At 48.0% G+C, this 64,546-nt stretch overlaps 20 protein-coding genes across 20 annotated transcripts; 7 read left to right on the top strand and 13 right to left on the bottom strand.

Annotated features, from left to right (window-relative positions):
• Positions 1 to 3,466: 3,466 nt before the first annotated feature.
• Positions 3,467 to 3,743, bottom strand: F5891DRAFT_1192599 (uncharacterized protein; the record flags this gene model as incomplete). The annotated part of the gene is made up of 2 exons (XM_041367621.1): positions 3,467 to 3,596; positions 3,643 to 3,743. The coding sequence occupies 2 exons, from the start codon at positions 3,741 to 3,743 to the stop codon at positions 3,467 to 3,469; spliced, it is 231 nt and encodes a 76-aa protein (XP_041222517.1).
• A 7,426-nt stretch (positions 3,744 to 11,169) lies between these two features.
• F5891DRAFT_570877 (uncharacterized protein) lies at positions 11,170 to 12,371 on the bottom strand. The gene is made up of 2 exons (XM_041372323.1): positions 11,727 to 12,371; positions 11,170 to 11,507 (listed from the first exon to the last, which is right to left on the bottom strand). Exons 1-2 carry the CDS (start codon positions 12,138 to 12,140, stop codon positions 11,178 to 11,180), a joined length of 744 nt encoding a protein of 247 aa, XP_041222516.1. The 5' UTR covers positions 12,141 to 12,371; the 3' UTR covers positions 11,170 to 11,177.
• Positions 12,372 to 13,097: 726 nt separating this feature from the next.
• F5891DRAFT_570857 (uncharacterized protein) lies at positions 13,098 to 15,127 on the top strand. The gene is made up of 4 exons (XM_041372322.1): positions 13,098 to 13,208; positions 13,274 to 13,479; positions 13,538 to 14,052; positions 14,111 to 15,127. The coding sequence occupies exons 1-4, from the start codon at positions 13,183 to 13,185 to the stop codon at positions 14,990 to 14,992; spliced, it is 1,629 nt and encodes a 542-aa protein (XP_041222515.1). The 5' UTR covers positions 13,098 to 13,182; the 3' UTR covers positions 14,993 to 15,127.
• A 1,001-nt stretch (positions 15,128 to 16,128) lies between these two features.
• Positions 16,129 to 18,302, top strand: F5891DRAFT_570754 (general substrate transporter). Its single transcript, XM_041372321.1, has 3 exons — positions 16,129 to 16,629; positions 16,682 to 16,977; positions 17,029 to 18,302. Exons 1-3 carry the CDS (start codon positions 16,391 to 16,393, stop codon positions 18,162 to 18,164), a joined length of 1,671 nt encoding a protein of 556 aa, XP_041222514.1. The 5' UTR covers positions 16,129 to 16,390; the 3' UTR covers positions 18,165 to 18,302.
• Positions 18,303 to 19,171: 869 nt separating this feature from the next.
• On the top strand, positions 19,172 to 20,061 carry F5891DRAFT_1051822 (uncharacterized protein). The gene is made up of 7 exons (XM_041362511.1): positions 19,172 to 19,189; positions 19,263 to 19,320; positions 19,344 to 19,357; positions 19,386 to 19,406; positions 19,444 to 19,594; positions 19,617 to 19,714; positions 19,756 to 20,061. The coding sequence occupies exons 2-6, from the start codon at positions 19,263 to 19,265 to the stop codon at positions 19,712 to 19,714; spliced, it is 342 nt and encodes a 113-aa protein (XP_041222513.1). The 5' UTR covers positions 19,172 to 19,189; the 3' UTR covers positions 19,756 to 20,061.
• A 3,072-nt stretch (positions 20,062 to 23,133) lies between these two features.
• Positions 23,134 to 23,476, bottom strand: F5891DRAFT_958084 (uncharacterized protein; the record flags this gene model as incomplete). Its single annotated transcript, XM_041375534.1, has 3 exons — positions 23,134 to 23,254; positions 23,308 to 23,369; positions 23,423 to 23,476. The coding sequence occupies 3 exons, from the start codon at positions 23,474 to 23,476 to the stop codon at positions 23,134 to 23,136; spliced, it is 237 nt and encodes a 78-aa protein (XP_041222512.1).
• Positions 23,477 to 23,860: 384 nt separating this feature from the next.
• Positions 23,861 to 26,149, top strand: F5891DRAFT_1051805 (MM3350-like domain-containing protein). The gene is made up of 15 exons (XM_041362510.1): positions 23,861 to 24,056; positions 24,110 to 24,174; positions 24,223 to 24,247; positions 24,376 to 24,461; positions 24,518 to 24,588; positions 24,639 to 24,749; positions 24,807 to 24,870; positions 24,921 to 24,956; positions 25,007 to 25,035; positions 25,083 to 25,170; positions 25,220 to 25,295; positions 25,349 to 25,418; positions 25,466 to 25,840; positions 25,896 to 25,920; positions 25,972 to 26,149. The coding sequence occupies exons 1-15, from the start codon at positions 23,909 to 23,911 to the stop codon at positions 26,026 to 26,028; spliced, it is 1,326 nt and encodes a 441-aa protein (XP_041222511.1). The 5' UTR covers positions 23,861 to 23,908; the 3' UTR covers positions 26,029 to 26,149.
• Positions 26,150 to 30,798: 4,649 nt separating this feature from the next.
• F5891DRAFT_957910 (ATP-dependent DNA helicase PIF1) lies at positions 30,799 to 30,996 on the bottom strand (the record flags this gene model as incomplete). Its single annotated transcript, XM_041375521.1, has 1 exon — positions 30,799 to 30,996. A coding segment is annotated over one exon (198 nt), but the record flags the coding sequence as incomplete, so codon positions are not given.
• A 516-nt stretch (positions 30,997 to 31,512) lies between these two features.
• F5891DRAFT_1192592 (uncharacterized protein) lies at positions 31,513 to 32,161 on the bottom strand (the record flags this gene model as incomplete). The annotated part of the gene is made up of 2 exons (XM_041367620.1): positions 31,513 to 31,522; positions 31,581 to 32,161. 2 exons carry the CDS (start codon positions 32,159 to 32,161, stop codon positions 31,513 to 31,515), a joined length of 591 nt encoding a protein of 196 aa, XP_041222509.1.
• Positions 32,162 to 33,180: 1,019 nt separating this feature from the next.
• On the bottom strand, positions 33,181 to 35,398 carry F5891DRAFT_1245404 (uncharacterized protein). Its single transcript, XM_041369798.1, has 2 exons — positions 35,083 to 35,398; positions 33,181 to 34,881 (listed from the first exon to the last, which is right to left on the bottom strand). Exons 1-2 carry the CDS (start codon positions 35,236 to 35,238, stop codon positions 33,337 to 33,339), a joined length of 1,701 nt encoding a protein of 566 aa, XP_041222508.1. The 5' UTR covers positions 35,239 to 35,398; the 3' UTR covers positions 33,181 to 33,336.
• A 319-nt stretch (positions 35,399 to 35,717) lies between these two features.
• F5891DRAFT_570518 (RAI1 like PD-XK nuclease-domain-containing protein) lies at positions 35,718 to 37,429 on the bottom strand. The gene is made up of 6 exons (XM_041372320.1): positions 36,983 to 37,429; positions 36,808 to 36,918; positions 36,384 to 36,758; positions 36,288 to 36,333; positions 35,856 to 36,237; positions 35,718 to 35,798 (listed from the first exon to the last, which is right to left on the bottom strand). The coding sequence occupies exons 1-5, from the start codon at positions 37,363 to 37,365 to the stop codon at positions 35,872 to 35,874; spliced, it is 1,281 nt and encodes a 426-aa protein (XP_041222507.1). The 5' UTR covers positions 37,366 to 37,429; the 3' UTR covers positions 35,718 to 35,798; positions 35,856 to 35,871.
• An 816-nt stretch (positions 37,430 to 38,245) lies between these two features.
• F5891DRAFT_570487 (uncharacterized protein) lies at positions 38,246 to 39,388 on the top strand. The gene is made up of 4 exons (XM_041372319.1): positions 38,246 to 38,435; positions 38,499 to 38,551; positions 38,605 to 39,136; positions 39,184 to 39,388. Exons 2-4 carry the CDS (start codon positions 38,542 to 38,544, stop codon positions 39,188 to 39,190), a joined length of 549 nt encoding a protein of 182 aa, XP_041222506.1. The 5' UTR covers positions 38,246 to 38,435; positions 38,499 to 38,541; the 3' UTR covers positions 39,191 to 39,388.
• A 2,187-nt stretch (positions 39,389 to 41,575) lies between these two features.
• Positions 41,576 to 44,359, bottom strand: F5891DRAFT_1130134 (uncharacterized protein; the record flags this gene model as incomplete). The annotated part of the gene is made up of 9 exons (XM_041364488.1): positions 41,576 to 41,806; positions 41,855 to 42,001; positions 42,057 to 42,515; positions 42,541 to 42,948; positions 42,970 to 42,987; positions 43,058 to 43,197; positions 43,306 to 43,439; positions 43,464 to 43,993; positions 44,267 to 44,359. 9 exons carry the CDS (start codon positions 44,357 to 44,359, stop codon positions 41,576 to 41,578), a joined length of 2,160 nt encoding a protein of 719 aa, XP_041222505.1.
• A 3,138-nt stretch (positions 44,360 to 47,497) lies between these two features.
• On the bottom strand, positions 47,498 to 48,081 carry F5891DRAFT_958005 (uncharacterized protein; the record flags this gene model as incomplete). The annotated part of the gene is made up of 2 exons (XM_041375527.1): positions 47,498 to 47,853; positions 47,907 to 48,081. 2 exons carry the CDS (start codon positions 48,079 to 48,081, stop codon positions 47,498 to 47,500), a joined length of 531 nt encoding a protein of 176 aa, XP_041222504.1.
• Positions 48,082 to 48,451: 370 nt separating this feature from the next.
• F5891DRAFT_570414 (uncharacterized protein) lies at positions 48,452 to 50,063 on the bottom strand. The gene is made up of 2 exons (XM_041372318.1): positions 49,002 to 50,063; positions 48,452 to 48,937 (listed from the first exon to the last, which is right to left on the bottom strand). Exons 1-2 carry the CDS (start codon positions 49,831 to 49,833, stop codon positions 48,633 to 48,635), a joined length of 1,137 nt encoding a protein of 378 aa, XP_041222503.1. The 5' UTR covers positions 49,834 to 50,063; the 3' UTR covers positions 48,452 to 48,632.
• A 1,800-nt stretch (positions 50,064 to 51,863) lies between these two features.
• Positions 51,864 to 53,279, bottom strand: F5891DRAFT_570359 (uncharacterized protein). The gene is made up of 3 exons (XM_041372317.1): positions 52,532 to 53,279; positions 52,282 to 52,485; positions 51,864 to 52,234 (listed from the first exon to the last, which is right to left on the bottom strand). The coding sequence occupies exons 1-3, from the start codon at positions 52,822 to 52,824 to the stop codon at positions 52,042 to 52,044; spliced, it is 690 nt and encodes a 229-aa protein (XP_041222502.1). The 5' UTR covers positions 52,825 to 53,279; the 3' UTR covers positions 51,864 to 52,041.
• Positions 53,280 to 53,304: 25 nt separating this feature from the next.
• On the bottom strand, positions 53,305 to 54,649 carry F5891DRAFT_570283 (uncharacterized protein). The gene is made up of 3 exons (XM_041372316.1): positions 53,948 to 54,649; positions 53,854 to 53,893; positions 53,305 to 53,788 (listed from the first exon to the last, which is right to left on the bottom strand). Exons 1-3 carry the CDS (start codon positions 54,226 to 54,228, stop codon positions 53,786 to 53,788), a joined length of 324 nt encoding a protein of 107 aa, XP_041222501.1. The 5' UTR covers positions 54,229 to 54,649; the 3' UTR covers positions 53,305 to 53,785.
• Positions 54,650 to 55,603: 954 nt separating this feature from the next.
• Positions 55,604 to 57,073, top strand: F5891DRAFT_569942 (uncharacterized protein). Its single transcript, XM_041372314.1, has 2 exons — positions 55,604 to 55,875; positions 55,922 to 57,073. The coding sequence occupies exons 1-2, from the start codon at positions 55,744 to 55,746 to the stop codon at positions 56,912 to 56,914; spliced, it is 1,125 nt and encodes a 374-aa protein (XP_041222500.1). The 5' UTR covers positions 55,604 to 55,743; the 3' UTR covers positions 56,915 to 57,073.
• On the bottom strand, positions 57,073 to 59,155 carry F5891DRAFT_570081 (general substrate transporter). Its single transcript, XM_041372315.1, has 3 exons — positions 58,775 to 59,155; positions 58,433 to 58,728; positions 57,073 to 58,382 (listed from the first exon to the last, which is right to left on the bottom strand). Exons 1-3 carry the CDS (start codon positions 59,011 to 59,013, stop codon positions 57,232 to 57,234), a joined length of 1,686 nt encoding a protein of 561 aa, XP_041222499.1. The 5' UTR covers positions 59,014 to 59,155; the 3' UTR covers positions 57,073 to 57,231.
• Positions 59,156 to 61,636: 2,481 nt separating this feature from the next.
• Positions 61,637 to 63,999, top strand: F5891DRAFT_1051738 (thiamine diphosphate-binding protein). The gene is made up of 8 exons (XM_041362509.1): positions 61,637 to 61,731; positions 61,794 to 61,930; positions 61,983 to 62,075; positions 62,128 to 62,604; positions 62,655 to 62,945; positions 62,992 to 63,236; positions 63,287 to 63,742; positions 63,791 to 63,999. The coding sequence occupies exons 1-8, from the start codon at positions 61,682 to 61,684 to the stop codon at positions 63,935 to 63,937; spliced, it is 1,896 nt and encodes a 631-aa protein (XP_041222498.1). The 5' UTR covers positions 61,637 to 61,681; the 3' UTR covers positions 63,938 to 63,999.
• Positions 64,000 to 64,546: the final 547 nt, after the last annotated feature.

Genomic DNA, 64,546 nt, shown 5'->3' with positions numbered 1-64,546 from the left:
ACGGCTGTTGTTGTATCTCCCGGCCGGGCCAGCCCCACACACCTGTGTCCATGTTCCCGCCCTTCACACTGCTGTTGTGTCCCTCGCTGTCACGCGTCCAGCGTTCGAATGCCGGATCAAACAGAATCCCCCAACATGTTCGTTATCTCCTAGCACATGCTCCCGCCCTCTTACACTGCTTGTGTCTCCCTCGCTATCACACATTCAGCGTTCGAACGCCGGATCAAACGGAATCCCCTAACTCTACCTCCCAGCTCATGCGCCCGCACTCTCACTCTCTCATACTTCCGTTCTGAATCTCGTGTTTCCCTCACTATCACACATTTCTTTTTTGTTATATCTCGTTCATTAGATACCTAGCTACATCTATATATTTTTGTGTAGTATACATGCCTTAAAATTTGACTAAGTGTTTCCAAGTCCGCTCTGATGCCGCGTGTGCCGTGTGTCTTGATGGCTTTCTGGCCGAGTTTGTTGAAGACTTTAGCGAGTTTTTTGAAGTGTTCAAAACTTATCGTGAGTAATACTAATATTCGCGGGCCAAACATGATAGGAAAGAGGCGGGGGAAACGCGTCGCTGCGTCACTGGCGATTTTTTCGCACGCACGCGACCAAAAAGGACATTACTGAAAAATCGCGAACGCGACGCTTCACAGATGCGACTTCCCGCAATTCTACATAATATCTAAGTCTTTTTACCTACGATTATTCCACATCCTCGTAAGAGTATATCGATGGCGAAGAGGAAACGAACCGTTTCCAAGAAGCTTACCATCAAGCTTCCTGCAGGAAAGAAACTAGACCTTCTGGACAAGACACTCGAATGCCCGTGAGGAAATGGTGAGGTCTTCACTGAAGATAAGTATCTTCTACAGCTATCAGGAGTGCTAGTTTGCAACTTCACAAGGTTAGGCGGGACATACCTGATGGAATGAAGACTACCGGAATGACTTTCTTTGTTCACTCTAGCCATGTCCTTGAGGCCAGTACTCCGTTGAATAATGTGCATTGTGCAGGAGAGTTCCCAACAACATGGGATTCGAAGAAACGATGACGAGTCACAGCCAAAACGGCATCACGCGACTGGCTATAAATTTCAAATTTATCTTTGTTCGACTAGTCTGGGACTCTGGGTTCAGTACTTCAAAGCTTCAAGCTTCAGTGGTGACAAACATTTGCACCCAACAATACTCATTAATGTTCATATCCACCAGCAGAATGTTCGAATTCTCTGACCGGTAAATTGGTATTGGTTGGAAACCAAAATCTACTTTCATTCAATTGATACCTAGGACTTCCATTTTTGATTGATGTCGCATCACAATCGTGACTCAAGGGCCCGCCACCCATTGAATCAGACTCGGAGACGGGTATGCCAATTCTGGCGATACAAGCGGTGAACGTTTGAACAGCAGTGTATACTAGCACAAACACTACGTCGTTATAACCCCCAGCATCTCTTACTCGCTCAAACCCTTCCCTCGAATATGACTCTGGTCTCAAATGATCCCAGTTCGTGGCCGATAATCAATTCAAATATTCATTCAAGCTATTTCTCAGGTTTGTCGTATCAGTTGATAATGTCTCGATCTAACGTCGACTTGCGGTTTCACAGTCGCAATAGGCGTCGTGGTGGTATACGATTGGGGTGAGCAGCACAGCTTTCTACAACCTTGATATTCTCATAATATTTCCAGTCTTAACACTCGGACAAGAGGTACGTCGATGTTATCGCAGCAGCAGCCAACTCACTAAGAATGGTGTCATAGATTGAACTAATCTGGGTGAGTGACAAAGTCCCATATCAGAAGAAACACAAGGGAAATACAATAAACTTGCGACAGAGGCAACGCTGGTCTCTAATAGCTGTGCTATACCTGGTTGTTCGTACCTCGTGTTATACTATAGCGTAGTTGGCAAGTTATGCTGACTCCAAAATATTCTAGATACGTTATGTCGGAATACCATATTATGTGTATGTTTCTAAAGCCAACAAGTTGGTACTATGCTAATGGCTCATCTCGTAATCAGTGTCAACATTCTGGGTATGTCTCATATGCATCATATTCGATTCTTCTGACCGGTGGCACACAGCATATATGCCATTGGTCCCGAAGACAGAAGCAGTGAGTATTTCCCAACCGATCTCATTCTCATCCAATGAATAACGAATACACTCATTTGCAGGGGTGAGTGAGATTCTGACCATTCAACTTGGCTCAACATAATGACTCGATAGGTGTGAGTTCGAGTGTTTGATGCTAGTACGTCGCTAATTCTTGAGTGTTTTAGGTAATTTTACGTACTACACAATAAATGTAGCAAGTGTGATCGTACCTGCTATGTTGGGCGGTGAGTTATCCAGCTGCAATAATTCTGTGATACTGATTCGACCGAGACAAGTCATCATGATTGCTCGCTTACATGCCATGTACCAGGGATCTAGAATAATGCTTATCTTCCTTGTTATTATCCTCCTAGCTATAAACATCGGCTGCGGAGTACTTATGGCAATAGCATCCAAATATATTGTAATGGGTAAGCTTTATTTGTTGACTTGAAGAATACAGCTCATCGGACAAGCACCAGAGGTACTGATACTCTCTGGCACATATATGTGCGATTACAAATATGAGGAGAATGCCCAGCTTCTGATTTCAATGCTTTGGATGCTCTACACCATTTGGGAGATCCTCGCATTGTGTCTTTCAGTCCGGGTTGCTGTGAAACATTTCCATGACCTGCGACGACTCGGTCTATCGAGATCGATTATCGGGGACTGTTTCAGGGTGCTGATAGAATCTCACGTGCTTTATTTTGCAAGGTGAGATTGTAATGCGAATACGGTTATCTTCTCTGTTGAAGTTCCATGCATACCAGCTTTGTCTGTGTCTCGTGCATCCAATTTGTTATTGTCTCTCCAGAGTTGCAGGTATGCCGACCTGTCGTTGACATCTACTTGTAACCACTGCTCACCATCTCTGTAGAATCCATCTTTTATTGGAACTCAAATCCTCGGTGGTATTCATGAATTCGTCTTCGGCGTGCAGTTGTTTGTGCTGGGACCACGCCTCGTCCTTAGTGTTCGAGAATATCACGCCAACCTCGTGGCCGAATCCGACGCAGAAACTAGCATAAATTCGATTGTCTTCCAGGAGCGTGTACATGTACCAACTAGCAGTACTGTGTAAGGAAATGCTTGCCAAGTGTTTCGCAGGGAGGAGACATTCGGCGGAGGATCCGTCGTAGTATTTACATTATAGTGCTTTGAAGCATATTTAAGACGAGTTTGATATAGACAAACCCATTTCTTGTCGCACTACCGGAAGTCAGTGACTCGCCCTTTCGTGGCTTGACTGTATGCCTCTATCACAAATGAGTATGGCAAGGAGATGGGGTGCGGAGCATGGGTTGGAAAATTAGAGAACCAGAGCTTCAAGCCTCGAGCGCACCTGTAAATTATTGATTAGGCATCGACCACGATATTCTGAATTGCATGCATAAATACGTTGATCGGAGTCACGCCATCGGAGCGTTCGGCCCATGCGACTGCAGATTGTGCGTCGGGTTTGTATCTTTGCAGTGATCTGTTGGAGCTACCAAGACCGTCAGAGTAAAGTACCGATCAAGATACATACATACATATATCCATCATCTGGATCGAACGAATGGAAAGTAGAAGTAGCGTGTTTGAGCTCACACAGCGGTGGCGTCATACGACAGAGTTGTGCCTGAGAAGCCATTAGAGTGGCCAATGTAGTCCCTGAATGGACTCGTCGCTGATTGTTCCTCTCCACGCTGTCCACCTTCGAAGGTGCTTGTGAGTCAAGCCCTTACTGTTGAATGTCGACGGTCATAGATATAAGCGTAACCGGCCAGACGCGTGCCTCTATATCATCCATATCGACAAGAGAGAAGTAAAGGATCGTAGGTCAAGAGTGGAAGGAAGCACTGTTCAGGCATAATTCAACAATATCGAGCCTGAAAATTTAAAAAGGGCACTTATGGGGTGAGTATATGCATCTGTCATGAATGAATGCGCGTGGCAAAAAGATGAGAGCTTCAAGTCCGAGGGCATCAAGCTGACCTGAAAATGTATCAGGAAAGCGCCAACCACGATATTTTCATATGCGTACTTGGATCTGATAGCACTATCATGTGCCAGAGTAAAGCAAAGGAAGAAGCGACTTAAGCAAGTCATGAAATCGCAAATAGTTGATAATGCGTCAGGTCCGCTAGAATGCTCGGACGTCTTCATTATAATTCGTCTGTGCAGTAGCGAAGTAGGGCGAAATTGTGCGTGAAGGGAAAAGGCTGTCGATGTCCAGGAGACCACCAGTTAACTGATTGGGCGCCGATAATCTGACCGAACCAATGCATCGCTGACCACTGTTAGATAGACATGTCTTCATCAACAATAGTCTGGTTTCGAGCACGATTCAACGATACGGAGTATTATGGTTATTAAAAAACTTACGGCTCGAGTATTTGCTTCTATCTTGGATGCGCATGGCAAGGAAATGCGGTGTGTTGAGCGGGGAGTAAAGTGCACTTGACAAAGTATCACTGAGGCGCCAGTCGTCTGAGCACAACATAAGTGTGCAATCATCCATCTGGGCTGGACATGTGGGGCGCAATGCAAAGGTTCTGTGGAACAGGGAAGTGAAAGCAGCGTGTCTGAGACGATAGCCCCAAGGATAAACCCATTCGAGATCCATCATATATTTGAATATAACGAAGGAAGTGAGTAGAAGCCCAGATTGTTGACAATACAGTGGCACTGATTCGCAGGACACGACTAAAGTGAGCATCTGACATCTGGACTGGACTCATGCGAATGGTGAAATCATATTTGTGAAAATGAAAGTGTGAGAAGTATAACGGATAGGGTGCGATGAGTACCATCAAACATAATGACAATGATTTGTGATGCATAAGCAAGGAGGAGAACAATTCTCTTCTCACTCACGGCGTGGCAATAAGCAGAACGGCTGGTGCCTGCACACAATGTCTGTGCTAGTACGACAACATCCGGCACGAATGGTACCTGCATATTTTCAAACTCCGTGCTTCGACTCCGACTCAGAGATCGACCAGTTCAAGCACAGCATCAGATTCATTTAAATCTCCCCACTCTCAAAACAAATATATAACATATAATCAAATCACAAATCTATCAATAAAAAACATTCGCACAGGAAATACTCTCGTATTTGGCACAGTTCCATACATCCACAACCAGTGGGTGCGAATGACGCATAGTATGGTATTCCCTGATGAAGCCATATCATGATGGCACTAGGTGAGACTTCGTGAGGGGTGGTAGTAAAATGCCAGCACCTGTCAGAGAACGTTCTGGATATTGGAAAACTTGAACGTAAACGTTAACGATATACGCGCGGCATCACCAGTACATGCATCATGCAGATCTCGGCGGTACAAACAGGCGGCCCGAACGTTGGTATATCTAGCACGAACATTAGATCATTATAACCGCCAATATCCCCCGCTCACTCACGCCCATCCCTTGAATATGACCCTGGTCTCAAATGATCCTATTTGGTGGCCCATGATCAATTCGAATATTTTTAATAGCTATTGGATTGGTTCGTCGCATCAGTTTGTGATGTCTCAAACCTCTTGATCTAACATCGACTTGTGGTTTCGCAGTTGCCGCAGGCATCGTGGTATTATATGATTGGGGTGAGTGGGACAGTGTTCGAAAATCATTGATATTCTCATGATATTTTCAGTATTAACACTCGGACAAGAGGTAGGTCGGTGCTATTGCCCGAGCAGCCAACTCACTAAGAACGATTGCATAGATCGAACTAATCTGGGTGAGTGGCAGAGTCTCGCATCAGAAGAAGAATGATCCAATGGATTCGCGACAGAGGCAACGCTGGTCTTCCTTGACTGTGCTGTACCTGATTGTTCGTACCCCATGCTATACTATGGGGTGATAAGCAGTTGTGCTGATCGAAAAATGTTCTAGATACGTTATATTGGACTACCGTATTCTGTGTATGTTTTTGAGGCCAACAATCTTTTTAGCGCTGTTCTAATAGCCATCTCATCATCAGTGTCAGCATTCTGCGTAAGTCTCTCATGCACTGTGCGATTCTTCTGACCAGCGACACATACTGGCAGCATATATGCCAATGGTCTCGCTCACAGATGCAGTGAGTATTCTGCAACCCACTCATTCCCATCCAACGAATACATTAATTTTTAGGGGTGAGTGATATTCTAACCATTGAAGTTGGTTCATCATAACGACTCGATAGGTGTAAGTCCGAGTATTTTATCTTAGTACGAGGGCGATCGTTAATTGGGTGTTTTAGGCACTATCACGGGCTACGCACTAAACGGGACAAATGTGATCATACCTGCTATGTTGGGCGGTGAGTTACCCAGCTGCAATAATTCCGTGATATTGACTCGACTGAGACAAGTCATCATGATTGCTCGCTTACATGCCATGTACCAGGGATCTAAAACGATCCTTATCTTCCTTGTTATTATCTTCCTAGCTATAAATATCGGCTGCGGAGTACTCATGGCAATAGCACTCAAATATATTCTAACGGGTAAGCTTTACTTGTTGAATTGGAGAACGTAGCTCATTGGACGAACACCAGAGGAGCTGATACTCTCTGGCACATATATGTGCAATTATGGGTTTGAGGGAGACTCCCAGCTTCTGATTTCAATGCTTTGGATGCTCAATACTGTTTGGGAGGTCCTCGCACTGTGTCTTTCAGTCTGGATTGTTGTGAAACATTTCCTTGAGCTGCGACGATTCGGCCTATCAGCCGGATCGATTATCGGGGACTGTTTCAGAGTGCTGATAGAATCTCACGTGCTTTATTTTGCAAGGTGAGCTGATAATGTGAATGTAGTTATCTTGTTCTGCTAAAATTCCTCACGTATTAGCTTTGCTTGTGTGTCTTGCCTCCAGCTTGTTTACGTCTCTCCGGAGATCGTAGCGGTGCGCCCACCTTTCGCTGACATCTATTTGTGACCACTACTCATCGTTTTTGTAGAATTTATATTCTATAGATGCTATAGTTCTCTATTGCACTTGCCAGATATTATTTGGCATGCAGATGTTTGTTCTGGGACCACGCCTAATCCTTAGTGTTCGAGAATATCACGCCAAACTCGTGGCCGAATCCGACGCCGAAATTAGCATGAATTCAGTTGTCTTCCAGAAGCATGTGCATATAACAACTAGCAGTACTGTGTAGGAAAATGCTTGTCGAGTGTTCTATAGGAAGGAGAAATATGATCAAGGATCCGTCTTGGATCCGTCTTGGATCCGTCCTGGTTTTCATTGTCATGGTGTCTCGAAATATATTTGAAAGGTCTAGTCAGACCCATTTCTTGTTGTCACTACTGGAAGTCGGTGAAGCACTTACACTTGCACTAAGTGGCGAGCTGAAATTATCTGGAATGACTAGCCACCAAACCAGCCCTTGATGCCCAAACAGCTGATTCTACGTGTTGTCGGACCTTCAAGCTTGGACAATGAGAAGTTCGACTGAAGATCATTTTCTTAATTGTTTGAATCACGTGACGCGCGCGTCGCTATTCTTCACTTAGATCTTAGTCTATGTTCCTGCCTCGCAGTGTGTAACCAGGATCAAACAAGATGTTATTGCGAATGTCCGATAACTACGTGACATACAAGAGCAAGCAAATGAAAACTACGCTAAAGAGTGTTTGGGCAAAGCCCGCCGGGCTTTCAACCGAAACACGTAAGTGGAGGTGGCAAGGATGAGCTGAGATACCCTGAAAAGAATAGGAACACAATGACGCATCTAGCGAGAGCTTGAGACCCAACCACACAAGGAAGAGTGTGACGACTTACGAAACATTGTTCAAGAAAGGCTAAGGTAGCGTCAAACGCATGAATGGTTCGAGAACGGGATTGTCTTGTAAGTAGGGCGCCAGAACTACTGCATGTTGCCTGAGGTATAAGATGAAAGCGTCGCTGTTCCAGCGGCCCATGGCCTTGACGCTTTTGAAAGGTACTCCTCGCAGAAGGTATTCGAGCATCCCACCTATCCGTATGCCATGGCCCTTCAGGCCCTCCAGCCCCAAGCGCTCACCAGCCGATTGCAAACATTTGAGAAACTCTCCTCTCGTCAATGGCCTTAAGCCTCCTGGGTGATGCCAACTGAAGAGATGAGCTGATGAAGGGGGATTGTTGACGGTCAGATGCTTCAATAAGGCTGCTTTGGGATCCGCTGGGCCTGACTGTGCTGCCCAGTAAACGTCTTCCCCATCTAGCGAGGTCTTGGTGCGTGGCAAACGGAAGACGGTCACTTTGAAACCGTTCCTATCCTCTTCTTGCCTCATGCAGTCTACTCTCACATGAATCTGGGGATTGTCGCGGAAGTTCTGGAGTGACGTGACCGTGAATTCGCCAGTTCACGCGATGGTGAAGAAGGACGTGGTGAGGCAGGCAAAGACTGCAGCATGCAGAGGGCGATCTAAGTCTATGGTGGTGCGAATCGCGCTGATGATGTCTGGGGTAAAGGCAGCCCGTTTGGGGCGTTTTGAGGCTGGTGGCGCGAGGTGTTTGGCCCCTTCTAAGGCCAGAGTGATCTCTCCTTGTTGGACCAACCAAGGTTGCCCGTGAAGAAGGTGCCAAGCTCGGATTCCGTAAAAGTAGTTTGCTAGCGTCTTCCCTGAGTACATTCCTGCGCAGGATGCAATAAAAGCTAGTAAGAGAATAGATGAGGCTGGGCATCGTTGTTCTTCTGGAATCTTACGCGAGTTGCAGAAAACATGGAAAACAAGCAGTCTTGAGCCGTAGGTCTCGCGCGTGCTTGCCGCATGTGAGTGACTGATGACTGTTATGATCCTATCCAGGTCGTCTTCTGAGACACTGATGGGGCATCCCGCGTTGTCAAGTCTGGATCGTGAAGCGGCTGGGACCCACAGGCGGAGCCTTTCACGTGTTAGGCAGTGAGGGCGAAGAGCTGACGCGAGAGGGGTGAGTGAGGAAGGGTAGGGACGAGGTTGGGCATGCATGAGGGTCAAGGGGAGTGGGGTGGTGCCTGCAAAACGAGAGAGGTTAGTCCCGCCATGCGTCTCGATAGCGGATGAGCTCTTCTCCCCAGTTCCACCTCTCTGTCCCATCCACCTGCTCCCCATCAATTGGGCTATGGCTGCTGACGGTGATGTTGGGTGGTGGGGTGGATAAGTCTGCGTCGACGAGGAGACTGGGTAAATCTCCAGGGAGGATAACCAGCGGCAGGAGAAGACGTCTGGGGGGGAACACGCCTCTGGAGGGACCATCTGCGGGATTCTCAGCACTGGGTACATACTCAAGATGGATTCCGACGAGATTGTCAAGTTGTTCGAGCTGTTGGTGTATGCGTCTGAAGACGAGATTGGTTTCACAGTTGCGACTCCAACCTGTCTTCCAGCCGAGAATGACTCCTTGGTTGTCGCAGAACAGTCGAAAGTGCGAGGGGGCGTTGGCATCAACATAGTTGTCCAGGATTGTGAGGAGGAGGAGTTCGACACCAACGGCTTCTGCCCAGCCGATGTCTTGTTGACCGTTGAGAGTTCTCCACCTGGGGTGTAACGTCCAGGCCCGCCAATACCCATTGATAACAATTGCGATTCCAACGGATGAGCTCGCATCTGAAAAGGCATGTAAGTCGATGAGAGTTGGGGGTTGTGGGATGGAACATCCGACAAAGGGCTGAGAGAGTCTCTGTTCCCACCAATTGAGATCTTCCTCAAGATGTTTGACTGCGTGATGTGACATGAACGGACTATTACCGCAGATTCTGAGCATGGTTTCCATAGCTGTGAGATAGGCTCTCCCTGTGGGTACCACCAGGCAGGAGTGTAAGAGTTTCCCATACAGCCGTTGGACGTCGAGGAGAACATGAGTGACGTGGGAGCGCCATTCCGCGATCGCTGCAAGGTACTTCGTCTTCTTGTCCATTGATAGTTGGACCGTGAGTTTCGCCAAGTTCCACATGAGCCCCAGGTATAATACCACAAGGGCGAACACTGTGTCTTTGGTGGGTTCCCAAAGAAAACCCAGGGGGACGGACACACGGTTGATATCTGTGAAACCGAAGTTGTACTGGGAGTCATGAAGTGAATGTGGGGAAGTAAGCGAGAGATCTCGTAGTGGGAAGGCGCAGTCCTCTGCATAGACGTCGAAGGTACCGTCTTCGTGCACAGAACCTTTGAACCATAGTCTCCCTCCTGTCTGCCGTTGACCGTTGGCTGCCAGAATTGTATGAGCGCGTGCTCACGAGGCATTGTAGCTATCCAAATACTCATGTCGCACGCGGAAGAACAGGTGATCATCCACCCATTTAACCAAAGGACCGAGTCCTTCTGCGCGTAGAATATCAATACCTGCGTCAGCCACATGTCCATAGACTCCTGCAGAAGGTCCCATACCGAAGGAAATGCAAGTATCCGCGCAGAAGCCTCCTCCTGGTAAACGCACAACCGCAGCTGCCCATTGCGAATGATGCAGAGGAACTGTTCTGTAAGCTTCCACAATATCGCGGGTAGCTGCTTGGGATCCCGGTGGTAGACTTCGTATGATGGTGCACACCGTGTCGAAGGTGCCCCACGTACAAGGGAAGTCGTCTGAGTTGATGCTCGAGTTGATGGATGGGTTGGAATACTCTGTTGATATGGCGTGGGGGAAAGAAAAATTTTGTATGACGCGGAACTTGCCAGGTTTCCCTGGTTTCAGAATGATGGATATGGGAGAGGTCTGGAACGGACCGAGTAGGGATAGTAATTCTTGCTGGGAGAAAGGGCTGATGTAACGCCCGGTGTTAAGTTCTCGGTTGAGAATGGTTTCGAACGCGCTAAGGAATATACTGGAAGAAGGGTTATTAGGTGGAGTTTGTATGGTGTGGATGCGGGGAATGTTGAGAACGAAACCGTGTTGGAGTCCTTGGGGTAGATTTGGATATTTGACAAGAAGATTAAAAGCACGTAGTTTCGTTTCCCAAATGTCGAACTTATACGGTGTGATTGGATGTAATCGCCTGAGCTCGAGGGCAGTTCTGAGCTCCGTGGGTGGTAGCCAGGCAGCCCGAGCAGACGTGTCGCTCGTTGTGGGAGGAACTGGAGCAACTGCCGACACGTTGCCAGTCGACGCATAATGGTTTGTCCGAGCTTCACAAGAGTAGTTGTTTGTTGTTGCAGGTAGCAACCGCGGGGAAGGCGCTGTCCCAGAGTCGTTCGGCAGTGCATTCGATGAAGCTGTGTGAGTTTCTCCCCAGGCAGACGGCGCACACTGCTGGGGAGCAAGTGCTGTGTGCGCTGCCTTGAAAACCCGAGCGGGTGCTTGTTGAAACGCGAGTGTTGCGTGGGGCAGAGGACTTCTTTGTTGGGGATGCTGACCATCTTTTGTGACTCGGGGAGGTAGAGCGCTTAGAACGTCTTCCGTGCGAGTTGGAAGAGGGTTCAGCTGGTCCATTGTGAGAGCTCGAGTATTGACTCTTTTGCTGCAATGAGCCAAAGGCGAAGGCGAAGGCAACCGCAACCGCAGAAAAGGCAGGTAAATGCAAGAACAAAGGGGAAGGTAACCGCAGAGTAATGCGACCGATTGAGTAAAAGATGGGAGCGGATGAGTGTACGCGTGATGATTAAGAGCATTGGTTGGAGGAGGAAAGAAAAGGATTGGTCAGTAAGGGTTGATGTAGGGCCGTTGATGCGCTACATACTTTGAAATCATTGCTCAAATCTTGTTTGTTTCGGTCGTCTCTATAGACTCTGTCCACCGTGCGTGTGATCACTGTTTCGTTGATGATGGATATGTCCCAAGTGTTTGCTGGAATGGGAATCGCATTGTGCCAAGCCCGACGTTGTTCTTCCTGAAATAACATCAGACCTCTGTGCGCTGATTTGTCCCTCGAATTCCAGTGTCTGTGGATCATGATTGCTCCCCAGAAGCGGGCTAGCATTAGGACTCTTTGCTTCGGCCAACCTTTCTCTTCGAGGGAGTTGATCATGCGTGGGACTGCTTGTGCGAAGTCTACTGTGGTGAGATTTCGGTCTGGTATCATGCCAGTTGAGGGCCTCGTGGCTGCCGCGCTGACCCAAACAGTGGACCCGTCTTCTCCCATGGTGGGCACCATTCCTTCATCGTCCTTGGTGCGATAATTGGTGAGAGCGTCGTCTAGCCCGCCGTTGGTCCAGTAGTATATCTCTACATACAGACCTTTGTCGAGTTTTCATATGGCAAAGTCTGATACTAGTATCTCGTCTTCTGCTGCTGTAGGGCGGGGATATTCGGGGAGTACGTGGTACTTGTTGCGGTTCTTCTTCTTTTCCTCAGCTAGCGCAGTTTCTTCTTCAAGCCGAACGGCTTGGACTTGACGCTCTTCTTCTTCTTCGGCTAACCATTTCTGTTCGGTGCGTAGTCGTTCGTCTTCAGCTACTTGTAGTTGCCACTGTGCGCAGAGGGCGTCGTTAGTGGTTTCCCAGATGGCGCGGAGATTAACTGCCGCTTGGGCTTCTGTGGTGGTAGCTGTCACGAAAACAGTTCGACTGGCACGATACCTTTCGTCCATGAAATCGGGGCACACATTAGTGCTGGGATCACAGGGTAGTCTGTTCATTCGGTGAAATCGTCAGATTTGGAATGAGAAGTGGCTTCAGAAGGATGCTTTGAAATAGGTAGATCAAATGGACTTCCGAGCCGCAAGTACTATCGATGATATCAAGAATCGATAGGTACGAAGAGAAGAAGGCGTGAGTTACACTTTGCTCAAAACGGACATAGACCTTATTCTGACCACGTGCTCATTCTTCGTACTTAGTAAGAATCCAATCCATCCTGTTGACATAAGCACGTTCAACTAGATATGTTATTTCTCTTTCTTCTTGCTATGTACTGTATAGCACCTTCGTCACTCAGCCACACATCCTCCATAGACTCATATGTACCTGCTTCACGTCTTTTCCCACCTCAGAAAGGTTCTATCAACTTCCGCTGAGTCTTCTCTAGACTTCGTACAGCTGTTCCAACGTTCATGTCACACACACTCGAGCTCAATTGTTGGATCCTTGGGGATGGCCCAAAGTATGTCTTTCCTATCGACATCGAGAGCACAAAGACCGTGGGCCATTTGAGAGTCGCTATCAAGGACCAGAAGAAGAATCGGTTTGATTGTGTTGATGCTGACGATCTCGAGATATGGCAGGTGAGAGATTGTTTCCCGTGATCTGGTGCTGAAAATCTGATGCTGTCTAAGATCAAAATCAACAGAAAAGATTCACACTTGCTCGACACGATCGGGATCGAGGGCGGTATCAAGGATGGCGTGGAGTTGGAGGACGCGTTGACCGAGATGTCAGAAGCGTTCCCAGATGGAGTGGAGCGCAGATATATTCATATCGTTGTGCGACTTCCTACAGTCACTCAGGGTGAGGTTATGGAAGACCCAACTGACATCCTAGCACGGCTCAACACAGGTGAGGTTACACCAACTAGTTTTCGAGGTTGAGCCACTCAAATATATTCCACTCAAAGAGTTCAAAAACACCCTCGAATCAGGATCCGACTGCCCTCCTCCTTCAGAAGCTGCTCAATCCGATCAATATCGCGCAATCCAGGGTGGGCCTCGCAAAATATACGATGGACGCTACGCTCAAAGCAAACCGGCTGACACGACTGCGCCACCAATCCAGTTATTCAACCCGGCATTTGCGTTCTTCTCAAGTAAAACGTTTGACCCTACATACGAAGTGCCCATTGACATACTTTGTGCCACTCCAACTCTCATGGCTGAATTTGCAACCGTTTATTCCGAAGAAGATGACCGCAGGTCAAATATTGTTTCTCTACTGGATAACGTGCTCGGACACCGTTTCGTGAAAGAGCAGATTCGTGGTGGCAAATGTATCCCAGATGGTGTAGTCTATGCATTTCACAACAAGATCCCGATATGCCTGATTGTAGATGAAGAGAAGGACCAGTTTGGAGGTGGTGGTTCTGACCCTTCTGTCCAGACGTCTTTCTCCTTTTTGCGCATCTTATGTCAGAAGGTACACTGATTTGACACTTTAATATTTGTTATTCTTGTCACTGATGCTTGTTCTATAGGAAGCGGAGCTCCCCTTCATGTGCAATTGTCCTGCGTTCTTGATTGCGCGTGCTGGACCTCAGCTAGTGGTTCTTGGCGCAGTCCTCAGGGAGAAGTGTATCGTCCAACGGCTTACGGACTTCATGTGGATCCCAACTTACTCCTCACTGGATGATGACCACTGCCTTCGAATTGGGCGCGTCATGCATGCACTCAAAGAATCAATCACTCTACTCAAAGACTGGTATGATAACAAGGTCTTCAAGCGCGATGAGCCGCGTTATGACATATCACATCCTGTTGCACACTCTCGTTTTTTCCCAACCCCAGATACCTACAAACGGGACGGCAAGCTTGTGAAATTCACATATCAGCAGCCTCTCGAATCCCATCCTGCCTGTGTAACATACCTAGCGAAGACCGTCGAGACCGACTCGATCCATGTTGTCGTGAAGTTTGTCACCCGGTACGGTGTGGACGTCCACATGGCGATGGCGGAAGCAGGGTTCGCGCCGAAGCTTTTGTACTACGGACCAATCGATACCATGCCGCACATGCCATCGTATGGCGAGCTGCGGATGGTAGTTATGGAGTATGTGGATGGAACGACGGCCTCTAATGCACGGGCACTGCCTCGCAGTTTCAAACAGGACCTCACTAAAGCAATCGAGTACTGTCACGAGCGTGGTTTCGTGTTTCGTGATCTTCGGAAACCAAATGTCATGATCACGAAGGAAAACAAGGTGCAACTTATCGATTTTGACTGGGCTGGATGCGAAGGCCGGGTTACATATCCTGTATCCATCGACTCTATCGATATTGAGTGGCCGGCAGAAGTGAGACGATTAAACCCTATATTGCAGCAGCACGATCACGATATGCTAGTGCGACACTTTAAGTAGATCTCTCAATTTGTTTTTAACTTTATCAATCATTACAATCCGGTCATGTATACATATTGTATGGTGATGTAACTTACACACGAGAGGCTTAGAGGTCCATCATGAAAAACTTGAACGAACTGGAATGACTTCAAACCATTATAGTGGAGCGATGCGTCCGAGTAAGGGCTCAGATAATCGCTTGCAGGTCATTTCTGTTGTCGGGCCGGGTATTCTTGCTGATAAGGCAGAATTGTTAGCACTATTAATGAGGCGCCACCGCACGGTAGATGACCTCGGGCTTGTTACCACTCCCGGAGCCACCGTTCGGCTGCCAAGCTGTGGCGAAAACACGGTACCAGCAGTGTAGTGTAAGAAAAACTTCGGGAACGTTGTCAGCTCTAGCCTCTGATAAATCAGTAAGTAGTACCTCTCAACTCCTTCACCCGAGTTTTTGCTCGTACCTTACTAGTAATACTGGAGCTCAGAGCCGAACAATTTCGCAGTGGTGCTAGATCTTATCGATCTCATCACTGTCCAACTTCCCTAATCTATCCCTAAAGTAGGTTGCAATCAGCTGCTCGCTTCGGGTGCGTTCTTTATGTAATTAGGGGCTCATTGCAACCAAAAACGACATCCACGTGTCTTGCCCACAGGTGCCGACGTTGACCTATCCGACGACAACATGTAACTGCTCACCCGAGACCTGGATCATGGCAAGTCAGACGTGGCTACCATGCCACAAGCCTATCAGCGGGTTGGATTGTGCTACAGAGCACTCTGTAGTGAGTTACGTTTCCCTGATATTTCTTACCACAGCATATACTTCCTTCAAGTCGACTCAATGGCCATCTCAACACAGCCGTGGTTACCCGCATTTGTGACACATAGATAACACATGGCGGCTATGCGTGTGTAATTGGGGCCCTGGCGAGGCCAATGGGCATCACGTCCAACAGATATCGCAAACCTGGTGGAAAAGCATTTTTCTGGCGCAACTCCGATGACAGTAACGAAACGCGGGGAAGCACTTAGGTGTCAGGTCTAGCCTGCCGCTGTCAGAATTTTTGCCGCATCAGAGGACTGGTGAGAACGTTATATCGTTTTATGTACCATTATATGACAATATGTGCAGAGCGTGTCCTTATTTTTCATTACTCGAGGCAACATCAAGTCATTACCACGTATAGGCCCTGCAATCAACGTAATGCACCCTAAAGGACTCATCATTATCTGATGGGCGCAGCAGAAGTACCTTGGAGTTGAGCTAGAATCACCATGATCACATGCTTGTAAACTCAAAGCTAGGATCCCATTTAAGTTCAAGTTCAAGTTGTTTACATCACGATACCAATCCTTCGCCACTCTATATATCTGGGCCTTATTCGCTCACTCCTCGTGAGCAATCTATACCCTCATATGATGGCCGCTTCCTCGAAGAAGGAACTCCAAGACATCATTCAGTATCGCAATGCATACTTTGTTGCATTCTCAGCGGGGGTGGTGGGATTCACCTGCTTTGGTTGGGACGTAAGTTTAATGGGCGGTATGCTCGCGTTACCATCATTTCAAAGTTATTTCGGTCTGCTCTCGGATTCACCCTCTGCACGCGCCAGCTTGAGCGGAAATATCGTCTCGGTCCTGCAAGCAGGAGGCTTGTGAGTGTATATTCAAGCATGAAAACTTATTTGGCTAAAGTTACGTCACCAGCTTTGGGGCATTGTCTTCGACCTACTTTTCAAGTCGATTTGGGCGGAAGCCTAGCCTGTTAGCTTCCGCAGTCGTATTTCTCATTGGAATCACTATTCAGTCGACAACTGGAATTGGGATGTCCGCACAAGTTGGACTGAAAGTCTTGTACTTCTCTCGTTTCTTCGCTGGCATTGGAATTGGTTTGTTATCAGCTTTAGTGCCAACATACGTATCCGAATGTTCTCCAAGAGCTATACGTGGTCGATGCCTTGGCAGCATCCCACTCGGAATAGCACTTGGAAATATGCTGGCTTGTGGGTGTCCATCGCAGACCTGTGGGATTTAATCTGATAGGCGATGCATAGTTTGGGTCAATTACGGCGCTTCTCTCAATATCTCACCGGGACAAATGCAGTGGCGGTTGCCCATCATTGTTCAGATTGTACCTGGAGTACTCTTTTTATTTTTGATGTATTTCCAGCCCGAGTCTCCCCGATGGCTCGTTGAGCGCGGCCGCTACGAAGAAGCAGCTGCAGTCCTCGCATATATCGCGAGAAGAGATCAGGATGATGATGCCATTGTGCTGACTCTCCACGAGATTCGTGCCGATCTCGTTGGGAGGCAAAACCTTTCGCTGATCACCCAAATTCGTAGGATGGGAGAATCGAAAATCATATTCCTGCGCTGCATCATTCCTTCCATCGCTATCATATTTCAGCAGTGGTCCGGCGCAATCGCTATCACTTACTACACTCCCCAAATATTCGCCAGCCTCGGTTTAACCGGTACTTCCGCGACACTACTTGATACCGGCATCTATGGTGTCGTGAAATTCGTCGCCACATGCTTCACCTTGACCCACATCATCGACAGCTGGGGTCGGAAGAGGACCATGATCTACGGTGGCCTAGTGCAGGGGCTGATGATGCTATGGATCGGTGGGTATGCTGGTGCTCACCCCAACCAAAGCATTGGACCAGCAACATACGTATCTATTGTTGCCGTATATATCTATGCCGTGGCATTTAGCGTAGGCTGGGGATTCACCCCCCACGTCTTCAACGCTGAAGTTGCCCCAGGACATCTCCGTCAACTTGTCCTGTCCCTTGCATGTGGAACCGACCGGCTTTTGACATATGCTCTTGCCCAGGTCACGCCCACCATGCTTGAGCGCATATCCTATGGAACATATCTTGTTTTCGGCATCTCTTGTATGATAATGGTGGTGTGGGTCTATTTCTTCCTACCGGAGACCACTGGATACGCACTGGAAGATATCAAATATCTTTTCGAGAAGGATCTCATTCTTCGCTCGCTGGAAGATGCGCCTGGGGGTCGGGTCTTCATTGGGACGCGCCGCGCCGCCACTGTGCATGAGCTGAAAGCTGTCGATGCACTGTCCACAGATAGTTCTGAGGTTTTGAAGGACTTCAAATCACAATCGGACGGAGAGTTAGTGAAGGGAGGTTCACAGAAGTGGGATGGGGACATCATTATATGAACGCTCCAGTGCATGTTACGATGGTTTGTACATGTTTTCGTTTGTGTTACGTCGTGTTTCGTATAATGACCGTTTATGAAGTTCGGACTTTTATGTGGCTCAATTGTAGTACTACTTGTATAGCGCAGCTCAAGAATTTGTTCTCCCTACCTTTCGGAATAATACTTCCAAGCTTTTTAAGAGTAACTTGCACCTCTACCACAAACATGTCTTCCACAGTCGTTTGAGACACCTAAAGTGATCTCTTCCCCTATCATCGATTTTCCTTCTTAGCAGCTTCATTAGGACCACCGCACATCAACAGACTGGGGAGTCCGCAAGGCAATGACTAGGCCTTCAGAATTGTCGGTCCTGGAAGGCTGCATCAAGTTCAGTACTGCAAACATGCGGTCTCCGATGAGTGGCTTGTCTGGTTTGCGGAGTGACACTCTCGCAAATACTGCCTATCGCAGCGTCAAAATTACAAGGAGACTGCAAGAGGTGCTCTTCCATTCCTCTATCATGCCGGAACCTCTCCTACTCTCCACATTGCCTCGATCTCATCCCCCGTTCGTTTGTTCTTTCCCGGTGCTTTCTCCCTCTCCAACTGGCGTTTCATACTTCAAAGCTTCACAGGTCACATCATGCTTATGTGCATCGTTTTGATGGTGCTCTCGTACTCAAGTACTCACCCCTTCGTCACGGATATCGTGATTACATGCCGTACTGTACAATATTATGCACAATTGCAATGAACTATACATTTCATCTCAGTATGCTGTCTCAGATTTTTACCTCGCTTTGAATGTACTGGGTGCAACAGGAACTTGAGCATCGAATGTCAGGATGTCCGAGACGGAAAGACGCTACCAGTGACGACTGTGACGACGCCGGTGGAGATAACATGTGGTGTCGAAGGGGTTAACATGCGATAAAAACTCGAAAGGGGAAAGAAGCAAAGAGAGACACAAGTACCAGAGGCTCAGGCTGATCGATATCTTCCGGCCGACTGGTAGCACACGTAGAAGTCCTATCGCCAACACACACCAGTACTGATGGAGTTGATTCGGTCTCGTTCTCACCGGACGACACTTGCATTGTCAGTGGTTCTTCATCCGCATGCTCTGGATTTATCCTGCAACCTTCGGTTCTGCCTATACTCTCATCCTCAAGTCAAGTCCGCGACCATTCTGATACGAGTGCCAAGCCTTACCGTCTTCCAAAAACATTTTTTCCTTCTAGGATATAAGAGCAAGGCCACCAGTAGAATCAGAGCCACCGTTCAGCCCATAAAACCTAGCGAGCCATGCATTTCTCATTCCTCCGAGTCGTCGCAGTCGTCACAGCTTTGACAAGATCTATGTCTGTCACCGCCTCACAGTGTGCAAGTTTAGGCCAGGCTTGTGGCACGACCAACCCGACAGGTCTTATATGTTGCGATGATCTTTTCTGTGAGCCTACTGTGAGTATGAGTCGTTCGCTTTGCATCCAAAATTCAACCCCACGACTCACCTTTGCGTCTTGTACCAATAGGAGTCCGGAAGTTCTTCCACATACTGCGGGGAACCTGATGAGTTTGGCAAACTGAGCACGTCATAATAGTGAGTCTTATCTCTTTCGCGTTGGCAATGCTTGATCGCACGATATACAGTTCGTTGCGGAGTTGATGGATGTGCTCACTTTTATACAAATTTTCCGGACGCCTCGACCACACTCCTGAAAAAATTACTGTAGCGTTGATAGAAGACCTCGGGCTTAGGCCTCATGTCATTCGACTTGTGTACGTTTTGCATCAGTAAAAGTAGAAGAAAATTGGTGTCTTCAGCCAACATCGAAGTAGGTGTACGTGACATTGAAGATGAAGGGGCTGGTGTCGAGGCATTGGAACAAGAACTAGAAAACAAGGTGGTGAAACAAGAAAGGGGATCACGTGCACCTGGACAGTCGTAGACTTGTCCACTATTGTCAGCATTGGCAGCTAGCTGCAGGCCGCCCAACACCACACTCTAGCACCAAGTACGCCACTTCAAGCACTCATCCAGCTTTCAATGCTCTCCCAGCTCTCCAACACGCTTGCAGCAACCAACCGCGCCCCTTCGCATGGCCAACCAGGGCACGCATCATCCCCGAACTATCCGGCGAACTCGACTTTCCGGACTCCACGACCCTCAGACTTTCTGAAGCTTTCTCACTCTGCAAATTATATTGGACTAGGACGTGCCATCCCCTTCCCGTTTTTCTCCTCTTTCAAATCCCAACATTTACAGTGGACGCGCGCCAGTACTCGGTCTGCTTCTGCTGCAGTATGAGAACCTACATGGTCATAGATTCTGTTCGGTGGATGAATCTCAATTCGCTAATTATGCTCTCGATATTTATAGGAGATCGAAAAAGCCAGAACAAAGTCGTGCGTGCTCTCTCACATGAGGCGTTCGGGGTGTTTTTGACTTGCTTTTGTTCTGCTTTCAGCCCATCCAAATCCAAGTCCGCATGACATCGAGCACACGCACGTCTCTCACGACTCAACTACTCATGGGTTACACGACGTCTCCGTTATCAAGCATGCTATCATCTGCGCCTTTGTCTGCTTCATAAAGGAAGTCACCTCCAAGGATCAAACCCATCCACGAAGGAGACCCGTCCCGTGCGTATTCAGCCACTGTACCTACGAAAGATGATACATTCATGTCCCTCCCAATTCAGAGTAACTGCACGATCACTCCATATACTATGCGATGTCTTGCAATGTGGACAAGGACTTCAGGCTAAAGCAAATAGGTCGATTGCTACCAGCGGGATACCTTCTATACGTTTTGGGTCAAGGTTTGCATCTGCCGCGTCGACTGCAAAACCTCCAACGAAGGCGCCTAGTATTTCGTTTTCTTCTGTACTTCCCTTGTGGAAGTGCAATCAGTAAACTATTGAGCCCTACAACTACGAGTCTACTGATGAAGCTTTTTAGAGACGGTGACACATACACGAACATCCAGATGATAACAGCCTCAGACTAAGATAGTATCTTGAAGGAAGCACTCACTGATTCCCTAGCCGACTTTAGTCTGGACAAATCTCTCGATGCACGTAGACGACATCGTGCCACCACCGAAGCGTGCGGAGTGGAGGATACTAGTCGTTTTACGGCTTCTTTCTCAAACTCTGAGTTTCTGCCTTCCTCCAAAGCTCTCGCAACTACATCTACCTCCATGTCCACAGCTATTTCAGAGAAGATACTCCCGCCGAGACGTGTACACCCTGCTGTGGTGCCGCCAATGACTCGACGAAGTCCCACCGCTTGAGATGCGTCCGTAACACAACCTCCCCAATTCCACGCCCCTTCGTCTCAATCGTGCTATGGTACTGTGCAATTACCTACGTGGCTTTACATGCGAATGCAAGTTATGCTGCGGGCTTTCAGTCCTCCGCTACCAAGGAAACCCACCTGAAACTTGTTCCCACATAAAAACAGGCCGTTCAGACTCCCGAGAGCCGGCGACTTCAATGCTTGAGCTGGACAATGACGAGGAGGGCAAAGTCAGCGCGAATTCGTCATCTGATGTGTCTTTCGATGTGGACGCGGATGCTCTGGTGGCAAGCACGTGGCGGTATGAGTTGTGTGGTAGATGTATGCGAAGATATGAGGTGGTATGCTTCTAATCCGTTTGTGATCATTCATCCATGTACACATGATTATTGAGGGATCAGCACTTTCTTGATCTTCGTCAGATCACTGTGATCCGGGCCCGATACGTTTGCGGAGTGACACTACTCGCAAGCACTGCCTATCGCAGCACCAAAAATTACGAGACTGCAAGAGGTGCTCTTCCATTTCAGTGATCGATCCGAGTGTACTGAATGACAGAAGCACGAAAGCTCGAGGGTACAGGAACGCTGCTGACACTCTTGAGGTTCTTTCATGATGCGCCACGAGATCTTCAAATATCCACATGTTACACTACACGCATGTCACGATGTTCAATGGTGTTAATGTCAAGATCATTGATATACACGGAATGATCCCCATGATGCTGTATTTAGTGCAGATCGACCGATGATTCCGACTCCGCGCAGGCAAACGCGATGTGACAATGTCCGCGATCTTGGGACCAACTGGAAATTCATGTACCCCAACTGCCGATCTGCCTCAATAGGACTGCAACCACACCATAAAGAGACGATAGAAAAGGAAAGGAGCTTTGAAACTTCGTCTGGCAAGGTCATGCATGTCACATGGAAATTTACTCAAGACCACATGCATACTTGACGTGGCCAGCCGTTTGAAACCCTTGAATCACTTCTGGGGGTGATGGCATGGCCATTCGGGGTTGTGAAAGTGCTTTCCCGGCCCCGTTTGTTGAAGTATAGGGTTCTGTTAGTAAAACGAGGGAGGAACAAATTGTTCAACGCAGCGAGACGGACAAACTTGTTCGGAGTAATGGTGCCAGTACTACGACTACGGCTCCTACGCGTGCATCAGTGATTACCCATACCGAAGAACTACTGGACGCCTCCCTCCTGGTTGGTGCCATGCCCAGTAATCCACATTCTCCCCAAAAAGATCCTACCTACATTTGATCGGGCTGAGATCGGCTGGTTGCCATCATCTCAACTTGTGAGGCTGGGAAGCAGACTTGAAGATTAAACTGCAGTAGAACGTGGTTTCATGCGGGTCTAAGTTATAGTGAGGCCCTGTGATCATCAATGCGGTACGTAAATGAGACTAGAAGCGACTTCATCAGCTAAACAATAGCACCTGAGCTCAACGTGACCCAGTGTGCTTCGACTGAGAACGAAGCCTAGACCTCAACAAGCACTAGTGATTCAGGCAGATCCATCAACATATCAAGTGATACTCATGCATTCACCATTACTGACAAGATAGTAAGAACAAAGAAGAAACATGGATACAAGGAATTCTGAATTTGCTCAAGAACCTGATAAACCACGTCAGAAGCTGATTTTTATGCTATTTAGATAGGAAAATCACCTAGAATCACTTCGAGGAACCGTTGGATTTATGAGTGTCTCCGTTGGGAGCAGTGTACTGCGAGTACCCTGTGCCACTGTCGTAGTAAGTGGACCCGTTCGGGTTGTTGTAGTAATAACTCCCGTCGCTGTTAATATAATCAGTACCACCAATCAAGAATCATTCACGATGAAAACTTACTTGTTAGAATAGTGGTATCCGGTACCGCTGCTACCGTAGTCGCGCGAGCAGTAGTGATTGCCCTACGAAGAGTGTTTGTTAATCACCACCCCTAACTCGCAAAACGGGCGCTTACTTGGTCATTGGTACCATGACCGGTGTACGTGTAGTCTTTTCCATTGCTAGACATCTTGAACGTGTAAGAAGTAGTACTGATAATGGGAGATGCAAGGTGGGTGGTGCACTGGTAAAAGACGTGCTAGCTGCAGTCCTTTTATCTGGTAGTGCTATTTGTTGAACTTTGTCCTTTGTTTGTTTGTTTGTACGATTCATGTTAGTTAAATTAGTGTGAATCAGAATACACTCATCAAGAAGTGACCATGTCACTCGACAGATGAAGTTCAACCCTAGAATATCGTGAGTTGAGGTCAAATTTATGCACAGGTTGTGCATGATATGTGTCATGGAAGACTGGCCCAGAGGGCGGTCACCTTGGGTTAAGATTTAAGAAGGTACTTTATGTAAAGTTCGTGCGTCTCCGATGCGGCGTAAGTGATATGCCTTTTTGGGCGTCATGCATTCCGCTATCAACTTTGCATGCTATGTCTGTTGAGCAGCAACCATGGATTTTACAAAACTCTTTTCAACACTTTCCTTGACCGGTGAGGATATTCCTCCTCGCTCTACGACGCGCCCCACACGAAAACCCAAATTTGTGAAGTTTCTCTCTGGAGATAATGGCGAAGGCATGCCAGAGACTTTTTTTGAGGGTAAGTGGTTCGACTCTTTTGAGGACGAGTCCTAGATGTCCTACTCTTTCAAGATCCTCGTACATTCAAGCCAAAACCGGGGCCCCATGGACAGATTCAGACTTGGGGTATATTTCCGGTATGTCGCCTACCAATTCTTTCGAATCAGTTACGTTGACATGTACAGTACAACGAAGATAATATCTGGGACTGTAAGCAATCACTCTGAGTCCAGTATATTGTATATCCTGACTCTTCAAACTAGTCGATGGAATCCAAATGATGTATAGAACAGTAAGTTTGTAGAGATGGTTTGATCGTCTCGTTTATTTGGCTTCAGATGGCCCACCAATTTTCCTACGACAAGCCAGCGGTGGAACACCCTGGCCTGAAAATCAATTCATGAATGTTCTAAAGGATCGTAAGGTAGGTACGCTTTGAGGTGATTTCGTTCATTTCCTGACTTGTTATTGTCTTCGCAGCGCGAGCAGCTCAGCAAACTTGATCTTGCAGACCTTGACAAGAAGGATGTTGTGATCAAGATACACTTGAAGTACGTTCCTTGTATTAATGATGCCGCACCCTCTGACATGTTCTTCAAAGGTTCTTGCAAGATGCCAATGGCGACCCTCGCATATGGCGCCGGGTGCGCCTCTCAGCTGGTATGAAGATAGGCGTGTTCCAGGATAAGGTCCTTTCGCCCATTCTAAACTGGTACCCATTTGATGTCCCGATTCTATTTACACACTGACGCCATTGTTTTGTGTGTAGGGTGCGAAACCTCCACTGCTACACGTTCACAGATCTTAGAGACGGCGCTGTATTTGGTCCTGACGTAAATTGAGCCGCTTTCACACCATAGTCCATCTCTAATTACATGCATAGGACGCCAACGCAACAGACATAATGCATATCAACCAGGCACGTAAACCTAGGGAATATGTTTGGAGCGTCTGACATCTCGACCCTAGGTTGGATATGTTTACCTTCCGGATGACAAGTAAGAGCATGATCTCCCCGTGTCACATTGATTCTGATGACACTCAGGTATATGCTCGCCCACCTGTTTTCAAAAGTGGGCGATACGTTTGCGCACTTGTATGACTATGGGGACAAGTGGCACCACGAAATCGAGGTATGATCGAATATCTTACCCGATATCGGACTGATTTTACGTCGATCAGATCGAGAAAATTTTCCCCGTCGAGGAGTCGTATGGACGTGTTCAGATACTCGATGGCAAGGGCATGTGCCCAGGTGGTGAGCTACTTTTCTAATGTACATAATATTCCACTTGTCAAACTATCATCCAGAAAATATGAGAGGGTCGTACCAATACCAAAACTTTCTCAAGGCCTACGACACTGATTCGTACACCGAGCAGTACTAGGTTTTCCCTTTGATTCAATTCCAGTGCTGAACATCTCCAGGGTTAAGAAAAAGCGAGAAATTCTTGATTGCCCAAATTACAAAGGCTTCGGCAAACCTCCTTCTCTGTTCGACATTGACGCCTTTGACGTCGACCAGGCTAACGAGCGACTCTCCGCAGCACTGAGTTCGCCCAACTCAGTCAGGGCGGGCATGAAGGCGTTCACCATGCCTATCAACCCCAGCGCACATGATTCCAGGACGGGCAAACTCAAGAAAGGCCAGAGCATTCAGCGCGAATGGGACCACGAGAGCCATGGATATTGGCAGGAGACAACGTCCAGCACGAAGGATAAAAGAAGTCAGTCGGCTTGTGCTGCTTGTGGAAAGCCTGGTGGCCAGGATCTTAAGACGTGCAGTGGTTGCAGGGCCATTTTGTAAGCATTTCTGAACAAACGGGGGTGATATGATGCTAAACAGGGTGCCGTCTAGATATTGTTCTGCTGAGCACCAGAAGGTATGATTGAGACATTTTGCAAGTCTTGTTGCTGACGAATGTGCTATCAAGGTACACTGGAAAGATGTACACAAAAAGCAGTGCTCTCGCAAGTACCTCAAAAAATGATATCGTTCCATATCATCTCCAATGCTGGTATATCATTCCTACACGAAACAAAGTATAATTTATGTTTACCGTATCTTATTTCCATACAATGTAAGCATGAATAACCATAGCCCAGCAGCAGTCGGTGGCCACTGCGTCCATCACGTTCCATCCTGCACCTGTCTAAGCACCTGGTACTGCATCTCGTCGACGTCCTTGGAGCTCGTGAAATATATGATTTCATTGAAATGTTCCAGGATATTAACTATCGATATATCAGGGACAGGTCAAGCTACTATCTAGTGTTCAACGTTCAAATTTCAAACGTGGATCGCCTTCAGCATCAGCAGAATCCACATCTCGTTTAATCCCATATAGTAGTATATTATAATATCTCCAACTCCACGCCACCCTTGATATCGCCCCCGATCCTTGACCTTAGAAATTATCAGATTGTCAGCACCAGATCATGGGAATCAATATCTCACCTACCGCGTCTCGAGATTGTCAGCATCAACACATCACATCCGAAAACAAGTAAAATCGGGTGTCTGGGCATCAAGGACTGGATTGGATGCTAGACGTTTCGGATAATTTCAGCTCGCTACTTGGTGCATGTGTAGGCGGGCGGTTCACTGACTTCTAGTATCAGCAAGAAGAAATGTTTGTCTGTCTTAAATATACTTTGAAATACCATGGCTGAAATAAATTCCTCGACCAAATGTGTCTTCCCTGCAGACCATTCGGCAATTATGTTCCTACACAGTACTGCTAGTTGGTACATGTACACGCTCCTGGAAGACAACTGAATTCATGCTAGTATATTCGTTGAAATCGGCTACGACCTCAGCGTGATGTTCTCGAACGCTAAGGACGAGGCGTGGTCCCAGAATAAACATCTGCAAACCAAATAAAATCTGATATGCGCTATAGAGTATCTGAGCTCCCATAGACTTCGAATTCTACAGAAATGATGGGCAGTCAGTAGAAGCAGACTTCAGCAACAGGTCGGCGCACCACAAGCTCTGGAAAGATAACAAGTTGGAGGCAAGAGACACAAACAAAGCTAGTACGTGCGGAACTTGAGCAGGAAAAGATGATCACATTCACATTACAAGCTCACCTCGCAAAATAAAGTACGTGAGATCGTATCAGCACTCTGAAATAATCCCCGGTGGTCGATCCTGTTGATGGGCCGAATCGTCGCAGGTCACGGAAGTGTTTTATAGCAATCCAGACTGAAAGACATAATGCGAGGCTCTCCCAAAAAATGTAGCACACCCAAACTATCGAGTTCCAAAGAAGGACAATCCCCTCAGACCCAAAATAGCACATATATACGCCAGAGAGTATCAGCTCCTCTGACGTTTGTCCGATAAGCTGTGTTCTTCAAGTCAACAAATAGAGCTTACCCGGCACTGTATCCTTGATTCCTATCGCTGTGATTGCTCCGCAGATGATGGAAACAATCAGGAAGATGATAACAAGGAAGATAAGCATCCTTCTAGATCCCCGATACATAGCATGTAAGCGAGCAATCATGATGACTTGCATCGTGTTTCGGTTGAGTCAATAACACAGAGGTATTGCAACTGGGTGACCCACCGCCCAACATGGTAGCTACGACCAAATTCGTCCCATGTATTCCATAGATCACAATATCGCCTGAAACACTCAATTAGCGATCATCCTCGTACTAGGATCAAATACTCGGACTCACACCTATCGAATCATTACTATGTTGAGTCAAGTTCGATGGTCAGAATCTCACTCACCCCTACAAATTAATGTATTCATTGGACGGGAATCATGATGAGAAGGTAGCCGAATACTCACTGCATCCGTCAGCGATACCGATGGCATGCTTGCTGTGTGCCACCGGTCAGAAGAATTGAACAAAGTACATATGCGACATACCTAGAACGATAATACTGATGACGAGAGATGTTCTATTAGCACAGCACTGATTTGTTGGCTATCAAAACATACACAGAATATAGTATTCCAACATAGCGTATCTAGAACATTAATATTTCGGGATCAGCACGACTGTCAATCACGCCATAGTATAACATGAGGTACGCACAACCATGTACAGCACAGTCATGAGGGTCCAGCGTTGCCTCTGTCGCGAATTCATTATAATCTCCTGTCGTTTCCCCTGATGTGGGACTCTGCCACTCACCCAGATCAGTTCAATCTATGATACAATTCTTAGCGAGTTGGCTGCCACGGCAATAGCACCGACCCACCTCTTGTCCGAATGTTAGTACTGGAAATGCCATGAGAATACCAGCAGTTTTCGAGCACTGTCCTGCTCACCCCAATCGTATACCACCATGAGGCCTGCGGCAACTGCGAAACCGCAAGTCAATGTTAGGTCGAGACATCCTGACATGACGGACCTATCCAATAGCTATAAAAAATACCCAAATTGATTGTTGGCCACCAACTAGGATCATTGGAAACTATGGCCATGTTCGAGGGTTGTGTGTGAATGAGCAGTGGGGGATACTGGGGATTATAATGATCTCAGGCTGGTGTTTCGGTGCTGCTATGTGTCGGAAAAAAACTAAGGGCCATTACAATGCCTTCGAATTGGAAGTTCGATGAGCGCCCTAGTGCCCTATAAGACTTTAGAAGGCATTGAAAGACTACAAATTTCAACGTAGGGCGGTCAAAAGGCCCCTTAAGACAAGGACCTTTTAATGCCGGTTGAAATATTATCGTGACATGTGCCAAGTTGGCCCTTCAAAGGTATTGAATAGTATCGTAAGGCTGGAAACTTTTTTCCAACAGTCAGCTGCTAGTGTTGTTAACGTTTCTGAGTCAACGTTCAGCACTTTTATAGGCAAAATTGGTGATGAATATTGAAGCTCGCCTCCGAGTCAAGGCGGTTCAAGATTAGTTGAAGTAAAAAGTATTGCGATGCGAAAATTAAATAGAGCCAAGATTGTATTGGATGACTTCCCGCAGGCCATGGTGTGCCGCGATGCCGGGTGTCACCGTTTGAAATTCAACGCCCGCCCAAGGGGGGAATAAACTCATACTTACCTTGTTAAGACCACTTTGACATAGTCGTACCGCACGGTTGCCGCACGGTATGTCGCAGACTCTGCTGTGTTGATCGGTCCAGACACGGTATCGCCCGTACGATGACTGTCGCGCCCTATCTCATGCTTTTCTCTCTTTACTAGCTAGCTCATTCATCGGTTGTCTACCTGTATCCGTCGTCTTTGACGTTGATTTCCATTTTTCTCTTGTCTCTTCTTCAACAACCCGCTTTCTCGGTCATTCAGAACTACTCACAACCTCACGCACGTATTTTCCAAATCCGAAAACCTAAATCAAGGTCCCATGATATCGTCGATATCATTTTGAAGACTATCTTGGCCGCATCCACATAATTGCTTTCCAAGCCCTGCTACATCCCAGAGATGGTCTCTCCCGCCACCCAGCTACTTTGAGAGATCGGCCATTCGCTGTCTCAAACTCGCTATCACATCCACTACTTGGAATCAAACAACAGATACTCGATTGCTGTACTATCACTGGTGCTGGCACCTGCATGTCCGTTCCTAGGCGCCTCACATCAACGAGCCATTTTACGTTTGGTGTACCATGCTCAGACTTGAGTACCCTGGATTCCCTTAACTCCCCAGAGGCGCTGGGTCTCGGCTACAGAAAGCACGCAGGAACATTCAAACTTACTAGCTAAAAGCTTATAGCGGTGCCCACGAATCGATAGACTGGTCTTCCACTGCAGCGGAAGCAAGTTGAGTATACCTAGGACCTACCTTCCCTTATTTGTGTCTAATCGAAGCCTATCTCACTCTTATGGTACAGAGTTGTACATCGTCCGCCGTCCGGCCATAATCGAACTCTAATCAAGCCCTCCATAAAGAACAACTTCCCACCATCGATCATGGTTGCTCTCATTCTCCTCGTGATTATCCTGCGTAGCTTTTGTAAGGACTCCGCTGGCTACGGAATTCCCTTGACCGCCGGCTATGGAACATCCTTTGTACCGATCTGAATTGGTTTCCTGTTGGAACTTGGTTTGCGCACACAAGAAAACTCTGCTGGCTATGGAGTTCCCTTTGTACCGCTATAGGCACTGACTTAGATATAAAAGCATGTCCTTACTTTTCGTGTCTTTGGTGAATTAACTCCCTCTCACTCATCACTCGTGACCCATCATTCCCCGTCGAACTCATAACCAGCCTTACAGTGTACACCTTGACCATCTCACTCTTCTGATTAATTGTGGTACAGAGTTGAACATTGTCCGCCATAATGAACTCATAAGGTGAACCATTTCCGAAGACCCTTACCATAACCTAGCTTGTGCACCAACCGGGGTGTCCCCCTAAGCACAAGTACAAGAGGCCAGCGGCGCCAGTTGTACCACGACGATTCTGACCTCGAGGCTATCGATCTTTGGCTTTGACTAACTTCTCGAATCGTTAAATAATGCTAGCCCTCCGCTTTGGCGTGAAATCTGTGCAACTTATTTCATTAATAAATCTTCCAGGGCATTAATGATCAAGGACGGGTCACGGGTCAAGCTATGAGCTGATGTTCAAACGTGGACCACCGTCAGGTCATCAGCAGAATCCATATCTCGTTCAATCACATGTATTAGTACCTGAGATCTGGTGTATGTAACTGCTACAGCACGCAATTCAAAAAGCTCGATATTCAATAATACAAGGACACGCCTTCGGTCTTCTATTCGACGACAAATTGTATTTACAGTAGCAAGTGAGGAAACGCGATATTCGCACAGTCCTACTCTTCGTTCGTCTCTGCAAACAAACACAGCGTATCTCTCCGCGTCCTCACCCTGGACAACGCCGTATATAATTGGCCGCGAGCAAACGGATCGGTCCGCAGGTCAAGTGCTGTGCGCGCCAGCGTAAGTCCTTGGCAAGCATTGAACGTGGTTGCATACGCAGCGTGCAGTGGAAATTGCCTTCCGCTTACTGTCCACAATGAACGGTGTGAGAAGTTGATGCGTGGGATGTAGCGGCTTTCGCGTGTATAGAGAAGTCTGATATGTTCCGTTGAACGGCGCAAATGCAATTGGGTTCCAGATCTAGGCGATTCGGAGGAGGCACTCCAGGGTGAGTCAACATCGCGAGACAATCAGGCGTGTTCTCTGGTCCGTTCAATTCAGCGTGCTCTGCTTCTTTTAAGCTGTCCGAACTAAAATAAGACTGCGGATTCTTGTCAGTCGTAATGTGAACACATTGACATGAATGTCTCCCAAGTTCTGGAGTAGCAATGAATCCGTCGTATCGCCAAAAGTTATCTGATACTGACTTGCATTTTGCAACAACTCCATGAAATGAAGCGGACGTCGCCATAGTAGTGAATGAAAGAAGAGCAAATAGGAAACACAAAGGAGACGAAACTATCAACGTGCAGCGACACAGCATGACGTGTAGACACAATTGCGCCCGAGCCGGCGGTATCTCGTGCTTAGATATTGTAGATATCTCATTACAACCCACTAAGTTACCATGCACATTCAATCATAATCACAACACACCCACCATCGTGGTGCATACCCGATCAACCGTGTCAGGATATTCATCTGTTCTTGTGTCGGACGCTCTTTGAATGAGTCGTCTTGCTCAGAACACACAGCTAACACCGGAACGGTGTTAATTTGAACGGCCCTAACTTCGTCATCGCCGGATTTGAAGTATTTAGCCATGAACGCTTCGAACCACAGAGGAGGCACCTCTCCATCCTTGGGATTGAAACAAAATTTGAAATCGAACGACCAGACGCCCGATTGAGCTGAGATGAACTCGCGTGCCCGCAACATGGCGTCGCACTCGTAGCATTTGTGATCGCGTTCGGGCAACACTTCTGGACATTCTTTCTCCGCGAAACGGATTAGCCAGTCGTTGGGGATTGCATATCCATAGTATTGGATATAAGGACGACCTATGATCGGATTGATGTGGGACTGCTTCGGTGGACGGACGAGTTTGAATGGCTCGGGTTGTTGTCTGACGACGGAAGTCTCGGTTTCTGGAGCTGTAGTGGTCTCCACGTCGTTAGAGTGACAGTCGTGATGATGGATCGGAGAGGAGACATTCGTCGTCGCGGCTTTGAACAATTTGGAAAGAGAAGAAGGCATCTTCGTTATAGGGAGGCAACGACAGGTCTCTCTAGCCTTATATAAGGTGCAGAACAAAAGAAGTTGAAGTGGCGCGTTGCACTTGTGGTTGTCCGAATTGTGAAACAGCGAATTATGGACAAAAGGTCACAGCTAACAATGTGGTAATCCAACTAGTAGGGATGCAATATGTTAGAGCAGTGCGACGACCATTAGCGGGCTCTCACCGTTGTTTTGCAGTGGCTGTCTAAGATCATAGACAATGCATGAACTGATGGACCTACACTGAACCAGGCCTTTGCGCACACGCGTTACCTTGACGGCGAAAACCCCCCTTGGGTAGGCTGCACAACCTCACTTTATGATGGTTTTCGCAGCACGGTTCTCAACTGTGGCAAAATTAACTGTAGCACTTGAATGAAGGTGATGAGATAGACTCTAAATGCTTAAACACTCACTCGAAGAACTCTCGATTTCAGTCGAGGTGTGATGGTGGATATGTTCACACACGTAAAATAATAGACACGCCTGAAATCAACAATCTCCCAAGCAGAATGTTTGTTGACATGTTGACATTGCATTTCTGTTTAAGAAGTGAGATGGTTTGTACGAGTCAAGAAACGTTGTGTATTTGCGATGCAGACAGTATTAGCACATGGCGATAAAGAAACATGGTAAGACAAACAAGAGGTTTGGCCGTGTTAATAAATTACCATGGCAGATAGGAGAACAGGGATGAACGGGATAGGAGAAACAACCAAAAGATGGAGATGGACGATGAAATAGATAGGTGCATCCAGCGGATGACTGGCTTGATTCACAAAAGTGACAAGGAGTTGATGATGCTTCTCCAGCAGGGCTAGTGAACAACAGATAAGAAATCATTATGGACGTAAATTCAACAGATGGTCATGATCCAACCGTAAATGAGGACTGTAAAAATAGATAGCAATGACAATTTGCCAATGTTGAATGATACCCAATACTGATGAATCCATGCCTTGCAGATAATATCAAAAACCACAACAAGTGGATAAATTGCAGCGCCGTCGTCCAGCCGGGTCGAGTGGTAGATACAAGGGAGTCTGTTCTTCATGTTGATACAACAGGGATTCCGCATGATTGATGAAAAAGAATGCGACATGGAAAGTGTGTGAGACGTGAAGGAGCCAGCAGACGGAGATAGGAAAGATAAATCAAGTGCTTGCGAGGTCGATACTAGCACCGAGGACGCCGCCTCTGTCATGATGGATGTCGGTGAAACCGCTGACGGTGCCATGAGTGCCCTGGTAGTGGTGCCGCTGCTGCTCTTCTTCAAAAAGCTTTCTGCCGACATCCGCACGCAGGTTAGCACTCGGACCAGATTTGAGAGATACTGCTGCACGCGGCGCGGCTGTAAAGGCAGGGGAGGGGGAAACATTGATAAAGTCATTGAGATTGAATGGGACATTGCCCGGAGTGGGTGGGGCGTGAAGGCTGCTTGATGGCGAACCCGAATAACCGTTCGAAGTATCACTGCGCCTAGAAGGTGAAGGTGGAGATGGTAACAGTGATGAGGATTCAGCACTCAAAGTTGGAGTAGGTGGAATAATTGTTTGCTCTAAAGATGGCGCAGGCGCGAGAGATCCAGGGGAAGCGACATCCAATCGCAATGGCTGACTCAAAGGTTGCGTACTATCTTGGCTAGAAGGTAAAGTCTCTGAGGTAAGACTGCATTCTGATCTCAGCGAGCTTCTTGTATCCTGGCCTGGAAAAAGGATCTTTCCCTTAGTAAGGAGAGATGCTGAATCGCTTCCAAGGGCTCTGTAGGCTGCAAAATCTTGGGTATCCCTGTCCCGGGTGGTTGTAGGGCGTGCGGGCGACGGCGATGTATGTAGATAAAGCATGAGGTTAGCAGCCTCCTCGTCATTTGTGTGAGGTGTGGAGTAGATGTTGTCACCCGAGTTACGGGGTGGGGTAGCTGCCCGAGGCATGCTAAATGATGACTCGGTTGATGGCAGCAGCGAAGTTGCTGCTGTCGTTGTGCGAGCAGAACTTTGTGCATATTGCGACAAAGACTGGAATGAGCTCGCGTCAGACGCGGTAGAGAGCGTGGACCGCGGAGATGACACGCTAGCCACGGAAGGACGCGACTGAAGAAGCGATGTCAAAGTAGCCACAGCCTGCCTCTCTACATCCGCTGAGTCCGCCACGGACGCCTTCTGCTTGCCCTTGTCGCCCCGTTTGGGTTTGGACCGAGTGGTATCCTCTTTGCGGCTACGGGACTGTGCACGGGTGCTCTCTGCTATGCTGCGTACGGCAGACGCACGGTCCGATCCTCGGGACCGAGATCCGGCAGTCGAGCGGGCGGCTGCCTGGACAGGAGGATCTGTTGAGTTGCGAACTGTTCGAGCTTGTTTCGATGGAGGAGGCCCGAGGAGGGTGGTAAACAGGCTCTGAGTCGCGTTGGGACTGGAACCTGTCACAGTCGTGGGATAGTGGGAACGGGGAACGGATAGAGCAGAAGTCGCAGATACGGCGGGAGGAGCCATAGCTCCACGCCTTGCGACTGTGCCCTGTGTAGCGGGATTGTTGTAATAGTTATTGCCGGTGGTGGCCTTGCGCTTAGTGCCGATCAGGCGCGGTGGAGCAGCAGCCAGGGCACGGGTTTTCGCCTCGAGGTCGATCAGTTTGACATGAGGAATATTATGGGTGGCCTTGTATGAGGCATACGACAGACGGGCGCGAAGATTGCGCGTCACCTAGGAGAGGAAGAGAGGAGTATGTTAGTATTCTCTTATTATATCACGACCGCGCCCCACACACAGCAATCTCAGCGGGGGATCCGGTATACGAGCAGCGCAGAGTAAACAATACTCTGAATGCCCCTCCATATCGTTGGCGCGAATGGCCGCCTGCCAACGCGTCCCGCGAAGTGCTCAGTCTGGAATGAAATGACTCACCATCGAAAGCTCCGTACTCGCCATGACTTTCTGGATAGCTTTCAGCCTATCCTCCTTCTCAATTGGATCAACATCCATCGATGTAGAAGGGCTGTAGGGCTGTAGGTAGGTCGTTGGCGGGGACGCTGAGGTCACCGAAGACGACGGAGTCACCATAAGGAGCGCGTCGCTGGGAGTTTCTAGTGATTATATACAGAATAAAGCACAATATGTCACAGTGACAGCGTTTGTCCGTCAGATGTAGGACCTAGGGACCAAGAGAGGAAACTGGTCGCTGTGTGGGACGTCGGGGAGCGCGTTAAGGAATGGGGCACGCGCGACGACGCGCTAGTCTTATTCATCCGAATTCCCACGGGCTGATTTATCCGCACCCGCCGGTTTGTGCCTGTTTTTACCCGCAAATAGCTAATAATGGTTCAGAATTCACAGAGAAATATTCATCACGTTCAACGAAACAGTCATCGTTTTTATCTACACTTTCCTGTATGTTGGTCGGGAGTGTGTAGTGAGTGAGTTGAACAGAAACCATATGGTTTAAGTGGGTTATGTTCGATCGATGGGGATCAGCCGGTTGCACGGCATGAGATTGAGATAACAGGATACAAATAGGCCGACGGCAAGATAACCGGAGTTCACGTGAGTCTAAAAGACATCTCGCGAGAATAGTTGGTTAGCCCAGCTGACAGTTATGAGTTTCGATCAGATGGGCATATGATCTATGAAGACCCATTTAGTTTATATCTTCCGACAAAAGGCACTACGACCATTCCTACCTTGGACGACGCTCCTTCACTCCTTGTTTGGACTCTTAACTTCTGAGTCATACGCGACGGCACCATTTATTTCTTCCCAATACCATCTTGGAAGAAATCCCACGCGGCGTTCTCCTCCTTCAACGTCCCTGACGTCCACATCGTCTAGCAAAACAACAGAGACCCCTATCTTTGGCGTGAATTTGATACGCCAGACATTACCCCTCGAGCCTCCTCTGACGGTGTTCGTGAGGAAAGTTATAAATTGGTCTCCCCATGCTAGACAGACATTAGGGTCCCACGCGCCAGGCTTTCCCCGAACCAGACGAGGTATCTGTACAGTCTGAAAGACTTGCGTAGTCGTCAAGTATCCTGAGGGCTTCCTAAACCCAACAAAGATCTCCTATAATGCGGTGTATTTAGAAGGTCCTGTTCCAGCGTCATTATGCATACCGGAACTCCTAGCAGAAATGACTGGAAATAGAACTTCAAAAGCTTTCTGTCTCAGTGTAAGGAAGTGTGGTCGTCTGAAACGCAGATGATACTTACTTTTCAAACCTGGCTTCGTCTTGTGCGCCACGTATTGATAGTGAAGTTTTGAGTTCCACGAAGTTGTCAGTATTTCCGGTATATCCTCCTGTAACCAAATAACGTCTCCTATCTATTGACGCAAATTGGCACATACCTCGAACGCAGTCTACTTCTCCACCAATGATGATCCGTGTATCACCCAACTTGGTCTTAACAACACTGCACCACTGAACATTGGTATCAACATCGCCGCCCCAGCCAACAGCGCCCGAGGTACCAGAGGAGGAACCAGAAGCATGTTGATTACGTTCGTTCGGAGTCGATGATGTGCAATACGATTCAAATGAATATCCATAGTAAGACTGGAGCAGCTGCCGAGGTTCCAGGTCGCTCCTTCCTCGACATGAGTAAGACACGCATATAAGACGTGAAAAGACTTCACTTTTCCTTTAATCTTGCATCTGAAAGATGCTCCTCAAAGTACATAGTACCGTCGACACACATCACATTGAGCTCCCAAGCATCTCGCTCTTCGTAAGGTGCTGTCAATATTCTCCCTCACCAAAAGCATTCCTCAGGTAAACAAACATCATACAGTGAATGGAATGACATCTCACTTGGTGATAACCCCTCTCCAGCTTATCACTCCAATCTCGGGATTTTGCCCATTGAGGTTTTTCTTGAACCGTGACCACGCGCTCAACAAACCATCAATGCGTCCACGTTCTTCTGGACGCCGTGTCCAACTTTTGTACCCGTGATTGAGATCTGCACCATGCGGTGGATTGACGAAATAGCGCAATGCAGAGTCGTCAAATTGTAGAACGCGAGAGGGTGAATACGAAAACGTGATAAGTTGACTAGGGCGCTGAAACGCGGGTGAATGTGAAACTGGATGTGAAAGGCTTGGGAAGGCGAGAGCATAATCGCCTTCTATTTTGGCTCTAGCTACTTTCCCGGTTGGTAAGAGATCATCTTCTGCAGACCGCTTAAGACCCATTATATTTGTTATTAGTACTTACTGGTTGCAGGTAGTGGTCAAGGATGCGGCAGGTCGTTTGTTTGTTTCAGAAGCTTTTGCCAAACAACAGCCTAACAGGCCAGCTCGTGCCCACTGGCAAGCATAAACATTCTCATTTGGCATCAACAGGTGTAAGGTGCATTTTGCCCTAATCATCACGCAAGTTAGGCTCATCAAACGGCTCATCTCCGTTTCGTGCCGTGAAAGTAATATAGAGGCAACGTGCTGAACAGCCGTCTTCAAGTTGAATTAATTTGAGAACACCACCGTGACTGCTGTGGCCGAGTCTGATGCCTCGTGAAATTTTTACAGTTTGCATGCACATGGGCCTGGGCCCTGCTATGAGCTTCGATTTTATTCATTGTTTCCAATAACAGCAGATGGTGGTTCATTGAATGGAGTCCGTTTCAATGAGTGAGGAATGCTTGCCCATTACCTAAACGTCTGAATCAGCCCTACTAGCCTGGGATATCCTGATTCACGCCCATGACACATTTTACCTACAATTAATAGTAGGCATAAACCCTGGTGGGAACCGTGAGAGTCTAGACGCCGACCTTTTAGCTATATCGTAACCATCTTTCGTTGGAGCTCAATGATTGGAGGAAGACTCAACCGAATCTTGTCATCCAATTGACAAACAGGTTTGCAGAGCTCTAGCTTCACTCAGGCTGGCAGCCCTGAGGCAGCTTGTGCAGGTAAGTGTGATTCACGAATCGCGCGCAGTACCAACTTAATGCCTCCTTGAGTTACTCCTTGGCATTGAGACGTGTCAATTTAACATTTACCCGAGCCTCGCCGAGTCCAACTTGAGCTATTCAATCTTGTTGTCGCATCATCACTAGTCCAGCAGCAATGGGGCCCCGGTATTTCCTATTACCAAAATTTATCATCCGTGATCCGAATTATGGCTTGTATCTTCGGCGATCTGGCAGGACGGGTGCACACGTAACTCTAGCGTCGACGAAACATGCCGCATCAGTCACCAAGCACCGCTCTGTCCTTACTACTCCAAACACGAAGTGACTGCGTGTCCGGGTCGAGGTGCCGTGGGTTATTAGCATAAACCTATGGTGTCATAAGTACTAACTCTACTTCTTCTACCCCTTCAGATTTTCTCCCTCTGTACACTATTAAGCACTAACGATTCTCATCATGATTTTCTGTTAGTACTCGCTGCCTGCTCCTTTGCCCGGTCACTAACGACCTGACTGATAGTTACGAAGAAGCCTAAAACATCTGCTCTTCCTCCCGGATGGCCATCACCATTCCACAACAAGTGCAGCCAACGAGACTGCCACTACGCCAATAACCCGCAAACCGTCAAAGGTGTCTACCAATGTCGCGGTGTCCCTGGAGGTTTCTACTGCGAGGGCACATACAAGATTGCATCCACCCGAGCGCGTGAGACAGAGCACTATCTGCAAGAGATGACCATGGCTCGTAGATCAGCTGAAGAGGAACAGAGGAAACGCAAGATGTCAGAGATGAGGCGGACTGAGAGGGGACCCGAGCTCGGCGTGCGACGGGGAGGGACGAACATGTCTGATAGGAGAATACCAGACGAACGGGGTCGGCGACCTGATTATGGGCAAGCTCCTCGCGTTACGAGAGGCACGGAAAATCGCAGACCGCAAACGGGTGTACCATGCTCGAGTCACCGCCCTTCGCAATCCGAAATAGAGTCTGAGTACAGGGCTGACCAAATTCTGATGCATCTCTATCCCGAACGAGAGATCCGACCAAGATGGTGAGCGATACGCTAGTCTATTAGAATCGATGCTTATCAACTCGTAGGATATAACGAACGCACTACACAGGTCTCGCATTTTATGTATTTCTAGGCCTTTTAGAGCCAAATTGATGATAATAATGAATCCTGGCACGGTATTACTTACATGTCCTACCAGGACTACGCATTTTGTATTTTACACTTACTCCGTGTCATGTATAGTTGATGAACGTTACAGATAAACTAAATGCCTATTCAAGATGCACGCTGGACTAGTGCTGCTACCTTTTGTGATCTGGGCGTGATCGGAATTGGGAAAGTTCTTGAGTGGGACTCGTATGTACGTGATGGCACTGGCATATACCGATCGAGGTCTAGGGATGCATATGCACGTCAATATTTCGGCATCCTGTAACAAGCTTCTTCACGTCAAAATTTCAGCGAGAACGGATACGCATCGCACATGGCACATGGCAATCCAAACTGATTGGCGAAATACTCGTTCCAACATAGCCCCTGACTCTTGCTTAACGTTCTTGTTGTAATAGTTCAGCCAAATACTGTCTTCAAATCCACATCGTTGCTGCCAGTGTCCATGATGGTTCTACATCAGAAAGTAGTATTCGAACGACCTCCCTTAATATCACCTTCAGGCATGAATACAAGGAGTTCAGGGTTATGGTAGCATGTCCATGCGTACATCCATTTATCGGGCATCATACCGTCATCCTGTCAAAGGCACAGCCCAATGCCTCGGAATTCGAGGAAACTTATGTTATCAAAGACAATAGAAGTCTAATTTTGCCGAATCATCCAACGGCATGGCATTTACGGATTACACCGAAGATGTTCTTATCAGTAACAATCGATGAGGAGATGCACCCACGGCTGTCTTGACTGACCTAGGTTTGAGTTTTTTTCTTCTTCAATTAACATGGCCATTACCATGGATATCATGAGAGTTGATACCGCTGCAAGATGGTGTTATGTTGCTACAGAGATATCAGCGAGATAGACTAGGTAGATACGATGTGAATAGTTTCATCGCCATCAACATTTTGCTGTAGAGTTACTATGTAAAACACGAAAACACACCTGTGTAAGGTTCACAGTTCGACGGGGCTCATAAACGAGTGAAAGTTGATTCACTACAGATACGGAGATCAAGGACATTTCTATATCCAAGTGAGTGGCTCATCAGAGCGGTACAAAGGGAATTCTATCGTCAGTGAAGCAGTGGTATTCCTCACACCAGCTGCGTATGTTTGTACCTGTTTCAGATATTTGATGTGCTGTGCTCACCTCAGACGCCAACAATAACAGAAAAATCAGTATCCAGCTGTCCAAGGGCCAGGTCCGGATAGCTACAGTCTTGGCTACAGGACGCTTTTGTTTCATCTGCTACTGATCGCCCGATCAGCGGTGGGAGCAAATAAATACCACCACGGAACCATTTTATGACAAGACTTGCATATGACATCATGGACCTAAATTCCTATAAATCGAGCGGAAGAAAATGTTTAAATGTCGCCTTTGCAGTTGAATTTCCTTTGTGTGGAATTAGCTAAAATAGCATGGACCGTCCATCATCTGGGGACTGGAGGCCCCGATAGGAAAGCGTGGCTTGGAGATCTGATGCATGATGTTTCATGCACCGCTTTTGTATGTCTGAAGATCTGTCGAGTCGAGGCCAATGTAATCGATCAGCTCCTTTGGGTTGAAACGTTGATGACCAACATCCATCTTCCAGAAAAGTACCTCGACATGGTGGAGATTACCTACAGCTATGATTCAACGATATTAATATAAATGTTATTCCAATATCCATCGGCGAGATCTGCACGAACCGTATTTTTAGTCCCATTCTACGTGTCTCAACCAATGGGCCCCTATGTCAATGATAGGAAGTCTAGGTCAGATGGTAGACGAAGACCTGTTGTATTTTCTGTCTTCTCTTGACCTACCCCTCGACGAGGAGCAAGCACGATGGAGTAACATGAATACAAATATGGCTCAAGTCGTTGTCAAAGAATTAAATACATGCACTGCATCATGAGCCACGTCCGCAAAGGACGTGTCTCGGTCATGAAATGGTGCCCAACTTTAAATATGAACATCTTGAAGTCTAGAATAATTGATCAGTGAACAAAGGAAGGAAGTAACATAGGCGAATTACACACCCGACAGAGCTGATAGATCCTTCGATGTAGTAACAGGCGGCGCATACGATAGTTCATCCAGCATCCAAAAAGACGCACAATCATGGAGCGCAAGCAGAGGCATTTTGAATTTGAGCTATGATATAACCTCATGTACGCACTGAAAACAAGTTGAGCTATAACAAACGGAATAACAATATATTATACAAACAACAAAGCTGCAATAAGTATTATCACTACAGCGCAAACGAATAAGCTTAACGAGGTAGAAAGCTGAAAATACATGCACAACGCGCCATCACCCATGGGCCCTCTTGTTCGATGATTCGGCTTCACCGTCCGATCTTCTGCGCTTGCCTCTTCCTATGTACGAGGGCGGTACAATGAAATATTTTTCGATAGCAGGCCTTTGGGATCTCGATGGCTGAATCGAGTACGCTCCCATCGTGGGACTCGTTGGATTGGAATGTACTAGAGTTTCGATGGTCATACTAGATCCTCCTACATCTTTTGGTGGTTTCTTTTTGTACTAGACGATATTAGCTACAACGCCTGAGATTCATGAAAGAAGACGCACGGTTTCGAGTTCAGGTTTACCACGCCACTTTGCAATTGCTTCACAGAAGCGTAGTGCTGCCCTTTCAACAGGCTCAGCAGGGTAATGCCATGCCAGATCCTCCATGTGGGTGGATAGATCCGGCGTCAAAGACGGTATCGTGTAGAACTAGGACAAATGGAGTGTTAAAGATTGAAATACTTCGTCAAGACAAAGATCTCACCCTTCTGAGGCGCTCATCCATTTCAGCTTCAAATTCAGCCTCGGCGCCCTCTCTTCGAATGGGCGTCCCGTTTCGGGCAGCTCGCAATGCCGGAAACATGATTCTTGTCGCTTCTTTGAGACTAGGTAAATCGTCTGGTTCAAACCATGCGAATGCAGAGTCTGCATCGTCCGATGAATCGACTTGACCCAACCCATCGTCGGTGATACCCAAGCCAACTGATAAAAGGCATTCAACAGCCTCTAGACCCCACCACCCTCCAGTAAGATAACCCTCTAGGGTAGCACGGGAAAGTAAGCTCGCGAGAAGCATATACCATTCTCGCGAAGGCCGTAAAGGAGGTGCAGAGCGCGACTCGGTGGTTTGAGATCTTCGGGATGAGGGCCGAGGCGAAGTCGGAAATTGAGCGGACATTTCGGAACCCCGTTGCCAGTCGCCTTCATACTCATCATCCCCAAGCTCTTCTCCCAAGCTCCGTTGCGACAAGGGCAGAAAGCCTCAAAAAGCGCGGAATAAGCTCTGACAGCCGAGTGTTCCCAGCGCCAGCACCTGACTGTTCCTCTTCAGATTCAGTCATGAACCACTTCGACTTCCGGCGCAATACGCTGCCATCCACACCCGGCTGAGCCAAGCCCGATCCAACACCGGGGCCATCTTGCCAGCCAGCGATACCACCTCCACTACCACCCATACTTCCATTCGAGCCACCTAGTCCCCCTTCCCAGTCTCCAAAGCTTCTGGTGCCCATTGCAGTAGGTGGTGGGCGTGCTCGGCCAGATCCGCCCGGTGCTTTGACGGAATGTTTGGCTTCAACACATATGTCACATCCAGTATGAAGATGTCGTGGGCACCGCAAGCCAGGGGGCGAATTGGCGGTGGAGGGATCGGCGCCCTGCATGTACATAGTGCATACACGGCTACTGGGCATGAACTTTGACCTTCGGTTCTTTAAGACAGCATCGTCAATAATAGATACTTTGATTTCAGAACTGGGAACTCACACGAGACTGCATCATTTGTGGTGCCTGCAGTGGAGAAGGTGCACGAAAGTCACCCATGGGAATAAGAGATGTCTGAGAAAGTGCTGCAGCTGATACCTGCGAAAGCAAGACGACTGATGGGGGAAGGCTGCCAGTAGCTCCTTGCGCAGAGGTCATGCTACTGCCGCTCCCAGATACTGGCGATGCTTTCTGCATTGCAGGAGAGTTTCCTGGACTTCGACCATTTGAAGACGCTTGATCTGAGTTACTAGAAACAATGATTGGTGGAGGATGGTGATGGTGTCGGTATGCAGGGGGAGGGGCTTGACGTGCAAATAAGTCATTGATGACAGTCCCCAACGCTAACCGTAAACGAACACCATTCGGAAGAGTGTGCGGGTGGCTGGATGTTGCACGATGAGGTGACTGTTGTGATTCTGGACGCTGTGGGGATGTAGGTGGTGTATTCAGATCGCCATCGAGGATTGGGTGCACAGGAGGAGGCTGGTCGAGCATTGATGTGACGACCTTCTCGAGACCAATAGCACGGAGTCTTAGAGTCCTTGCCAGGGTCAAGTCCTGTCTCTGTCGACGATTGTCCTCATCCTCGTTATGAGGATGATTGGGACCACCCTCTCTGGCTTTGAGCATTTCAACATTTTCACCGTCACTTGACGCTTCATCTTCTTCCTCGTATGACTCCGGGCGTTCGCGGTAACGATAATTAGGCGAAGAAGGGCCTCCTGTTCGGTCGGTCATTCCGAGCTCAGCGCGGGCCTGGGTAAATCGGGTTCGGCCATGAACCCATAACATATGATCTATTATGAGAGTTCGGGTAGATTTCTCCCTAGGAGGGATAGAGTGCAGATGATGTGCATGTTTATGAGCTGGAGCCTTGAAAGCTCGTAGACCGTTTGTTGGGTTTGAAGATGATGAAGATGATGCGAAGATGGGGGGCTGATATGACACTGTTGTCCTTGGAGGTTGTGGTATACTGAATGACGAGAAATGCCCTTGATTCAAAATTGCGGAAGTTGAAGCGCTCAAGGATGAATAGGATGTCATGTCATGGATCGTGTCACTGTATATGCTGCAGGGAGTATTTTGATCCTATGTCGGCCGTTGTTCTTCTCTATAATCCCGAATAACGTTCGTCAGACTTGGTTTGTCTTCGTGAGGAATCGGAACACCCCGGTATTGAATGATCACTTCAATTTTCTTGTTACACACTCTCAATACCCCATATCTGACAGCGTGGAAGGCGCAGCCCGCGGTCGTCAACGTCGTGGCTGAATAACGGGCACGATCGAATTTGACTTGCATTGAACGTTATTATTATTAGTGCACTGTTCACTGCCCTGGTCAAATCAGCTCAGCGACTGAGGCATGTCGCAACTTGAAATACTAAGGTGAGTTCAGATACAGACACGGCTGGGAGCCCGAGTGACTCATTATCATTAGCCCTCGGGCCCCTTCAACTGACCCAATCGAGTTATTTCTTCAGTCACGGGGCAGACGGGGCATAACTTCAAGTCCCCGTCATTGACATGGACATATCCGCCGGAGATCTCGGTATTGCACTGATGCAAGTTGCCATTTCCGTGAAGTTGGGCGTATCAAGTAACTCGAGCTCGCAAAAGCCATACTATCTCATTCAACTCACTAATCGACTAAACACAAAATCGTCTCGCAATTAACTCTTGTCAGCCATCCAAATACTGTGCTTGACCGAACGCCGCCGCTACTTCAGATCTCACAGCTAGTCCCTCATTGGTAGATCATGGTGTTATGTTGCATGTGGTTGCACATATCAAATACGGAGAATGTGCGTTTTAGGCTATCATGTACTAACTTATCTCAGGTCAGCGCGCCCAACCTTTCTGGAACACAGGCTCCGCCTAGCTACACCACAGTCATCAAACTACACGGTCGGCGGTCTACAAGGAGTCAACATACGTTATCAAACTGCAGGGTCGACGGTCTGACAAATGTCAATATAAGTTTGCTTGACATCGTCGAATATCCAGGCCCAGGTCAGAGTTCAGTCTACTCATTATTTTTCTGACGAGACTGTTTTTAGTTCCGGTTAAGTTATTCAAGCTATCCGAGCACCATCCCAACATGAACATGAACATTAATAGTTCATATCTCATTCGCAGCCTAGCTAGAAGACCAGGCAGGGGCTCGGGTACCTTGCTTTCATGAGGATTAGCTCGAAGACGCCATGATCCGCAGTGTCATGGTGTTGGATCTAGGGCTTATCTGATCGGTACCCAACTTCAAACCGTTCGATAAGTAGGTGTCTTCCGAGGTCGGAGCCACAGCGGTCAAGATTGTCCATTGTGCACGTCAAATCAATGCGTCGAGAATGCGGCCTTCGAACTTATTGTCAATATTACTCCAGTGTCAGCACAATGGCGAGAATATGCCGTTGCTTGACTTTACGACTTCAGTAACAGCTGTTGTTGACATCATTTTTATGATGATAAAATCCTTTTGAAAACCATTCGACGCATGCTGTTTTTCGCCACACATTAGCGCCGAATAGCCTACCAAGTCCTATGTGCTAGTCAATCTCGACATCGCCGCTTGACACGCCGTCACTCATAGCAGGAGATCACCTTTAACACCGATGTCATCTATACATCGTCGCGGGAGCCTCAGGGGTACACTAGCCTCATGTCGGATCTCCGAGTCTTCCCTCATATGTAAGACTATACTCTGAAGAAAACAAGGTCTTCTATCTCCAGCTTTCACGGGGCAGTTTGACAGTCAGTCTGGTTCTGTGAACTGTCAATGTCGCACAAGACTAATTTTAACTCCGATATTCCAGGACAAGATGCTCAAGCTCAATCGCGGAGGCACTCAGGGGTATTTCGACTCAAGCTTTCTCATGTCGTATCTCTTCCCCAATGATATCTGTCGGGTTTGAAATCCCTTTCGTCATCGGACTTGATCCTGGAAAAATTTATACTGAGGTCGATTATACTGTGCTGTGCCCCTTACAATGTCTGACTAGCTAGTCGATGACTAGTTGACTACTGGTCTCAGTTCGGCGGCATTTGGCTTCGTCATGACTGCGGCAGAATGCCGCCATCTACTGTGCCCGGAGAATCTCCAAAGCGCTAGCATCACCCGCCAACCATAACAGAAGAGCACCCGAATTTCGAAAGGGATCGTCGCGTGCAACACTATCAAAATGTCGTACCCTGGATGCCATAACACCTCAGTAGATTGGCTCCACAGCGCGCCCGTAGCGCCTAGCTGACATTTCTGTCCCATAGGACGCTACTACAACAAATACTGCGGCACCGCCAGCCTAAGCGTTTCAAGTAACCGTGATCTTGTCGATCTCGGACCTTGACTCTGTGCGTTCATAAGCTGTAGGCTATGATCAACGATACAAGCGCATATCATATTATTAGCGCAGCTACGGTAGTCAATTAATTATCGACGCTCCTACTCGGTTTACCTATAGCCAATATCTTAATTGTGACATCCGTACGATATGTGGGGCTGAGTTTCATCGACATAGCCTGTCCTCGCAAGTCGCCGCGGGCTTTATGCTGCGACGCCCGCGATGGTCAAATATCCAAGTAAATTCCCAGTCTGTATGTACAGTAGTGATGTGGCAGCAACGCCACACGGATCGCGATTGTGCCTCGAAACAATGTTATCCGCCCAGACAGGGCTGTGTAAACTAGCACGCTATTTCGAAATTCTCCGTGTTGCGGAACGAGTCAACGGCGCTCACGCACACAGGTATGATCCAAGATGGCGTGTTTTCCATCTTGCGAAGAAGAGGGAAGTTCGTTTAGTCAAGTCGCGTCTTCGTCGGGGCAGTGTAAAAGCCGAGGGTATCCCGGGGTGGTTCGTTTTGAACTTTGAACTTTGCCAGGCTGTTTGATCGGACGAGGCAGTGTTCATGATTAGCGCTAGTCAACAAGTAGGCGTGTACAGCCCCGCATCTGTCTTGTCACTAAAATGAAAAAAATTCTGAAGTTCGTGCTCGATGGAATTATAGTTCCGGTCACACAGCACCCGGTGGACATCGCCATAATGAAGAGCTCGAACGAGTTTGATCGTTGAAATTTTTAGTTCCATTGTATAAATATACGACATGATGATCAGACCGACAACCGCCGTATCTAGGATGACTACGCTACAAGGATGAGGATCACGGGGACAAATAATAAAGGTAGAGCGGGGGCAGGCAGACTACAATGATACTTAGGTACGATGACTAGCATACGAAGGTGCATCAATAACATCATAAATGACAAGACGAAAAAGCGAAAAGGGTAGTATAGCAAAATCTTTGGTCAAGCGAGAATCCGCAGGAGCGTCCCAGGAATATGGTAAGCAGTCTTGGTGTTGAAATGTATGGGATGTAGATTAGACATATCAAGTCAGTTATTAGAGGGGGCTGCCGCGTATCGAGATGGCGAGGATGGAGGAGCATTATACCATGACACTCATGCTGGTCCACCCATTTTCCTCCGTCTTGGGTACAGGGCCATGGTCACTCTCTTGCTTTGCAGCATCGAGAATTCGTTGACAGTCAGCACCGCCCTCAGAACGCACTAAAGGAAATTCGATAAGCAATGTGTCATGCATGAAGAAGACACAGCACTTACAATGTCTGTTCAGGGCATCCATTCGTGCAAAGGTCTTATTACAGCCATCGCACGTGAACGGGCGATAATTCGAATGAAGCTGTTCGTGTCGCTTGCAATCGTGCTGCCTTGCGAACCCTTTGCCGCATCCCGGCCATTTGCACTGGAATGGCCGCTCTTCATTGTGTGAACGCATATGACCTTAAATAGACACGTCAATATCACTTGCATGAGCCGATATTAAATTTAATTACCTTTCAGATTGAAACTCCTCGTAAACGTGCTGCCACACCCAGGCACTGGGCACAGGAAGTTGGCATCCTGCTTGCGGCGCCGGTGACTGGCCCCAGCCGTGCGCTCACTGGTCACAGTTTGCTTTGTGACAGAGATCTGGTTCGCCATGGTTTGGGCAGGGTCTGGGCGAAGCATAGATGGACGTCCAGCGAGGGAGACATTGGGTAGATCGTCGTATCGTACACGCGGGCTGGCTGATGGACTGGGATACGGGCTTGGGCGGTTAGATGATAGTCCACTCCAGCTGCCGTCGTTCCCACCGCGTGAGCCCGAGGATGCCCGACGGTTGTGCATGCGAATGGATTGCACGGTCTCTTGTGGGTAGAGATACTGACGGTTAATGAGATCCGTGTGGGATGAGGGAGGGAAGAGGAGGGGAGAGGAATGAGAGATGTCTTCAGAACGTGAGAGGCGGTTGTGGGTTGGGCGCGAGCCGCTGTCAGATTTGGACCTGCGCAGCGCTATGGCATCGGGAGTGAGATAGTTCATGTTGGATGGAGTGTTGGGATTCCCAAAGTTGAACTGCTGCTGCTGGGTATGAGAAGAGTTGTTGAACGATGTCTGGTTAACACTGGTGCTGGAGGGATGCTGCGATTGATGTTGGTGCTGCGGAAGGACGTCGCTGAGGTTGACGGTGCCGTTGTCGTCAATAGCAGAACTGTTAAGAGCTCTGAGTTGTTCGTGGGTCATGAGAGAAGAGTCCCAGAATGTTGGACGTAAAGAAGATGAAGTGTCGGATTTACTACGAATGCGGGGGTTAGTACCCGGGAACAAGAAGCTGGTATTTGTAGGATCAGGATGGGGACCGAGAGTGGACAGCCCCTGTGTATGAGAAGAGTGGCTGTGCGGGTATTGCTGTGTTCCCTGTTGTGACACCCCGAGTAATTGAGATCCCTCGGTATGTTGAATTTGTTGCTGATCCCAAGGGGGGGTCGCAGCCTGTTGCTGTGGCGCATTTTGCGTTGATCCTGTACGGACGTAAGACGCAAACAAAAATATAAAAGGCAAATTATGAATTCCCGAAATAAACAAGAATCATCACGGAGTCAACTTGCCTTGATGGAGAGTTTTCAGGGTAGATTGAAAAGGGACTGCTTGTGAAGCCGCTCCCCCGCCACTTATGGGGGTAGCAGGAACAATGTGCAATTGAGGGCCGCTGGAGGTAAAACCACCATCACCGTCCGGAGCGTTGATCATTGGAGGATCCTGAGGGAATAATGAACGGGCTGCTGGACTGCTATCAGGAATTAAAAGTTGAGGGGGAGACTGGGGTTTTCTTGGGGGAGACATTGGACGATCGCCGGGAAGATTATGAAGCTGCCAATGGGGGGATTCAAAATGAAGATTTTCGAATGAATGAGCCATATCGAGACGTGGGGATGACGTGGGAATTTGAGGGTTTGAAGATACTGAAGAAGCACGACTGCGCGGTTCATCCCCTCCACCGTTGCTAGATGGAGAACTATGATCGAAAGCATTTGGAGGACGGTTATCGAATGGAGCGCGAGATACGGAGAGTGAATTGTGATCAACTTCAGGGAGGTATTCGCTTTGAAACATGAGCAAACCAGAAGAATTTGGTGGATCATACTCGGAGGGGTCATATTCGTCGCGAGAAGCTACATTGTTTGCATCTCTGTCAAAGAGACCACCAAAAGCCTCTGGACCATCTGGATCATAACTGAGTTCTGAATGACCAGAGTAGGGAGAGTTTTGATAGGATCCATTGTATGAGGGAGTATGGGGGAATGGAGGAGATAGATGGCCGAACTCGTAAGATTCAAAAGGAGAATTTGCTGCTAGGTTCAAAGGCTTGTTTGACGGACTGTTAGAGCGGTAATCGAGGTCGTTGAGATATTGGTTTGACTCTGAACGAAGTAGCGCCATCTGCTGTGAATGGTGTGGTGGTAGGGGATAAATTGAAGTGAAGAATGATAGATCGGGATAACCGATTTGCTGTGCAGTAAAGACGCTGACTGTTTGTTTAAAAAGACAGCAAAATATAATAACAAGATGAAGAAGGGATGAGGATAGGAATAAGAAAGATATTGACGCTTGTCAGAGGGGGAAGGTAGAGGTTTTGTGAGAATTCCAATAGATTTATTATTGGCATCAATAGTGCCTGTCTTTTTAACCTCCGCTATACATGTATATCCGGCCGGGGTAGTTATCCATAAATGGACAAACTGTTGCCGATGGGTACGTCGGCTTCATCCTGGATCCGGCCGAAGTTGCCGTAATAATTTGGAATTTATTGTTTATTTTCGGCAATATCCTTGACCAACTGAACTGATAAGCGTTCCACTGAAGCCTACACCGACGAAGGCGGCCCCCCTCCATGGGCTCCTTCAGAATTCTCCATTTAATCCCCATCATGTCACAATTCATCGACTCGGGAATTCCCGATTGGTTCATTCTGCATCTGCTTCATCAGGTTTGCGTTGCCGTCGCATCTTCTCTTACCTCTCTCGTTACCTATTCTCCATCTATCTCGCCAAGTCGCTCTCAAGATGCCGATCAACTCGGTAATCATTAGCTTGTCCGCGCATGATAGTGCACCATTGCATGACCGTTCATCCTCCCCAAAAATTACATAAATGGCATACTAGGCACATCGAGCATGTGCAACCTGACATTCATATCGTCATTGAATAAATCTTTCTTTGATGCGCTTTACGTATGCTGTCGACTCACGTCCCGTCGAATCCGAAACGATGGAATACCTCTTGATTTTGATATATCGCGGTATTCATACCAAAATCAAAGTCAATCAGTCATCCATTCCCAACCCCGAACTTACTACTAAATTAGGGGGCCTGGAACTTCGTTGGACTTTGGCGAAATTCCGATAGCTGACAATGCAATGTGTCTAATCCTTACATGGGTTCCTCCCTCCAACATCTACCTTGAAATCATCAGTCCACCAGCCCAGGATGACCCTCCCAGTCACCGATTCCCACTACTATCACAGCCTAGCATCGCAAAGTCATTCTCCCTGTCGATCCTCCCCAAAAACTCCTTTTTCAGCCGTTGTCGGTTTGCAACCACATGGTCCTCGCCGTGGCAATGCCCCATATTATGAAATCTGCCATCGACGCTATCCATCCTTTTTGATCGAGCTACCCGCGAAAGTTACGCTCCCTCTCAACCTCCGTTCCTGAATGCTTCTCCCGCAGCGCTCATCCAAACTTGATGCGGTATGTCAAAGCATCTATAGAGTCCGCAGCGCACCATCTTACAACTCGTTTCTCTCGTTTCATACGCATGCTAAATCTCTTTCGGATACCACGATACTCGGGGGTTTACACGGCACTCCCGATCGACGAGGTGAACGTGCACGGTCGTCGGAATGGAAAACTAGCAAATGCGGCTGCGGCATTGGGATCCCTGGCCTGGCTGCACGTTATGCATAGCCCCGTTCTATGACCCAAATGAGAAGCGGCCTAGTTTAATGAAATTCCTGTATATATACAGCAGTGTGTGGTATGCCCTGATCAGTATTGTATCGATGCACCGCCCCTTTCATCAACGATCGCGAGAACATCAGAGAACTTATGATCAGTTCGACACAATATCACTGCAAATAGGAATTTCTTTGTAGTGTACATCACGCGACCCAATTTCCGAGATACAATCTGATGCATCCACCATGTTTTGTGAGGCAGTGCGCCCATGTCGCTTAAGTGGTAGGATCGACAAACAAAGCATTCTCTACCGTTCTCCTGCGTAGCTGGGGTCATCCTGTCAAAAATGCGGACCTTGCCGCAATCAACAAGCAGGCCTTCGATCCCCGACGGTTATCGAGGATGATGGTTGCACAGGACAAGCCAAGTAGGCCAATTTACACAAACGGCCGGGAAGGACATCCGCTCCATCGTTACGCTCCATCATTGCTAATCAAGCAGTCATTCCGATTCTACAAAACTAGTGTACGGGTATCTCAGCCCATGGCGACTCCCTCCTCGCAACCACCAGCGGTCACCCGGTACGATGTGTAATTCGTAGTGTGCGAGCATTTAATGGAACTTATCGGTGGTGCCCTGAAACGTGCCTTGCGAGAATGTTGGCCACGCGTCGTTTCTTCAAGGGTAACCCTCATTCATTTCGTGTTTCTGCATTCTGGACATGCTCGGTACACCGCATGTGGTGCGCATTGTTATTTCGAACGTAGAACACGAGGAAAATCGATGCTGCCGCCCGACGTTGCTGTGCACGCTGTAAGACGCTGTGCGAACCTCCAATTAGCGCCGGACCGGGATTTAAAAATGGTGCCGCAGGGGGGGTCGTTCTAGGTGAGAACGTAAGTTTTTGTGGCTTTCGAAGGAGAAGGCACACCTTCTATAATAAGAATACTTGACCTGAACCATGGTCACCGTTCCGCTGATGGTGGAACCTCGGTACTGAGAAAACCCCAGATTCCGAACAATAAACGGGCAAGTTGAGTCAGCCTGGCGCAAGTCTGACTTGAGATATGCTGACAGGTCAAGAGTCAGCCGTGCGACGCGTAAGCCAGAACTGACTCGAAAATGTTGCCAAGAACTAGTGGCATTCAGCGACACAGCCTTGATCAGAGATGGCACCTTGCCGCATCAGTGGAATAAACTTTGATTGAGGGCGTTCATTCGTTGCTGCGAATGCGACCATCGTTGAGTTACGGCTCCTGGCTTGTGGGAAAGAGTACGTGGCACAGGAATACCAGAGGCTGGTCCCCGAACCAACTTCAAGCCTGCGACCAAAATTATCTTTGTGGAACCGCCATCGTTTCACATTATCGGTGCCGCTAAAGCGAAGGTTCCCGGCACTAGACCTTTCACACTGAAAGATAATAATAGTACTGACATCACTGGCCAGATTGACCGCTGTGTTACGACGCTCCATCGTTGCGATGTTGCAATGAGGCGTAAGTCCTTCCGCCCCTGGAGATAGGAGATGCAGGCGGATGCGAATGCAGAAATGATGAGACTACCGACGGAAAGAAGACGACTCGGATCAATTAAAAGATTTTCAGGAGAATCCCCCTTGCATTGCGCTAGTGGGCGCCACCATTTTATTGCCTAGGGCGTCCGCAACAATTGCGCGTTTTCTCCATACGTCCACATCCATGGTCGGTACGGCGGCATATCGCGAGGTGTAGGGAACCAAAAGCTCGAAGGAGCGCAGGGACGGATCATGATGCAGCGATCCAGATCCCCAGAGATGTAGATTTTCCGAAATTACAAACGTCACTGTGAGAACAGTGAGAAGCTGAGCAAATGACGATCAACTGGGGTGTAAGTCATTGTTCCTGGCCGGGAATTTAGACTGTTAAATTAACCCGAACTTCTCCTGAGCGCTGAAAAGACCCTCTGTAATCACGAATTTGCGCTCGTCGTGATTAAACAAAGCATATTCCGTTCGCATGGGTCCATGAAGAGCGGTCGAACGGCGTCGAGCGAAATTTTCAGATAGAAGTCCAAAAAATTGCCGAAATCGTCTACCGACGATATGTCAATGTCATTTTTGAGCTAGTCCAGGACGACATGAACAGGCGCATTCCCCCCACCACAGCCACTGCTGGGCCGCTTGTAGTGGATAAGCATAAGGTTGACAGAAGGAGCGATTAACGCGCGTACCGCATGGACTCCATCATTGTGCTCGCGGGAAGCCTAGCTGTCTGAAAAACAGAGGCAATCACCGAGCTTGACACTCCACTCCACTAGCCTCGAGCAGATCGTCGTAACACAAATTCAGAGTCCTCAGGTTCCATGTTCCTAGACCATGTTGAGAAGGCGACATTAGGTGTAGGCCTGCGTGCGATGCTACGGCATGATCAATAACCGTCGACGCGTAACCACGAATTTCACTAGTAGGACCGAAGAGTTGCATGTTTAGTAAACATATAATGATCTGACAGGCTACAGCTTCTACCTTATGAATGATGCTGATGCGGAGTATCTGTTCGAGTGAACTAGCAGCTGGGGCAGTGAATCAATTTCCCTCAGAGTTTGGCGAGTCGACACACGATCGAATCGCATCATTCATGAACGGATGATGATGATGGATGGATGGATTGGCAATTTCATCAAATTCATTCATTGACAGTTTTCCACTTTCGACTACACTAGGGTTAGGGTTAGGACAGCAAACCAGCAAAGAAAAGGCCCACCCAGCCAGAGTGGCCGTGGTGGGACAGGAAAATATTGAGACAGTGCATGAGCCGAAGCTCACACAAACTGAAGGCACCCTCTGAGGACAAGGTCGCCGTGCTATGAAAGGTCCCAACAGCCCAAGAACCCGAGACATGAAGAGGTCCGTGCCATCAAGGTAAGTATGAGGAATTAGATTCGCGAGTGGTCGACCTTTATACTAGGCGGCTGATTGCGCACGGACCATCGGGTGGTATTGGCCGAGGGTATATTGTTTAGCGAGCACCATTGGGACAGAAGAGGCAAGCACTTCGGCGGTTTGCGTGATTTGAACTTCGATCGCAAGCCCGGTGGCGGCGCTGAGCGCTGAGCAAAATAAAACGGCCCAGCATCATGGAATTTAAACTCATCGGCGGCGAGCCAGTATGCACGTATCGTTGTCCTAGTGGTGTTGCTAACTTATTCTGGAGTACTCAGAGCAGGTGCTACCAGTATCACAGCTAACACAGCCTAATTCAAGTTCGCCGTCGAAATTGTGAAAAGCATGGTACCTATCTCAGAATAACCAACAGTGGTGAGTAACCGACTTGGATTGTCGCATTCAGGAATAAGCCCTCAGAACTATTATCCAGGATAGATTTTTCAGTTACGTGGTGGTGTGCTGCGCGAGTGCGATTGGCTAGACGTCGGTCGTGTCAAGGATCACAGGGATGCCGCATGCTCCCTCCTCGGAGCCGGTAGCTGTCTCGTCCAATACTGATATAAGGGTTGATGTTCGTGAGTATGCAATGTCTCAACGGGTGACATATTTCAACTCACTAACACTACATAACTTCTCGCGCTTACCGCTCGGTTGCCCTCTCACAAATGAAGGGGAATGAATTTACACAACTTGGGACAAGGACCGTCATCTATTTTTTCGCAGACGAACTGCGGTATGTAAGTGTTTGATAATGATGCATGCACCTCCGATCATAGTGAGAGAGTTGATCCTTCGTCACAGGCACGATTTCAAATATCAAGTCCCTAAGGTCGCAAATAGAGCTGAGTGCCTTGATGAGACATGCGTTGAGCGGTATGAATTATTGGTTAGCCGTTGGCTCTGGCGCAGAGGCTTGCTCGATATATCGTGTTCTTTTGGAGCGGCGTTACGTACTTATTTCCTCCCACTCCTGGCCTGGACTTCTCCTGTCATCGAGCATATTCGTGTTCACAAAATAGTCATCTGTCCGAGACTCCCGTGGACGCTGGATACTCGATGGATCTGGACTGTGAACGAGACTGACGAGTACATTCATGATCAACTTCGCTTCGACTTTTTCCCACATTTGAAAGGGACCTTTTTGCAACCTTTTCTTCCTTTGTTTAATTGGGCCGCCATAGATGTCTCTGCACTACTAATACTTCTCATGCTTCTTGTGTCAGGATCAGTGAAAGGCTTGAAACAATGGTCGTAAGTCATGCTTGGCGTCCTTGAATGTTTTGACTTACATGTTTTTGGGTCGGCCGCTCTGAGAAACAAAATGTAATCATACCTAGACGCATCGATTTCATGCTTTGTTGCTCGCAACAAAGTGCTTTACATGATCGCGGATGATCCAGACTGACGTATAAAGTCAAATGTAGTTCCCCTTGCTCCGACACACATCTCTGCGGTCTCTACTCGTTCACGATGATCCCATTCACATCGGCGTGTCTAGCGACCGCATTCGACTGTAGCGTTGGCTACAATTGCACTTCGGAGAACCATTTTGATATCGCTACAATGGATGAAGAGCTGGCATCATTCAAGTTCCCGAACAACGTAAGCTAGACAATCTGTGTATGAACGATGTCCTTATGTTTCGCAGCTTTACGATGCTGTGGCTCATGCCTGGGATTCACGTAATTGCCCACATACTCAGGGTTTTGGTCAGAAACGACCATGTTATCTCGCCAGTGCGATGGAAAGTTCACCTTCCGATATGGGAGTAACATGGGACAGGCCTGGTTATCGTCCTTGTCGTTCATCTTACGAGGAGAGATGTGGTGCTGTGTCTGTGAGACCAAGTGAGGTAAACTCCCTGCGCCCCTGCACTCCGCCTCTGGACTGCGAGGATTTTCAAGCGTTCCGATCGCATCGTAGACGTGATAGCGCAGTTTATGACAGACCATTTGTCACCCAATGTGACGATCATCCATCTGATGTCGATGATGACTGCGGTTATTCGACAGACGGTACAATGTCATGGCAGCTGCATAGCGTCACACAGGATTCACCGATGCCTTCGGCTTCTTCTCCTCTCGGTTCTGTGTCATGGTCCGACAGTTCTGAGGATGGCTATACTTCTTCTACCCCCGATGACGGTTATGATGAAATTAATGTTCCCCATCCATGTACTCCAGCTTCTTCGAATGTCAGGGTTCCGGGCACCCCGACTGCGGTCACAAAGAAGAGACGAAATGCATCAGCTCCGCCCAGAGATAGCACCAAAAGGCAAAAATGCCTCAGAGACGAGCGAAAAGCTACAACTCGCAAGCGGTGTTCCTCGTCCGATACTTTCACGCCCACTTACAAAACCGATGACTCTGAATATGAATCATCGACATCGGTCAAAGAAAGAAGTCTCGCTGGACCCAAACAGACCTTATTTCCCTGTTTACTCGACGGCTGCAGGCAGGTCTGTCACAGTGCCACCGATCTTGCACGCCATCGGCAGTGTCTTAGACATCGTGCTCCTGAATATTCATGCTTGGGTTGCCGACACCCGTTCACTCGTCCTGATGCTTTGAAGAGGCATCTTCATGGAAAGCATGCCTGCAAACAGGCGCATCGAGCGGCTCGGGTTGCTAGCAAGGCTTAGAGGATTTTTTATTGTCTTCGCAGTCCTATCGGCCACCAATTGCATTAGAGGTCCTTCCTCGATCTCCGGTGTCATCTTGGTCCGAAAGTGCGGTGAGCACGTCAACAGTGTCGATGGGAACACGCAAGAGTTCATTGTCAATGAGTTTGTCGTCGGGGTTTCATTATTGCACGTGGATTCAATGATTCGGTCTTTACTGCGCATTATTACATCAAGAAGTAAAGCTAGATAACTGATACATAAGCTAGCCCTTCATTTTACAGATGGGCTGTGGAAATACATACAAAGATTCATGTAACTGCCGCAATACTCTACGTTCATATAATAAGAGGATCATCATACCCTTGTGAATTTGAAGTCCGAAGGGAATGACCCCGCGCGGACGCTTCCTCCAACCTCAACTCCTCTGAGACATCCTTGGGACTATTTGTCGGAAGGGTATCGGCGGCTTTAAGCTCTTCAACGGAAACGGCGCGACGCTTCCCAAGGAAGATCCAGCCCAAAGGCGCATCTTCCAACGAGCGAAGGATGATATCTCTCTCGAAGAGATATTTGATGTCTTCCAGTGGATACCCAGTCGTCTCGGGTATGAAGATATATACCCATGCTGCCATTATAAGTGAAGCAACGCCGAACAGGAGGTAAGTCCCATAGGTTATGCGATCTAGCAGGATGGGCGTGATCTGGGCGATGACGTAGGTAAACAGCCAGGTAATCGCAGCTGCGAGGGACATGGCGGCCATACGGAGATGGCCTGGTGCAACTTCAGAGCCGAGGACAAAGGGAGTAAAGCCCCAGCCTAAGCAAAAGAAGACGCCGTATAGATATATGGCGACGATGGAAACGTACGTCGCTGGCACAACGTCCTGGTGGGGGTGAATACCAGCGTACCCGCCAAGCCATAACATCATCGAGCCCTGCGCTAGACCACCATAGATCAGGCTTCTCTTCCGACCCCAACTTTCGATGACGAAGGCAAGAGTCATGCATGTGACGACGAATTTTATGACACCGTATATGCCAGTGGCAAATAACGCTGAAGAAGTAGATGAGAAACCGAGGCCGGCAAATATTTGGGGAGCATAGTAATTAATTGCATTCGTGCCGGACCACTGCTGGAAGAAGGTGGCGATAGAAGCGATGATGCAACGCAGAAATATGATTTTTGATTCTCCCATCTTGCGGAATTGTGTGAGTAGCGGTAGTCTGTGCTTCCCGATGAAATCAGCGCGAATCTCGCCAAGAGTCAGCACGACAGAAACATCGTCCTGATCTTTCCTCGCAATATATGCGAGAGCTGCAGCTGCTTCATCGTAATGTCCGCGTTCCACAAGCCAACGGGGAGACTCGGGTTGGAAAAGCATAAAAACCACCAAGAGCGCCCCAGGTATAATCTGGACGATAAAGGGCAATCGCCATTGCATTTGTCCTGGTGAGATATTAAGAGAAACACTGTAGTTGACCCAAACTATACACCATCAATCAGTAAATTGTCATATGTCTGGAAGTGACACCCACAAGCCAGCATATTTCCCAATCCCACCGAAACTTCGATGCAACCAGTGCATCGACCACGTATGGCTCTCGGGGCACATTCGGATACGTATGCCGGCACCAAAGCTGACATCAAACCCACTCCCATGCCGCCAAAGAAACGGGAGAAATACAAAACTTTCAATCCAACAGCCGAGGACGTTCCAATTCCAGCTGTTGACTGGATGATGCTTCCGATGAGGTAGATGACTCCCGAAGCTATTAAAGCAGGCTTTCTCCCAAATCGGCTTGCAAAGTAGCTCGAAAATAATGCTCCAAAGCTAAATATATGAGTCTAATTGAGGTGAGCAACTGCACTGCACTCACAATCCGCCCGCTTGCAGGACCGAAACTATATTAGCGCTCAAGCTGGCGCGTGCAGAGGCTGATTCCGATAGCAGACCGAAATATTCTTGAAATGATGGCAATGTGATCACCCCACCTATAAGACCAATTTCCCAACCGAAGCAGACGTATCCCGTGGTCGCTGAGAACGCAAGCAAGTAGGCATTGCGATACTGAATGATATCCCGGAGCTCCCCTTTCAAAGTCGTGGCCATGATCATAGAGCAGAGAGCGTATATGACGTGAACAGGAGGGTGAGCGTATCTCCTTAAAGGAGAGCGAGCAATGTCTGCATCTTATAGTGTGATGGTCGTCGTAAGTGGATCTCAACTTTGGACTAGCAAACCCCATTTGGACACTGGCGTACCGCGCGCGTCATTAAATTCATCACTGACTAGTTTGAAAAGCGATATTCCTCGAGAAGGTTGCCACTGGCAGCAGCCAGCATCCAATGACTTGTACTAGCTGATTTAGTCGCATGATAGTGAGGAGCAACTGTCGTCTTCCTGTACGGAAAAATAGGTAGTTGCGAAGGACCAGAACCTATGAGGCTTAGCTTCAAATCTTCGACACATGATGCATTGATGCATTGATGGGCCCGCCCTGAACAAATTAATCGGATGCGGATACAAGCGTGAACTAGAACGAATGCAGCACGACATCACGTAATACGCCACATGTATAAATGCACCAACAAACAAACTTACCGATAACAAGTAAGAACGATCACGAGTTCTTCTTTGCAGCATGCCCACTCGACGGACTCAGAACTGGGGCTCCATATTAATCATCGCCTCGTCACATTCCTCTGATCTGAATAATATAATTCGGTGCCGCAGGTCCGTGTTTCCTTACCCTCAAACCTGGACCAGGATTATAGGTTCACCAATGGATCGGTCAGATATGGTTCTGTTCGAGTTCGAACTGGTTCCAGACCCATTGCCTCACCAAAATAGAAATTTCTACAGCTCGAGCTGCCGCAGCCCTAAATGATCACCTCTTTATCACAAACAGAGTCTTCTGCCCATCGTCTCCTCTCTGCAGCCCCCTTGTCAGCTCTCCGTGCCTCTGTACGTTCGTTCCTTTTGCATTTGCCTCTCACGATCTGAATACGCCAAAATTCTCGGGAAGCAATGTTGCACGCCGTTTCGTATCTGTAATTCCCACATCCAAAAATACTCGTTTGCAGGGCACCGAGGGGTCTTGTGCGGGCAATTAATGTGGCTCAGGATGGGACACCGGGGAACATTTATCTGATATGTTGAATGTCAGATACGGGTGTATCATACTAATACAATATGAGAATGTGCCTTCCACCATACAAAAATAAATGCAAGGAATTCTTCAGCTCAGCTTGAGGTAAGGAGGTTTTCGAAATTGCCTTAGGCTTGGTGCGTGTTGTGGATTTGGTGGAGTTATTTGAGTCCGCTTTACGTTTCGGTGCGAAGGCAAAACTAACTAGTGTTTGCTGTGCACTGAATGTGGAAGCAGGTCTAAAGCCAGGTACTGCTGGCGATGGTGATGGAGGAAGTAACGAGAGGTGTAGCGGGAAGCTTTTGTGTTATCATCCGAGACACATTAGCTTAGACATCGTGCAGAATTTCGCCTTCTGGCTCTTATCATTTCGAGTGTAGGACGCCTAAATTTGGGTGGGTCTATAGATCGGGAGACATGGGATCTTTCCGACATCTGAAAAAGGATATCCACTTTTCTTCCACAACTTGAAGCACATGTGCAGCGCCGCAGCCAAACTACGCGTGACCAGCATCATCGTTAATAATATCTCAGGTCCGATATACCATACCTTGTGTAGTCCAGAGTAAGACCGGCCCAAACAAATTTCGAAGGCTACTGGCAGTATATCCGCCCGTGGAGGTGATACGTACAACCTAATAGGTCGGTTCCCATGATGAGTACTTGCAGTAGATATCATGAGTTTGAGGGACCATGCTGAGATTCTGACTTCAGTGATGTCGATGACTATCGTACATACCTATGAAGAATCGTGAAATTGGACCCAGTCCTGTGTATCGGTTTTATCCACACATGATAGACTCGAAACTCTCTCCAAGTTTTAGGCAAGTACGATCAATGCGTGCTGCATATTAAGGGACCCATTTCACCGGTTGTTCATCCACCCTCGGGAAAGTGCAGCTCTGGTCTAGCAGGTAGGTAAGTGATAGGCTAATATGTCAAACCTTGCCTTCTGAGTGCAGACAATGTCGACGTACTAGTTCAAAGTCGGTGTTAGCATTAGTGAGCAGCGCGGCCAGATCGACGTTTCACTTGACCATAATTAGATTGACCACAATCATTCGTCAGGGGCACCGCCCTTACCGGGTTCCTGTACCATTAGCCTCTCGAAAGGGATGTAGTTTCCGACAAACGCGCGCGGAGAAAGTTACGTAGGTAACCATCCCAGGCCGAATACGAAGAACGTGTCCATACATCTACGGAAAGCATCATGATTCGTTCGTTCCATAGAAACTCACAAGACACATAGGAGACTCACAGAACTTTCACCGATACCCATGAAAAAGCGACGACCGCTCACATGATTGGGAAGATGTGCACTAATCTATATGTGAACATGCTCACGGTCACCGTGTCGTTCTCTCATCGAAGGGACTAGTGAAGCAGTGCAGTGAGCAAATGACCTAGTTACCTGTACTCCGGGACTAGCTGAGTGCGCTCTGGTGTGCTCTCGCTTGTGAAAGCTTTCGAACGTTTCCTTTCGTCGCATGTTGGTTTCATGTGAGTTATAGCTACTAACGCGGCCCGCATACATGCAAGTTCACACGCTCACCTTAATAAAGCTGGTAAGATCGAATGATCAGTCTATCATCACACCACCATTACTTAGACCTTCGAAACACCTGATCTCCCAAAATGCCTGGCACAGAGAGCGCGTTCCCAATTGATCTCAAGAAGTACAGAAAGTCAGTGTTGACTTCTTGTCGCAGTAAATCAGGACTATCTGCTTAATCGGGGATGCGATAAGATTGACGCTTGACCCCTCCAAGCCCCAGTTGACTGCAGAACAGAAATCGACTCTTCTGCACAACATCCAGCTTCTCCGTGATGCTCTCGTGCTCTTCACCGCAACAGGTGCTGCTCGGGGAGTGAGCGGGCACACTGGTTTGTGGCTTTGATCTCCGATAGCTTGCTTCTCGCTTACCGTTCGCACCAGGTGGAGCTTATGACACCATTCCGGAGGTGTGCATTCTCCTCAGCTTGTTTGAGGCATCGGAGAAGTACCTCCCCATCGTCTTCGATGAAGCAGGTATACAAATGATTATATGCGTCTTTTGGACTTGACCTAACAATATACTAAGGTCACCGTGTCGCAACTCAATACCTTCTCGCTGCTCTCGATGGGCACATTCCCCCTGAGCATCTCCTTCATTACCGTGAAGCCAATTCAAAGTTACCTGGTCACCCCGAACTGGGTTTGACACCTGGTGTCAAGTTCTCCTCCGGCCGTCTTGGTCACATGTGGCCCATGGTGAACGGTGTCGCAATGGCAAACAAGGAAAAAGTTGTCTTCTGTCTGGGTTCCGATGGTTCCCAACAGGAAGGTAACGATGCCGAGGCTGCCAGATTGGCTGTTGCGCAGAACTTGAACGTTAAATTGTTGATCGATGACAATGACGTCACTATCGCCGGACACCCATCTCAGTACCTGAAGGGCTACGATGTCAGTAAGACTCTTGAGGGTCACGGTCTCAAGGTCTACACAGTTCAGGGTGAAGACATCGACGCCCTATGGGCCGCTGTCGCCGCGGTTGTTACCTACGATGGTCCTGCTGCTGGTAAGCCTGTCGACTTCCCAGCGTAACTTGAGTTTTAATCATGATTCCAGTCGTCGCCAAGCGTCTTATGGCGCCGGGTGTTGCTGACATTGAGGGTAGCACTCATGGGCACGATGTTATTCCCGTGAAGGCCGCCGTAAAATACCTCACCGCACGGGGATACCCCGCTTCAGTGTCGGAGGATATCCTCAACAACATCAAGCCTACGAGCGTGCCGTACTTATACATCGGCTCCACCAAGGAGGTTGGCGCAAACCGTGTTGTATTTGGTGAAGCTGTCAACTTGGTGCTGGACAAGCTTAGCAAGGAGGAGGCTACCGAGAAAGTCATGGTGATCGACAGTGAGTTCGATAAATTTACTAGGAACTTAGCTCATTCCAAAAAAAGGTGATCTTGAGGGCTCCACTGGTCTCAAGGTTATCCACCAAAAGCACCCTGAGGTATTCGTTCCATCAGGTATCATGGAACGTGGAAACTTCTCCACAGCCGCTGGTTTCGGCTTCGACGCGAACAAGTTTGGTGTCTTCTCGACGTTCTCCGCTTTCCTTGAGATGGTTATCTCTGAGGTCACCATGGCCCGCCTGAACAACTGCAATGTTCTTAGTCACTTCTCGCACTCTGGTGTTGATGAGGTGCGTAATTATCGATGTTAGGTCTGAGGCTTGGGCTCACTCTGCGTTAGATGGCCGACAACACCTGCCACTTTGGTGTCAACTCCTTCTTCGCTGACAATGGTCTCTCTGATGTTCAGTCGTGGCTGTACTTCCCTGCCGACCCATTGCAGATGGTGGCTGTCATCCAGCGGGTCTTCTTCGAGCGTGGCCTGCGCTTCGTTTTCTCCACCCGTTCGAAGGTGCCTTACATCCTCAAGGAGGACGGTACCAAATTCTTCGGTGACGGCTACAAGTTCGTGCCTGGCAAGGATGAGACGATCGTGGATGGCAAAGCTGGATATGTTGTCTCTTTCGGTGAGATGCTGTACCGCTCGTGGGATGCTGTCCTGCGCTGCCGCCAGGAGGGTCTGGATGTTGGTTTGATCAACAAGCCTACGCTCAACCTGGTCGATGAACAAACGCTTAGGAAGATCGGTTCAAGCCCCTTCGTACTGGTCGTTGAGTCACTGAACCAGAAGACTGGGGTACGTATCCGTTCGCGTGCGGTAGATTCACACTAACGTGTGTTTCAGCTTGGTTCGAAGATGGGTACTTGGCTTATCGAGCGCCAGCTCACACCCAAGTATGGCTACATGGGTACGACCAAGGAGGGCTGTGGTGGTTTGTCCGAGCAAATTCCTCATCAAAACCTTGACCCTCAATGTTCGTCTTATTCTTGAATTTGATGCTGACTGATATTAATTGTGGCTTTCCTATAGCGATCATTATGAAGATCAAGCGACTGTCTAACTAGACATATTATAGAGAAGGCCTCTTTCCAAAAACACAATATTATTGTAATGCAATTCATATTACAGTTTGTACTGTTACCTTGTAGTATAACGATGCCGTAGGGAATACAAATTCTTGATCGTGTTAGTTAACACCTATGGAGAAATATATCAGTAATTTTCAAATGAACATTCAAATGATAAGCCAGAGAGCCGAAGTGTGGGTGGGCGATTCATCGACTTCCAGTATTTAGTGAGAAATGTCTGCGCAAACTTAGTCTTGAATATACTGTCACTCAAATAAATACCACGACAGATCCTCGACTAAATTTCTCCTCCATGCAGAACACACCGCAAGCATTTCCCTACACAGTACTGCTGGTTTGTACATGTACGTGCTCCTGAAAAAAAATCGAACTTATGCTAGTTTCTGCGTCGGGTTCGGCCACAAGCTTGGCGTAATATTCTCGAACGCTAAGGATGAGGCGTGGTCCCAACACATACATCTGCACGCTCAAGAAAATTTGACAAGCATTATTGAGGCTGTCGGTTCTCATA

Source organism: Suillus fuscotomentosus (assembly GCF_016647785.1).
Source record: "Suillus fuscotomentosus strain FC203 chromosome Unknown F5891scaffold_51, whole genome shotgun sequence".
Taxonomy (NCBI): Eukaryota; Fungi; Basidiomycota; class Agaricomycetes; order Boletales; family Suillaceae; genus Suillus; species Suillus fuscotomentosus.
This window is presented reverse-complemented; position numbering and strand designations above follow the sequence as displayed.

Coding starts and splice junctions, on each gene's coding strand:
- F5891DRAFT_1051822 (XM_041362511.1), top strand. CDS start 19,263: ATGCTCTGGATTTATCCTGCAACCTTCGGTTCTGCCTATACTCTCATC. Junction 19,407..19,443: donor ATATAAGAGCAAGGCCACCA/GTAGAATCAGAG, acceptor CATAAAACCTAG/CGAGCCATGCATTTCTCATT.
- F5891DRAFT_569942 (XM_041372314.1), top strand. CDS start 55,744: ATGATCCCATTCACATCGGCGTGTCTAGCGACCGCATTCGACTGTAGC. Junction 55,876..55,921: donor CATTCAAGTTCCCGAACAAC/GTAAGCTAGACA, acceptor TATGTTTCGCAG/CTTTACGATGCTGTGGCTCA.
- F5891DRAFT_570414 (XM_041372318.1), bottom strand. CDS start 49,833: ATGGCGCTACTTCGTTCAGAGTCAAACCAATATCTCAACGACCTCGAT. Junction 48,938..49,001: donor CCTGAAAACTCTCCATCAAG/GCAAGTTGACTC, acceptor TTTTATATTTTT/GTTTGCGTCTTACGTCCGTA.
- F5891DRAFT_1051738 (XM_041362509.1), top strand. CDS start 61,682: ATGCCTGGCACAGAGAGCGCGTTCCCAATTGATCTCAAGAAGTACAGA. Junction 61,931..61,982: donor GGGAGTGAGCGGGCACACTG/GTTTGTGGCTTT, acceptor CGTTCGCACCAG/GTGGAGCTTATGACACCATT. Junction 62,946..62,991: donor GAAAGTCATGGTGATCGACA/GTGAGTTCGATA, acceptor TTCCAAAAAAAG/GTGATCTTGAGGGCTCCACT.
- F5891DRAFT_570877 (XM_041372323.1), bottom strand. CDS start 12,140: ATGGTGCCCACCATGGGAGAAGACGGGTCCACTGTTTGGGTCAGCGCG. Junction 11,508..11,726: donor ATTTGAGCAATGATTTCAAA/GTATGTAGCGCA, acceptor GGCTCATTGCAG/CAAAAGAGTCAATACTCGAG.
- F5891DRAFT_570359 (XM_041372317.1), bottom strand. CDS start 52,824: ATGGAGCGTCGTAACACAGCGGTCAATCTGGCCAGTGATGTCAGTACT. Junction 52,486..52,531: donor AAGTTTATTCCACTGATGCG/GCAAGGTGCCAT, acceptor GAATGCCACTAG/TTCTTGGCAACATTTTCGAG. Junction 52,235..52,281: donor AAGTATTCTTATTATAGAAG/GTGTGCCTTCTC, acceptor GTTCTCACCTAG/AACGACCCCCCCTGCGGCAC.
- F5891DRAFT_1051805 (XM_041362510.1), top strand. CDS start 23,909: ATGGATTTTACAAAACTCTTTTCAACACTTTCCTTGACCGGTGAGGAT. Junction 24,750..24,806: donor CTTTCGCCCATTCTAAACTG/GTACCCATTTGA, acceptor TTTTGTGTGTAG/GGTGCGAAACCTCCACTGCT. Junction 25,171..25,219: donor AGTGGCACCACGAAATCGAG/GTATGATCGAAT, acceptor TACGTCGATCAG/ATCGAGAAAATTTTCCCCGT.
- F5891DRAFT_1245404 (XM_041369798.1), bottom strand. CDS start 35,238: ATGGTGACTCCGTCGTCTTCGGTGACCTCAGCGTCCCCGCCAACGACC. Junction 34,882..35,082: donor CGAGTACGGAGCTTTCGATG/GTGAGTCATTTC, acceptor TTCCTCTCCTAG/GTGACGCGCAATCTTCGCGC.
- F5891DRAFT_570857 (XM_041372322.1), top strand. CDS start 13,183: ATGCTGACGATCTCGAGATATGGCAG. Junction 13,209..13,273: donor ACGATCTCGAGATATGGCAG/GTGAGAGATTGT, acceptor CAAAATCAACAG/AAAAGATTCACACTTGCTCG. Junction 13,480..13,537: donor CCTAGCACGGCTCAACACAG/GTGAGGTTACAC, acceptor TTCCACTCAAAG/AGTTCAAAAACACCCTCGAA.
- F5891DRAFT_570283 (XM_041372316.1), bottom strand. CDS start 54,228: ATGTCTCGGGTTCTTGGGCTGTTGGGACCTTTCATAGCACGGCGACCT. Junction 53,894..53,947: donor ATGAATGATGCGATTCGATC/GTGTGTCGACTC, acceptor CCCAGCTGCTAG/TTCACTCGAACAGATACTCC.
- F5891DRAFT_570518 (XM_041372320.1), bottom strand. CDS start 37,365: ATGGGTCTTAAGCGGTCTGCAGAAGATGATCTCTTACCAACCGGGAAA. Junction 36,919..36,982: donor TGGAGAGGGGTTATCACCAA/GTGAGATGTCAT, acceptor TTGGTGAGGGAG/AATATTGACAGCACCTTACG. Junction 36,334..36,383: donor GACGAAGCCAGGTTTGAAAA/GTAAGTATCATC, acceptor ACACTGAGACAG/AAAGCTTTTGAAGTTCTATT.
- F5891DRAFT_570081 (XM_041372315.1), bottom strand. CDS start 59,013: ATGATCATGGCCACGACTTTGAAAGGGGAGCTCCGGGATATCATTCAG. Junction 58,729..58,774: donor GTCCTGCAAGCGGGCGGATT/GTGAGTGCAGTG, acceptor TCATATATTTAG/CTTTGGAGCATTATTTTCGA. Junction 58,383..58,432: donor ATTGGGAAATATGCTGGCTT/GTGGGTGTCACT, acceptor GATGGTGTATAG/TTTGGGTCAACTACAGTGTT.
- F5891DRAFT_570754 (XM_041372321.1), top strand. CDS start 16,391: ATGATGGCCGCTTCCTCGAAGAAGGAACTCCAAGACATCATTCAGTAT. Junction 16,630..16,681: donor GTCCTGCAAGCAGGAGGCTT/GTGAGTGTATAT, acceptor TTACGTCACCAG/CTTTGGGGCATTGTCTTCGA. Junction 16,978..17,028: donor ACTTGGAAATATGCTGGCTT/GTGGGTGTCCAT, acceptor GGCGATGCATAG/TTTGGGTCAATTACGGCGCT.